The following is a 72,089-nucleotide window of genomic DNA, read 5'->3' as shown; positions in this document are numbered from 1 at the left end:
CGTGTTAAATAGAGAAAAATAGTTAGTAACATCAAAGTCGGTTCGATAGAATGACCCAACGTTTTTACTTGACTATTTTTACCTCTCGCTTTTAGACATTTTAAATTTGTAGTTAATTAGAATTGTAGACAAAAACCCTCTTTTGATTATTTACTTGTTTTACACAAATGCTTACTTATTGAATGCACATTTTCTGAATGAAACAAGTTCCCTGCAATTCGATACTCGATTCTTACCGTTTTATATTACTTGTGCGACTCAATACACTTGCTGATTAGCATTCACAGATCATTATTCCCGAACAAGTTTTTTCCGCGAAACAGCTATTCAAATGTAAGAGACACAAATATAATGTGAATAAAACACTACATGAGCACTTCCCTTTTTTGTGATATAGTCTTTAAGACTAAACGCACGACTTATGACACTATGTTATATTGTTATGCACAAGAGTGGATGCTCACTGAATATAACATGTTGGATGCTAGGTTAAAATAGAGCATATTTTTTATAGATGTGGACGATTTTCCTTTAACATAATAATCCTATCCACTTGTCAAAAACTCATTAGAATATCAATAATTTATACTTATGTTATACATCAAAATCTAGGTTGGATGACACGCATGGTCGTTTAGACATAACACATATATTTGTATTTGTTTTATTTTTTAATTTATACAATTTATATATGTATTACATCAATTTTCTTGCTTGAAGAAACAATAAACCCGAAAATAAAATTCATTAGGCCTAATATTTTTTAAGATAACAACTTTTCAATAAAAAATTAATCAATTATCTTGCTCAATTTTAATATAATTATATTTAATTTTCTAGTAAATATTTTTAAAATTAATTTTATTAATGTACATATATTCTTCATAAATATAAAGAATATATAATTTAATTGAATCATGCATCACACAGGTTTAAAATCTAGTAAAATAGTAAACTTCACTTGAAATTTTTAAACTGTTAGATCAACACTTACACTCTATAATAGTTGTTGATTTGAGAAAATAATATGAAACTTGGTCGTTGATCAAAACCTAAACTCTATAATATTTTTTTATTTAAATTAATTTGATGTAATATTATTGGAGGATTAAATAGCTCACACTAATGGTCTTTATTATAAAATGATTATCATAATAACATTGAATTTTATGTTTTTTTTTTGTAACACCCAAGATTCTAGATCAAAACATTGCTTGGAAAACTCTTGTTAATTTTTATTATTCTTGAAATACATGTCAATAAATTAATATTTTCTTCAAAACTCGAGTAATGTATTTTTTTTAAAAAAACATATGCGGATAAACTTCATTGTAAAACTTGTGCAAATAAATCTCAATAAAACGTATAAAAACACATTAACATCATTTCTTGAAAGTCAATACAATTAAAAAAAATCATAATAGGTTTACAATAAGTGCGACCTTCAGAAAGATATGAACCTTGTAACAGAGTAATTAAATACAAGGGTGAAATAAAAGAGTTTTATATATAATAATAAAATGTACCATAGTATCATGTCACATGAAAGTAAAAAGTAATTAGAACCCATAAATGTATGAGAGTAAGTGTAACATGTAAATCTATAACAAATATGACTATCTAAACCTTACTACACCCAACTCTAAAATGGATACATCCAAAAGAAAACATAGGTCTCAAAGCAGACATCTACCCAACCTAAGGTACCAAACTATATCTAAGACAGATCCTCATCCTCGTTAGATAAAGGTTCTAACTATCACAACAACTATTTGTACTCCTTTATCTCTGTAACAACCGTGTTTTTTTTAAGTTTTCCTATAATATAAAATTAATAAATTAATAAATAAATAAGTAAAAGTAATTAGGTCATAAATTTTCACTATATAAACCAAATGTTAACCTAGAGCAGCTTTTACAAAACACTTATGTTCCTTTCTTCTTTTTCTGATGCACAAAAACCCTATTAGAGTAACCAGAAGATGAGCTCTAGAGAGCACCAAGACGCCACAATTGCTAACGGAGAACATTTGAGCGACTACATCGAGGTAAGGGATGAGTTATTCACACTTGGGGATTAGAATGAACATGTATAGGGATCCCTAAAGGATCAATTTTTGGGTGTTTTGGGTTGTTTTTATAAAATTTTAATTCATGAACCCTTTCAAATTGAATTTTTCATACGCTAAATTGAATGTAATATCTATTATTATGAAATTCTATGATCCTGTTTAGTGCATATCGATATGATAATTTTTAGTGTATATAAGATTTTTTAAAATTATCAATTGTTATTACTTGATTTATTTGGTATATTAACGCGTATGATTGTTCGTTGTTTGACGCTTGTAATTTACCATTTTTTTTAGAATGTGTCAGTGAATTGTTATCATTGGAATGAAAAATTTGATCCAAATAATTGTATTTTTTTTGTTTGTAATCAAATTGTTTTGAACCACGCATACATACTGGGCTTTGTTGAAATATATATATATATATACCAGAGGTCAGCGGAGTAGGATCACACGGACAAATAGGAAGTAAGAATGCAGTATGATTGATGAAATGAAAATATAAACTTGAAAACAGATATCAAGGGCACACCGGAGACCGGCTTACAAACCCCAGGTTTTCATAAACAAAGAAACCGAAGCGGCGGCAGAGCCGCACAGGATCGGTGAAGGGAGAAGAAAGAAGGATGAAAAATAGAAATTTATTGAATCTAGAAAGAAGCGCTTACAAAAATCTTGTTTCAGAGCACCTCTCTTCCGAAACCTGAAAAATGGCTAAATGAAAGGGTGCCTCACAACATGCTTGAGGACTCCTTATATAGCCAAAAATCTAAGACCGGTAGTTGCCGGTAGTTTTGACCGGGACTATTTGACTGTTTGTTACAAGACAAGTAGTTTTGACCGGGACTTTAATGGCTACAGGACAGGTAGTATTGTCCAGCATTAATTACACATTAATTACAAACAGACGGTTTTGTGACCGAAATTAAATTTAATCTAAACAAATACCAAAACAATCATCTTCATTTTGGTAAAAGGGATCTTCTTCGTCTTCTTCAGCAGAACTTGTTTCTTCCTTCTTTGAGGATGAAGCTTCTTCTTCCTGTTGTAACATTTGTAGAACTTCCTTCAGATTTTTAGCTAAGACCTCCTTTGATGTCGATCCTGCTAAAAATGCTGCCAGATGAGACTTTTGGTTCAAAAACACAGAAGTCTCTGGATCAGCTGCTTTGAGGAATTCTGGATGGGATTGGAACCATAGTTTTACTTGTTCTGCATCCGCTTTGGATGAGTCAAATTGTGTCCACCATTTTACAAATGCGTGTCTTTGTAGTGATGGATATTGGTTTGTCTTTTCAGTCTTGCTGTAACGATATTGCCATGAGAATATCCATGACAGTGCAAAGCTTGAAAAGTATTTAAGATCTGCTGGAATTCGTGATTCCTGCGAATTGTATTGTTTCTTAAATTGGGAAAATCCTTGTTGGACCGTTTCTGGGAATATCTCTGGGATTGGTCCAAAGAAGTCCCACCATTGCAAAAACCAATTGGGAAAATTGTAAATTGTGTTGGTCTTGAAATATATCAGCCATGAATGTTTGAAGCTGGTATTTTGGTGCCAAAACACCTTAGTCCAAGCATCAACGTAATCCCAATAGGTATAACCTACCGGATCAAATGGAACTGAAAATCTCTTTCCTTTGTTCAAGTCCGAACCAAAGTGTCTTGGTTGAAGAACTTTTAGTATTTGGATGGTTGAGTGGGTGTTTAAGGTTTGGTCTTTTGGATCTTTGAAATGTTTGATAGATACTGAGTTTGAATCTACCAAAATCAATTCATAAAAAGTTCTTGTCTTCAGGATGGTGGTTGGTTTGTAGTGAAATCCTGGTGGGAAAGCCTTGGTCGTCGCCTTGAAGGGATTTTTGTCCCAAAATTCAGGTTCCATCTGCAAAACAGTTAACAATTTATTTTTATAAATATAATTGTTAGTTTGTTTGGTAGGTGGTGTTTGAGCTTTGGCTAAAGGTAGTTTTCCTTTAGTATTGGTGGCTGTTTTGGTCATTGACGCATTTTGGATCATTGTTTGTAAATTTGATTCAGATTCATCATCAGATTCTGAGGCAATGTCTGTCCAAGATTTTTTGATTATTTTTGGAAATTTGGTCAGACCCATGTCTTGAAGGGCCTGAAGGGTTTCAATTGGCCATGCATAGTTGGCCGATGTTTGTTTGGCGGTTGCCGGTTTGGGAGATTCCTGAGTGGATGGCTCAGGTTTGATTGAGGTAATCTGGGTTGATGACCCTTCTAAATTGGTTTTCTGGGTAGATGACCCAGCCTGGGTTGGTGACCCAGAAGAGGTAGATGATTTCTTTATGGTTGGCTCTGGAAGAGCCAGCCTGGTTCCTTTGCCTGTACTCCTTCCTCCCCGTAGGGAGATTCCCGATGCCTTAGGAGGCATTACCACTTTTCTGTAAGAATTCACGGGTAAGGTAGTCAGGTAGTGAATTTGAGGTGCCCTTGATGTATTCTATGTCAAAATCAAAGACACTTAAAATTGCTTGCCATCGTGCAAAAATTTGTTTTGAGGCAAGGTTTTTAACATCTTTTTGTAAAATATCTTTGGTTGATTTACAATCAACCCTGATTAAAAAATTTTGGTTTAATAAATCCGATTGAAATTTGGAAATGCACAAAACAATTGCTAAAACCTCTTTTTTAACAGTTGAATATTTTAATTGTGCAGGATTCCAATGTTTTGATGTATATGCAATGACATGATCTTGGCCATGGACTCTTTGTTTGAGGATGCCACCATAACCTATGTCTGAAGCATCAGTTTCGACAATTTTAAATGCCTGTGGAATAGGAAGATACAGACATTTAATGGATTGGACTTTGACTTTGATTTCTTTAACCGTTTGTGTATGGAGGTCAGACCAAGGAGGCGGATTTTTCTTCAGCCTATCATGTAATGGCTTGACAATATTATTTAAATAGGGGACAAATTCTCCTATGTAATTTATACAACCTAGAAATCTTTGTAACTGGGTTTTGTCTAAGATTTGGTTGGGGAATTTGCTAGCAAACTCTATTGACCTTTCGATTGGAATGATTGTACCTTGATATATATTGTGACCAAGGAATCGAATTCGAGTTTGGAAAAGATTGATTTTTGATTTGGAGACTGCCAAACCATTTTGTTTGATGATATGTATGAAGGTTTGGAGAAGTTTGAAATGTTGGTCAATGTTTTGGGAAAAGATTAAAACATCATCTATGTAGACAATGACAAATTTTGAATAAGGATTAAAAATATCGTTCATAATTTTTTGAAATTCTGAAGGGGCATTCTTCAGTCCGAATGGCATCACGTTCCATTCATATTGCCCGAAAGGTACAGTAAACGCTGTTTTGTACCTATCTGATTCTTGGATTTGGATTTGCCAAAATCCAGATTTCATATCAAATTTTGAAAATATCTTTGCAGAATTTAATCTGTTAAGCAAATCTTTTTTGTTTGGAATAGGATATCTAATCCATTGTAATGCTTGATTTAATGGTTTGTAATTTATGACTAAACGGGGTGTTCCACGCTCAATCTCAGATTGTTTGTTAACATAAAAAGCCGCACAAGACCATGGGCTTTTGCTTTTCCGGATTAGGCCTTTATCAAGCAAATCCTTGATTTCCTTTTGACAATATTGAAGAAGTTCTTCATTCATTTGGATTGGTCTGGCTTTTGTGGGAATTTGTTTTTCCCTAAAGTCTTTCTCATAAGGGAGATCGACAATATGTTTCTTTCTGTCCCAAAATGCATGTGGCAATTCAGAACAAACAGTCGATTCAATATGATTTAATAAAGATTGAATTCTTTCTTTTACTTGGGGTTTTCCCAGTTGTATCTAAATATTATTAAAAGATACTTCTTCTTTTAAGAAGTTAATTTGATTAATCTTATTTTCTATAAGATTTATATTTCTGGAAATTGGTTTAGTAGAAAAATTAAATATAATTTTTCTTCCTAAATAATTTGTGGTTATTCCTTCATTAGATATTTGGATGGGAAACAGGGCTCTAATGAAGGGCGTTCCTAAGATTACTTCATTCTTAAGGTTTTTTACCAGAAGAAAGTTTGTGTTAATCTTAAGACCTTGGTTTTCAATTATTGCATTTGATAGCTTAAAATTAATTTTTAATTTTGAGCCGTTTGCCGTACTTAATTTTTCTGAGGTTTTCTCAAAGAATTTTGTAGGAATTAATCCTTCTAAAATGCAGTTTGAATCAGCCCCTGTATCAAATAGGGCCATTGTTTCTAAAACAAAATCATTAATAATTATTTTTATGTTTATGTAAAATTTTTGGATTTTAATCTTGTTGATTAATCCCATAAACATATCATCTTCTAAATTTTCTGGTTGGTTTTCCTCACTGTTGTTGGTACTTTCAGAATCACTATCTTCCTCAAGTTGAGAAAGGATGATCTGATGAATTTCTTGTTGTTGACGAAGTTCTTTTACTTCTCTTTTTAGATTGTTTATCTCTGTTTGGAGATCTTGGATTGTCGTTGGTTTGGTTGAAGAATTTTCTAATCTCTTGAGTATGTTACTTACATCAAATTTGTTGTTTGTGATAAAATCCTTTTGTCTAGGTTTTACCTCTAATGTTTTCTTGAGTTTTTCCAGAAAAACCTTCTTTTCCTGGGGGTCAGGTATGGAATTGATTGCTTCAAACAAGAGATCTTGTTCTCTCGTTAGAGTATTGATTTGCCCATCATCATCATCTGTTGATGATAGTTGGTCATCTTGTTGGATTAGGTTTAGGTTTTCATTGGAAAGCACGGAGGATGAAGTTTCTGTTTCTTCCTCTGAGGTTTCTATGAGCAAATTGTTTATTTGCTCTTCAATTGCGGGTTCTAGGTTAAGGTTTCTTAACTTCTTTTTTAGCCTACAGTATTTGCTGATGTGGCCTTGTTTTCCACAATTGTAGCACGTTATTTTTTATTTTGTTTTTTGTTTAGGATTTTCCATTCCTCTACTGGTTGATGGTTTGTGTGAGTATCTCCTCCTTGGAAATCTCTTTGTATTGACCGGTTTATTCTCATGGATTTCTTTTTTAGAGGATTGTTTTTTCTTTTGTTTTGGACAGGCTGGTAGACCAAATTGTTCGAAGAAAGAACCTAGGTCTCTCTTTGTTTGAGCCTTTTCTTTGGCTAATTGCCTCTGAATTTTGTCATCTTGACAAATTTTTAAGGCTACCTTTTGGACGTAAGAAATTAATTGACCATAGCTTAAACTTTCATATGGAATATCTCCATTGGCAGATTGACTACGGATTTTATCTCTAACCTTGTCTCCTAATGATCTGGGAAGACCAGCTAGAAATTTTTCTTTCCAAAAAGGTTGTTGACTATCTTCTCTTGTGTAAACCCTAGTTAGGAAAGTATCTCTATACCACCTAAAATCCGCTAAGGTTCTACACTTAAGATTTGACAATAATTCTGCAGACCTATCTTTCCACAATGATGGGTCTCCAATGAAATGTTGGGCTATTGTAAAAATTAATGTGTTAACAGCGTCAGGAATCTCTTTATCATCGTCATTAGTAATGACTTTTCCATTGAGATCCGTCTTAACTGCGCTGTAAATTTTTGATTTCTCTTCGTTAGTGAGATAATTTTCCCACCATCCTTTCAGTTGTCCAGAAAATCCTGCCACTAAGATATCTATAATGGTCTCTTCTGAACATTCATGGGAGGTTTGGTAAGCCGTAGCTACCATGGTCATATGTTGGAGTGTATTCATGATGTTATACTCCGTTTGTGCATCTATGTTCCATTCATAGATGTTGTTTGCACTAAAACTCTTAAAATTGTTTTCACCTCTTTCTTCTAATAGAAGGTCAGGGGCAGTTGGACGTTGATAATATAATTTGGAGGGTCTTTTCCAGTGTTTGGAATTAATTGGATTTATATTCTTCTCTGACACTGATCCTATCTCAGTTGTGTTATCTGAGTTTTGGTCACTATCTTCATTAATAACATTGATCAATTTGGAGGTACTTCTTGTTACCATTTTGGAAGTATTTTCCGAGGCTTGGGGGGTATCTGGAATGACTTTAAGTAAACTATCAATCTTGTTTAGTAATTCACTATGGTTGTCACCTACGCCTTCAATTAAGGATTTAGTTTTTCTAAGTTCCCTAATTTTTCTTTTAGCCTTCTCACTAACTTTGAAAGGTTTGAATAAGGGTTTTTCAATGGGGATTCTTGGCGAAGTTTCCTCAATTGATTTTTGTTTAGGAACTACCTTAGTTTTTATGGTTTCTCCTAAAGCTTGTAAGTATTTGTTGGTATAATTTGCCTGTTCCATTAGGCTCTTAATGTCTTTGGAGGTTATTTCCTCATTGACATCTTTTGTCTTGAATGGAATTGCCATGACAGGTTTATTGTTACTGTCTTTGATGTTTGGTAGTTGATATTGTGTTGCGGGAGGTAATTCCGATTGGATTAACTCACCATCCTTCACTTGCCAATTTGTTATGACATTTGTTGTTGGATCACCTATGATGTCTTGTTTCCAAGGGTAATCTATATCCTTTCTGATGGCATAAGCATGAAACCAATCAAAGAAAAGGACATTAATTTTGACTCTTTCGACAAATTCGTAGAACTTGTCTTGGATTTGTTTTCTGGTTGTACCCTTGTAATGTTGGAAAAACCATCTCCTTTGGGGTTCATTCTCCGGAGAATAAAAATCTTTCCTAAGGGTTTCCTTATCAATGCTAAAGTTGTTAGATAACATCATAAGGTTCCATAGAAGAGTATGTTGGGGATTGGATCGACTTTTGGTCGTCCTCTTGTTCTTGGTTGTAAGTTGTTCTAGGTATGCTTGAAGTGGTGTCTAATCCTTGGAGGTTTACAGTAGGGAACTGGTTATGTGACTCAGATCTGGTTAGTCCTACTGGGATTGAACGGGTTCCAACTGAAAAAGACCTTCTGGCTGACTTATATTCAGACCTAGAGGCTTCTATTCTTGATGAAAAAGAATTTCTCCTATTGAAGGTTATTTCTACCTTTCCGGAGTTATCTTGCTTAATATGCTCTATGGTTGGAGCGGGTCGGGGAATAGACGGTGTGGCCTTATCCATAACCTATCTTTCGGGAAGAGTTATCTTACTTCATGTCTAGATTATTGCGATCCTTTTCCCGTATCTCTTTTCGCTCAAATTCCTCCACTTCATCTTCTTCAAGAAACACCAATCTCTTAAATGATCAAGATAACCAGACCCAAGAGGTCGCCCCAAAACACAATCTCTTCGATGAGGAAGTCCGATTCGAAGATATTAATCAAAACATGGATGACTGGAACATTCCAGAAATCCCTCAGGATCAACTATACGTTCCTGAAACAATTAAAGACAAACACAACTTTGATTACATAATCAAAACAGTAGAAAACAATATTCCTCTAGGACAAGATATAGGGGAAGAATTTCATCTACTTTCAAAAAATTCAATTTATGAACATAGCCGTAAGTATAAATATCTACACATCGGTTGTGTACAAGTAGCCATCAAGCCCTTAATTGATATGGGCATAGATGCAGCAGTTTTAATGTGTCTAAGAGATATTAGGCATAATCAATTTGAAGACTCCCTAATTGGAACAGTCGAAACCAGCCTAGGACAAGGTCCAATATATTTTAATTGTTATCCAAACAAAACAGTGAGTCTGATGGACAGAAACATTCTTGACTCTCTGTTCTTAAACATCCACTTTCATGGCCTTGACATGAAAGAAGGATCAATCCCAGCAGCCTTAATTTATAGGATCTAGTACAAGGTCATGAATACTTGTGCATCTAGAGTCCTGTTAAAACCTCAAAAAGGAGAAACAACCTTGTTTATCACTGATATGACAAAGGCTAACGTGTCTCTCCCGAGAAAAATAAAATGGGAAGTAAGATAACTCTTCCCGAAAGATGGGTTATGGATAAGGCCACACCGTCTATTCCCCGACCCGCTCCAACCATAGAGCATATTAAGCAAGATAACTCCGGAAAGGTAGAAATAACCTTCAATAGGAGAAATTCTTTTTCATCAAGAATAGAAGTCTCTAGGTCTGAATATGAGTCAGCCAGAAGGTCTTTTTCAGTTAGAACCCGTTCAATCCCAGTAGGACTAACCAGATCTGAGTCACATAACCAGTTCCCTACTGTAAACCTCCAAGGATTAGACACCACTTCAAGCATACCTAGAACAACTTACAACCAAGAACAAGAGGACGACCAAAAGTCGATCCAATCCCCAACATACTCTTCTATGGAACCTTATGATGTTATCTGACAACTTTAGCATTGATAAGGAAACCCTTAGGAAAGATTTTTATTCTCCAGAGAATGAACCCCAAAGGAGATGGTTTTTCCAACATTACAAGGGTACAACCAGAAAACAAATCCAAGACAAGTTCTACGAATTTGTCGAAAGAGTCAAAATTAATGTCCTTTTCTTTGATTGGTTTCATGCTTATGCCATCAGAAAGGATATAGATTACCCTTGGAAACAAGACATCATAGGTGATCCAACAACAAATGTCATAACAAATTGGCAAGTGAAGGATGGTGAGTTAATCCAATCGGAATTACCTCCCGCAACACAATATCAACTACCAAACATCAAAGACAGTAACAATAAACCTGTCATGGCAATTCCATTCAAGACAAAAGATGTCAATGAGGAAATAACCTCCAAAGACATTAAGAGCCTAATGGAACAGGCAAATTATACCAACAAATACTTACAAGCTTTAGGAGAAACCATAAAAACTAAGGTAGTTCCTAAACAAAAATCAATTGAGGAAACTTCGCCAAGAATCCCCATTGAAAAACCCTTATTCAAACCTTTCAAAGTTAGTGAGAAGGCTAAAAGAAAAATTAGGGAACTTAGAAAAACTAAATCCTTAATTGAAGGCGTAGGTGACAACCATAGTGAATTATTAAACAAGATTGGTAGTTTACTTAAAGTCATTCCAGATACCCCCCAAGCCTCGGAAAATACTTCCAAAATGGTAACAAGAAGTACCTCCAAATTGATCAATGTTATTAATGAAGATAGTGACCAAAACTCGGATAACACAACTGAGATAGGATCAGTGTCAGAGAAGAATATAAATCCAATTAATTCCAAACACTGGAAAACACCCTCCAAATTATATTATCAACGTCCAACTGCCCCTGACCTTCTATTAGAAGAAAGAGGTGAAAACAATTTTAAGAGTTTTAGTGCAAACAACATCTATGAATGGAACATAGATGCACAAACGGAGTATAACATCATGAATACACTCCAACATATGACCATGGTAGCTACGGCTTACCAAACCTCCCATGAATGTTCAGAAGAGACCATTATAGATATCTTAGTGGCAGGATTTTCTGGACAACTGAAAGGATGGTGGGAAAATTATCTCACTAACGAAGAGAAATCAAAAATTTACAGCGCAGTTAAGACGGATCTCAATGGAAAAGTCATTACTAATGACGATGATAAAGAGATTCCTGACGCTGTTAACACATTAATTTTTACAATAGCCCAACATTTCATTGGAGACCCATCATTGTGGAAAGATAGGTCTGCAGAATTATTGTCAAATCTTAAGTGTAGAACCTTAGCGGATTTTAGGTGGTATAGAGATACTTTCCTAACTAGGGTTTACACAAGAGAAGATAGTCAACAACCTTTTTGGAAAGAAAAATTTCTAGCTGGTCTTCCCAGATCATTAGGAGACAAGGTTAGAGATAAAATCCGTAGTCAATCTGCCAATGGAGATATTTCATATGAAAGTTTAAGCTATGGTCAATTAATTTCTTACGTCCAAAAGGTAGCCTTAAAAATTTGTCAAGATGACAAAATTCAGAGGCAATTAGCCAAAGAAAAGGCTCAAACAAAGAGAGACCTAGGTTCTTTCTTCGAACAATTTGGTCTACCGGCCTGTCCAAAACAAAAGAAAAAACAATCCTCTAAAAAAGAAATCCATGAGAATAAACCGGTCAATACAAAGAGATTTCCAAGGAGGAGATACTCACACAAACCATCAACCAGTAGAGGAATGGAAAATCCTAAACAAAAAAAAAATAAAAAATAACGTGCTACAATTGTGGAAAACAAGGCCACATCAGCAAATACTGTAGGCTAAAAAAGAAGTTAAGAAACCTTAACCTAGAACCCGCAATTGAAGAGCAAATAAACAATTTGCTCATAGAAACCTCAGAGGAAGAAACAGAAACTTCATCCTCCGTGCTTTCCAATGAAAACCTAAACCTAATCCAACAAGATGACCAACTATCATCAACAGATGATGATGATGGGCAAATCAATACTCTAACGAGAGAACAAGATCTCTTGTTTGAAGCAATCAATTCCATACCTGACCCCCAGGAAAAGAAGGTTTTTCTGGAAAAACTCAAGAAAACATTAGAGGTAAAACCTAGACAAAAGGATTTTATCACAAACAACAAATTTGATGTAAGTAACATACTCAAGAGATTAGAAAATTCTTCAACCAAACCAACGACAATCCAAGATCTCCAAACAGAGATAAACAATCTAAAAAGAGAAGTAATCAAAAAATCTTGGGCAGACATTGCCTCAGAATCTGATGATGAATCTGAATCAAATTTACAAACAATGATCCAAAATGCGTCAATGACCAAAACAGCCACCAATACTAAAGGAAAACTACCTTTAGCCAAAGCTCAAACACCACCTACCAAACAAACTAACAATTATATTTATAAAAATAAATTGTTAACTGTTTTGCAGATGGAACCTGAATTTTGGGACAAAAATCCCTTCAAGGCGACGACCAAGGCTTTCCCACCAGGATTTCACTACAAACCAACCACCATCCTGAAGACAAGAACTTTTTATGAATTGATTTTGGTAGATTCAAACTCAGTATCTATCAAACATTTCAAAGATCCAAAAGACCAAACCTTAAACACCCACTCAACCATCCAAATACTAAAAGTTCTTCAACCAAGACACTTTGGTTCGGACTTGAACAAAGGAAAGAGATTTTCAGTTCCATTTGATCCGGTAGGTTATACCTATTGGGATTACGTTGATGCTTGGACTAAGGTGTTTTGGCACCAAAATACCCGCTTCAAACATTCATGGCTGATATATTTCAAGACCAACACAATTTACAATTTTCCCAATTGGTTTTTGCAATGGTGGGACTTCTTTGGACCAATCCCAGAGATATTCCCAGAAACGGTCCAACAAGGATTTTCCCAATTTAAGAAACAATACAATTCGCAGGAATCACGAATTCCAGCAGATCTTAAATACTTTTCAAGCTTTGCACTGTCATGGATATTCTCATGGCAATATCGTTACAGCAAGACTGAAAAGACAAACCAATATCCATCACTACAAAGACACGCATTTGTAAAATGGTGGACACAATTTGACTCATCCAAAGCGGATGCAGAACAAGTAAATCTATGGTTCCAATCCCATCCAGAATTCCTCAAAGCAGCTGATCCAGAGACTTCTGTGTTTTTGAACCAAAAGTCTCATCTGGCAGCATTTTTAGCAGGATCGACATCAAAGGAGGTCTTAGCTAAAAATCTGAAGGAAGTTCTACAAATGTTACAACAGGAAGAAGAAGCTTCATCCTCAAAGAAGGAAGAAACAAGTTCTGCTAAAGAAGATGAAGAAGATCCCTTTTACCAAAATGAAGATGATTGTTTTGGTATTTGTTTAGATTAAATTTAATTTCGGTCACAAAATCGTCTGTTTGTAATTAATGTGTAATTAATGCTGGACAATACTACCTGTCCTGTAGCCATTAAAGTCCCGGTCAAAACTACTTGTCTTGTAACAAACAGTCAAATAGTCCCGGTCAAAACTACCGGCAACTACCGGTCTTAGATTTTTGGCTATATAAGGAGTCCTCAAGCATGTTGTGAGGCACCCTTTCATTTAGCCATTTTTTCAGGTTTCGGAAGAGAGGTGCTCTGAAACAAGATTTTTGTAAGCGCTTCTTTCTAGATTCAATAAATTTCTATTTTTCATCCTTCTCTCTTCTCCCTTCACCGATCCTGTGCGGCTCTGCCGCCGCTTCGGTTTCTTTGTTTATGAAAACCTGGGGTTTGTAAGCCGGTCTCCGGTGTGCCCTTGATATCTGTTTTCAAGTTTTAATTTTCATTTCATCAATCATACTGCATTCTTACTTCCTATTTGTCCGTGTGATCCTAGTTCGCTGACCTCTATATATATATATATATATATCCTTCTTGCTTTTTGGGTGAAAGTGCCTATACGTGATTCCTCGTGGTACTATTTTGCTGTTTGAGATTTCTATAGCAATAATAATAATAACAAATAAAATAAGGTTATAGAAATTATTTTCTTTTCATAAATAAATTAAATATTATTATAAAATTTTTATTTTATTTCTTTTCAGTTATATATGTTATATAAGCTAGTAATTACAATTATTTTTTTATAAATGGTTGTACAGTAGTTATGTTTTCCATTTTAAATATGTTGTAAATATTCCTACATCATTGGTTGTGTAGTAGTTACGGTTTCTGCTTTAATACTATTGCAAATATTATTTTATGTAATTATGTGTTAATAATTGCAAATATTACTTCATAAAGGTTGTGCAACAATTACGGGTTCCGCTTTACAAATTTACATATATATACATATTTGTTAATTCATGTAACTGTACTATGTATGACATATATTATTACATATAAATATATTTATACGCTTTAAGGTTAGATATATTTCATTGATTATAATTTGTGCTTACCTATTAGTTAAATTCTTACTGGTTAATTAATCAAGACTTAGAGGTACATATCATTATTTTATTCCTAAATGTTTTGATTTGGTTAGTGCATATGTACTACCTGGAATTCGTATTATTAATATATTTCAGTTTAATTTATATTTTTGTTGTGTCAAGTAAATGTTACTATTGAATAATATGTGTAGGATGCATGAGATGCGATAAATTATTTTATTATGAAAATGTGATTGAGATGATGAGTAACTGATAATCATTTGATATGTAATGAATTATGAATTACATGACTCTTGAGATGTTGTATGTTTTGAGTTGTGAGCCATGAATTATGTAATCACACAACTGTAAGACCTTTTAAGGGCGACGAGTTAATGCGCGATGAGTTGTGATGGGATCCATTGTGGGAACCCGACGAGTTTAATCACTTGAGGCGCACTGAGTTAAAATATTTTTTTTAAAAAAATATATATACAATTGAGATTTTGAAAACAATTGAGTAGTTGTGTGCATTGCATAATTCATAGGTAGAGTCTGTGTGTTCAAATGTTTTTTTTTTGGGTTGGACCTGAATCAGGAGGGAGATGCCCAGATGGACTCTTCGGAGTGTAGGCCTTGGGGGTCATCCGGTTTGAGTGCTCCTGTGAGCTTGTGCCGATCCCACATGGTTGGAGCATTCTCGCAAAACAACGTGACCCTGACTAGTCTCCCTATGATTTCACTTAGTGAGAGCGACCTGACTTACCCATTGTGAGGCATGTCCTGTCATGTACTCCTAGGTGCCCGACGAGATTTTTCATTGAAAAATGGTACCACATTGCATGTAGGCTTGAGTTTAGAGTATTTGTTGTATAACGCATGTGTTTGACTTTCATTGGGTTAACAATTGTGGTTTGATGTTATTTTCTGGAGTGGATGAACGTGAATGGATGTGCATAATGTGTGTGATTTTGTGAAGTGGTGTTAATTATATAAATTCAACTGTAAGTATTATATGTTTTATATGCTCTAATATTTTATTATATATGAATGTGATAACTTATTCCCGGTGTGTGTTTGTGTTTGGGCTGATTGCCATTTGTTTAGGTGAGCCATCACATGATGAATTCCATGTTAGAGCCGGAGAGACTTAGTTTGTGATAGAGACATGCTCTGATAAGTGTGACACTGGGGCATAGGATTTACTTTGCATGCTATATTTTCTGTAAACGATATAGTTGTGTTATGTTTTTTGTTTTAGTTTTTTTTATTATTCATTCAGTATGGACGACCTTGTTTTGAGCCATGATAACTTTGTTGTTTTTATTCGAATAATTTCTACTATGTTTTCATTAAGTGAATGCGAACCCTTTATCTTTTGAAATCAATTTAAAGTCAATATGTTTTAAAAAAAAATCTGCATGATTTTATTTCCTTTTATTCGTTATTTGTGAGGGTAGAGGGTGTTACAATCTCCGCAAGCATGAGATCATCATGGTCTCCTTTGACAATGATACTTAAAAGTTGTTGGTTGTAGGGGTGAGTCCTCTACTCCTCAAATGCCACAAAGAACACACAAAACATACAACTTACATAGCCATAGCGTATGGATTTTCTAGGCAAACAACATTCTTGATGTCCTAGAGCGCATAACTATCATACTTGACGTAAATGACTATATTACTTAACATCACTTACTATCACTCTTGACACAGTCAAATACTACACTTGACATCCTTGATAATCACAATGGATACAACTGACTATCACACTCAACACATAACAGGGCCCAACAATGTCACCAAGCCTCCCAAGTATTGGTGGTCTTACACAACCACATGGATGACAGTTGGGAGTGATCGCCACATATGGGTGCAACATATATTGATCCCCAAGCTCCTAACTCCAAAAAGTATAGTCTCGGAGCTTGTCAGGAGTAGCAAAGTGAGGCTTATGAGTTCACCGCACCAAATGTCGGGTAGTCACCACTTATTAATTTCCCTAGGTTTTTTTAACCTCTCCGCCCACTATACCCCAGTCTACCCTGTAAATCATTCATTTCTCAACATAAACCTCACCATCACACAGATGGAACATAATCATATACCTCACCATCTTATAGATGAAACATAATCACATACCTCACCTTCTCACTGATGGACCATAATTATATACCTCATCATCTTGTAGATGGAACATAACCACATACCTCATCATCTCATAGATGAACCATAATCATATACCTCACCATCTTATAGATGGAACATAACCATAACCACACCATCCCACAGATGAATCCTAATAACAAAACATGTTATATCATAGATGAGATAAAACTAATGGTTCCTTACTCTTCCTTCAATCTTCTTGCATCTTTCCACTACATTGTGTGTGTAGCCCTTATGCCGCATACAATACACAAAACAAACATTCATACACACACACACAGACGAGGCTTAAGCCTATGTACTACCCTTAGGGAATCATTCTAGGCCCCTCAAGTGATAAAAATTACTTTTCACCCAAATCTACCAAAAATTCGACAGCATAACACTATATTTACAACATCTCAAAATTTATAACAAGCAATTTGCCAAGGGTTGGACACCCCCAAACTTAGACCAAAACACATATAGGTAAATATCAATATATTGCATAAATATAAATCACAAGCCATAGATACAAATGTCGAAGTTCACACTTTCTCAATCTTAGGCATTCATAAGCAATAATAAATTTTCATTGTTCATTCATATCCTAGCAGTCACACAAGCAGGCAATATATTCACTTCAAGTGTAACAATAGTCATCGGACATAAAATTCACCTTATATCTCAACTATCACACTAACGATATTCATAACATTTTGAGGCATAATAGTAACCATCAGAGAACAATTGCAATTAATTTCAACATTGATCATACAATCAACAAATATTGCATACAACATCAACTTACAAATTAGAGAATTAATATGAGTTGGTTCTCATGGGTTTAGTAATTTTTTATATTTTAAATTACAAGTTTACAATGGATCCTAAAGTGATTCTTAGGGCTCCCTGACACTTTTCCTAGGATTTTCTTCATTCTAAATCAATTGAGTCTTAAAATTACCAAATTAAGTCATATAATATGCAGTATCAAGCTTCTACCCTGCTTCACAAAGTTTCACTCTTAAACTTGTTTTCAAATTTCTTAGTATTCTGGAAATTGGTTTTGGATTCCATAGATGAGAAACTATCAAGATTCTAGTGAAGAAAACATGTCTAGAAGAAGGATTTGAGACAACTTACCTAAGCTTTGATGGAAGGAACTTCAAGAAAACATGTATGAACTTGGAAGAAGAAGAAATATATGGTCTCCCCTCTCTCTAAAAGCTTCAAGCAAAATGGGATAAATGGCCTAGACTTTGGCTTTTAAAAACAACACTTATTGTAGGTGAAATGCTTGGACCAATGGAAATTGCAAGACCTAATCCTTACCTTCTTAATCTAAGCACTTTGAATGACAATTAATATGAATAATGGGTTGCTTGGACAGCCCTTGATGTGCTCTCCACAAGCTCATCCATGCCTTATATGGCTTCTTTCACTTTTCCATGCACACAGAGCCAAACTACAATATTGCTCGGTGTAATTCTCTCACAAATGAAAATTTAGTTCAAACAGTTTCTATTTCTCTATCAAGTTTTACTAAACAAATCAAATACACATATATTCATACATGGCACGAAATTTCATGATTAAAATCATATAGTTACTTAAATTAAATTCATACATGTATCGATGACATAACATAGAGTTTTCTTTATCAATATGAATTGTAATTTTTTAAGGTGTTATAACTCTAACTTATTTTAATTATTCTATATCATATAATCAGATACTTTAATAAGTCATCAACTAATTAAACTAAAATTTTATTTTTAAACAAGTTGTATAGTCATTTATGAAAATACCCTCCACTTTAAACTTTTATGACTTAATTACCCCTTTTCTAATTCTATGAAATCTAGATTACAATTAATCAACCTTAATTATCCGCACCTCATTTCTAGCCTTACTTACATTAAATACTAATTTTCTTCTTTCAAGCTTCTAATTTCTATTTTTAGACTAAAATCCAATTATTAGCATTTAGGTCATTAATGAGTTTACCATTATTTGACCAAAGACTTTTTTCTAAATCATCTTTATTCTTTCTAGACTTTAGCTTAAAAACTTAAGAGCTTAACCACGATTAGGTATCTTATGATAACATCTTATTTTCTACCATTTTAATAGTTTGAAAATACTACCCCATCACACAATAAAGAAATAACATTGTCTACCATACACACATGAAAAATTGGGATGTTGCATTTTTCATATTATAATAATATAATAGTACACTATTAGTTCTTATAAAAAATTGAGAAAAAATAACATTGTTATAAATATAAATGTATTAAGTGTTTTTATTTTTATATAAAAAATATAAATAGGTGTTATGAAAAAGGAGTATGATCTTAAAAAAAAGAAATTGAAAAATAATAATAGTAATAATTATATTATTATTATTATTATTAAATAGATTAAGAGAAGAATAATAAAATTAAAAAAAATGTAGTCAAACAAATTTGAAATTTCCTAAAAATAAAAAAAAATGGATGCTTATATATAACCATAAAGTGATAATTATTTCCAGAATTATTATTATTATTATTATTATTATTATTATTATTATTAGTTTTTTCTTATCAATAATTAATTGTCAAATGAAAATATATTTAAAAATTATTATTTATTTTCTTATAATCATAAATATTTTATACATATATAATATTTATAATCATAACATTGAATATTATATAAATAGTTTGTCTATTTTTTCTTAAATTTTTATAATTAGTTACTCAAGCAGTTGAAGTTTTCTCTTCCACTTGTATATACTATTTTGGTTATATCATTGGTTGGTGGAGGATTTCCAACACTAATTAAGTCCATTTGCTTATTTTTAAAATTAAGTAAATTTGGCCTTTTGTATATTTTTTTCAACTTAAAACCTTTAAATTATTAATTTTTAGATTGAAAAAAATAATTGAGAGACCAAATTTGTTAAATTTAAAAAATAAAAAGAAATACCTAATTAAAAAAACTTTTTTTACACGAATTAAAAAATAAAACTTGAAAAATCAAAGTTACACCAATTCTAGATTAGAGGAACAAAATATGAGATTAAGGCCACCAATATATTCATCATATTTTAACTAACTAAATTAATAACTCACATATTTTATCTAACTAACTAAACTAAATATTTTCGTATATAGTCATCAACCTAAACTTAATGAGTTGATCCGTTATGCGTTTACTGTTATATCGAGAGTTACTTCATACATTGCTATTGCTTGAGGTAAAACTGATAGTGGATTTGTCAATTATTAAATCTTTTCGTATATATTCATCATAATTAGTATTCGTTCTCCCAACCATAATTATTAAAGCTTTGGACAACTTTGTCAATTATTATAGACTCACTTCTCTTTTGATGTTTTTGATCCTGATATCCCTGGTCGATAAAAATGGACCTGGTATTCAGATATTATTAGACATCTAATTAATATGATTTGAATTAGGTACGTTTAACATAGATGCTAAAGTTATTTCTTTTAAAATTTAATGCAACTGTAGTATTGGAAGTTCAAACTCTCCAAACTACTAATTAAATTAAAAAGAGTCTCGTACGTACTGATTGACACGTTTTGTATCACTCACTTTTATTTTAATATATATTGATTATTAATTAATGCTATATCAAGTCTCATGCCTCAATCATATCTGTGTCAAACGGAACCTAATGAAAATGATCGCAATTGTTGTTTTCGTGATATCAGTAGCCATTTTAGGCTACTAAGCCGTTTTCCTCTCCCGAGACTTCCTTGATGGTACAACAAGTCGTTGTAATGGTATGAGTGGCAGTACATCAAGTTTCATTAAATAAGGTTTCAATTTTCGGTTAAAAAAGTTTAATTATAAATTTTATAACTAAATTTTTATTATTTTATAAATTTTATCACTTACATTTTATTTTTATAAATTTTATAGTTTAAATTTTTTATTTTTTATGTATTTTATCACCAATGATGAAAGATAAATGATTTTCACTATAGTTATAACTAATGTAGAAAAATAATTTTTTATCTTGGTTATAACTATAATTTATGTACAAAAATTTAGAAAAATAATTTTTTATATCGTTTTGTTATCAATGTAATGGTAAAATATAAAAAACAAAAATTTGGATGATAAAATTTGTAAAATGTCAAAAGTTGGAGGATAAAATTTGTGAAAACAACAATTGAGTGATAAAATTTATGAAATTATGAAAGTTTGGTGGTATAAGGCACGGAAATAAAACTTAGAAGGTAAATTTCATAAAATAATAATTTTTTGGTGATAAAATTTATAATTAAACCTAAAAAATGGAGTTTTGTACCCAAAAAATAAATATTTACCCAAATAATAATACAACCAAAAAAATATTTACTCCAATGATACACTTTACTATTCACATTGAGAAATCAGTTCCTCAAGACCGATTTCTAAACTACATTTAAAAAAAATTGTGCAAGTGTGAAATTGGTTTGGAAGAAATCAATTCCTTATCTTACACAATACTTTTGTATCCTTCATATAAATAATTTATTGGATGTATTATTTGAATAAATATTTGTTTTTTGTATTATATAAGTAAAAGAGTAAAAAAAAATGTGTTTGAGAAGAAATACTCATTAAAGGTGATTTTAGTCAGATTGATTTTAGTCAGATTTCCTATGAAGATTAACAATAAGCAAAATCATTTTATACTTTCAACAAATAAAATAAAATGATTAAAAAAACTCTAGCATTTCTTCTTTGCACGTATTCAGTGTCATTAACCATCCAGTTTTAACCGTTTTTCAACAATTAATTAATTATGTTTTCTTGAATAATTTTTTCTCTCTCCTATTTATAATTCATAGACTTATTTATTATAATCTTTCTTTTTTTACTATAAAATTATACTCCTTATTATATTAAAAAAATTCTTGACTCTTCTTTGTTTTAGTAAACATTAAAGAGGGCTATTATAATGGTTTTCCCACAAGTGTTAACTCTATTTCTTGACTCCCAAAGAATTAACTCTATTATTATCTTCAACAAAATAATAGTATTTTAAAGCAAAAAAAGTTTCTACATTTGAAAGTCATGAAATTAATCTTTTGATGAAGTAGAATATAGGAACAATTCCTCTCCCCAAAGTGTTGCTATCTTCTCATTAAAACAAATAGACTAAACCACCACACGCCACAAGATATATAAATGAATTTTATTTCCCTTCACCAAAGACTAATGTTGGATATAACTAATGCCAATAGTTATTCTTAGGTAAAGCAACAAAACAACCTAATCATGCATAGAAATGAAGCCATGACTCATAGGACACCAAACAAGAGATGACGAGAATCTTGTTGATAAGATGATTTAGTAGTACAAAGCACGTGCATGGTTTAAACATGATATAGAAAAACGAGAGATCGTGATGTTTTCGAGACATATACCTTTGATAATATATTGCTACAACACATATGCCTTCATATTTCTACAGTAGTAGTAATGACATCTTACTTTATGTTCACTTTTATTGTGTGGTTGTGAAACAAGAATAATATTTCATCTATTAGGAAAAAAAAAACTTCCTTTTAACAGTGTTTTGCAGCAAACTTTAAATAATGTTCTTATATGTAGGTAGCAATAACAAAGTATCAATCAGGTGATAATCTCATTGCTATTTGAGCTCTTCAATCTAGAACATATATAGTAGCAATGACATCCTACTTTATATATTTATTTTTAGTTGGATTGTTTGTTCGTGAGTCAAATCTATATATAGAAAGGTTGTGTTTACTTTTCTTATGTGGTTGTGAAAAAAATATTCATGTTGTCACATAAAAATAACAAATTTTGATTGATTGATAGAAGTGAAAAAGGATAACATACTCCTTTATTTATAACACCCAGATATTTTTGGTCGAACATGGAAAATATTTTACCAAAAAAAAAAAGTAATGGTGAGAGTTAAAATATTGTTAGCTTGTATTCTTATTGTATTATTAATTTAATTTTTTTACCATGTACATTCTAAGACGGTTACATCGAACCATCTTAGAATGTCACGTGGTAGTAATTTTATAAATATAAGATTGTTCAACGAAAACGATTTTATAAAAACTGTCTTAGAATCAACTGCTTTATAACAATTTTACAAAAACCGTCTTAGAATAATTATCATTCCAAGATGGTTTTTGTAAAATCATCTTAGAAGTTAGTATTTTTATTTTTAAACTCTTTGTCTTCCCTCTCGTGTTTTTCACTGTCTCCCTCTCCTCTTGTTTCTCACTCTTCCTCTCATTCTCTAACTCTCTCGCATCTCACTCTCGCTTTTACTCTTCACTGTCACCGTCACCACCTCATGTTCAACTTCAACCTTAGCCTTAACAAGAACAACAACCATAATAGCCGATGCAGTAAGGGATGGTTCCGTCACAGGCATCATCATCGTTTAAGATACCATCTTTGCCTGTGCCATTGGGGTGTTTGAATTTGTAGCTAACATCCCACCCTTTGTTGTCGTTGGGGCATCTATTTTTCCCAACTTCCTGTTAGTTAGGGTTTCCACAGCTTCTACTTTCACCACTACTAGCAAATAAGTTTTTAATATCGGTTGTTTTCGACATTCAACATCGGTTTTTAATCGATGTTGAAATTACCGACATTAATATTATCATCGTTAACATCGGTTTTTTTTTTTAAAATCGATGTTAACATACACTACATAACATCGGTTATTAGAAAACCAATGTCATGTAAGAAATATATTAAAAAAAGCAAAAATAACATCGGTTTTGATTAAAATCGATGTTGTAAGGTGCACAACAACATTGATTTTAAAAAAAAAACGATGTTGAATTGTGTATTCTAAAACGTTTTCTACATCGATTCTAAAAAAACCGATGTAAAAAGTACATTTATAACATCGATTTTTAATAAAATTGATGTTAAATTATGTATTCTAAAGAGTTTTTTACATCGATTCTGAATAAACCGATATAGAAAGTGCATATACAACATCAGTTTTAAACCAATCGATGTTGTTTTTTATAATAAAAAAACTGATATTTTACTTGTTTTACAATAAACCAACTAAAATCAATTTATAAAAAATGTATTAATTTTAAATTAAAATATTTAAAAATATTATATTCATTACAATATCACATTACTTACAATCTCGTAATATTAATCTAAAAATAAATTCAAACTATAAGATATAAATATTACTCATTTTCAACTTACTCACATATATATCCTACCACAAAATAAGTAAAACTGTATTTTTTTAACTAAAACTTAAAATAGGACAATTACTTAGGTAAGGCAAGTAACTAATATTTCTTAAACAATATTGGTCCACCAAGCACTTGTTATTTTTATAAGTTATTAATATTTTCATTTTAAAAATGAAAATTGCAACCTAGTCACTATATAAGTCATATTAAGAGTAAATGTTAAATAAACTAATTATCTTAGAATGAAAAATGTTACATCTTAAAATTTATTTTGATTAAGCTTATATAGAAATTTAGCACCTAAACAGGAGCTTGACTCACATGTTCTGTCACACTCTTTGCTCTTCAATTGCAAACAAAGAAGAAGAGCTAGAGAGTGTTGTTAAGTTAAATGAAGTGTTTGAATTTTTTTTTTTAAAGAAAAAAGATGAAGCAAGATGCGAACCACAGAGACAGTTATTCCAGTTGAGCTGTGAGGGTGTGAATTGTGTGATGACTAGGCATAAAATAGGAAAATGGGACAGCTAGGCAACCAGGCAGTTAAGGATCTAAAAATCAAGGAGTTGAGAAGAAGTACTAGGCAAAAAATAACCTAAAATAACCAACTCGATCTAAAAATCAAGGAGTTGAGAAGAAGCACTAGGCAAAAAATAACCTAAAATAACCAACTCTAAGTGAAGAGAATAAGTGTGAAGGGTGAGGTGTATAAGAGAGAAGGAAATGTGTTGATGGTGTGGATTGTGTGATGTAATTCTGACTTCCTCTTCTCTCTCTAGTTCTGCTACTTTTCTGATTTCGTTACTCTGCCTCCTTTCTCATTCTATCAAATACTACTCTTGTAATTGGTTACTATTCCTCCTAAGTCTTGGAGTTGATTTTACTATTAATATTGAATAAGATGGTAACATATATTTCATTTTAGAGTGCCATTACTGCAAGCTGGAGTGGGTTTGGGATAAGAATGATGAAATTAATTTAAATTAAATAGTACTAAAAGAAAACAAGCTAGGTAATATGAACTTGACACAACCTTGCATTTTAGATTATGCATACTAATATTATGCAATTAATAGTCTCATTAAAATTATTTTTAACTTTCTAATAATTGGAATGATAATACTTAATATTGTCTTAAACTTTTTAAAAAGACATAAACAGGAACAATTTTTAAAAATAAATAGACAAATAAAATGAAACAAATGCAATGATGAGTGATGGATCTATTACTGCACCAAATATTAAATTAGCAGTAGGGTCCATGGGTCATATATAACCTCTGCTGCCATGTTTACCTATAAATGATTATATTAAAAATCATAGCATACAAAAGGGGTACCATACATACTGCATAGTAGTTTGCAAGAGCATGATAAATTCAATAGATAGATTGTCATGAAGGCCAAGTATTCCTCAATCAGCTATTAGCTCAATTAAAATTCCAAGTTCACAAAATATTTCTTTAGTGTTGTTTTATATCAAATATTTATTAACTAGTTTTACATCTATTTTTATTAAATACTTTTAACTTAGTTAATTATTTAATTTATCAACCTTTAACTTTTTCTTAATTAAGTTATCAAATATTTCTCAAATTTCTGTTTAAATTTTATCTTCTAGTTGGACTCAACTTTCTAGAACTTAGTGTCTACCAATGGCTCTAAATGCATCATGTATTTACAAGTCTGCCACTTAAATGTGCTGCTAGTACTATTTAAGCTAGAAAATATAAAGTTTAAGGCTCTCACTGTTACTTAGGACTAGAGTAAGCTTTTCTCTTTATTAGTTTAAGTCACACCTCATGCATTTAAGCCAAAACAACAGTTGTGCCATAGATATGATTCTTTTTTAAATTATGATTATAATTACTATAATTATATAATAAATATAAATTTACACTAAACAAATCATGGAGAAGAAGAAAAACCTTAATTATATGATTAAATTCTAAATTGAGGATTTATATATAGGTACTAAACTAGCTAATTAATGGGTGTGCCTATAAAAAAACTAATTAATGGACGTGCATTACAATAATAAAGTTAGAATACATAAACTTATTAGTATATTCATGAGTTATTTTAAAATATGGATAAAAATCAATACGACAGCAGGAAGTAAAATTTGATTTCTCTACCTTTGACCAGTGCCCTATATATATATATATATATGTATGTATGTATAATCTGAGTAGCAAACCAACCACTTCTTTAACAAACAGTTTGATTTTGGACTTCTGTATTTTTTCTCTCTTCTCTCGTTTTCCTCATCCATTTGAACTCCTATGACAAGCATTTATTAATTAGTTTCATTTTTTAATTTTATATATGATTCTTTTTTTCTAATTTCATGTCCATAGACTTCTAAATTTTCTGAACCTGAAACTTGGGATCCAGTTTTTCACATTATTTGACTTTCATTAATTCTCTTTCCTTCTTTCAACTTTCATCCCTCAAGAAACATGGACTGGCTAAGGCGGTAAATGCTTATAGCAGAAAAATGCAGCATCCATAATGGACCAAATATTAAAGATCTGCATTAAGTATTTTAGAATTCTTATGATTCTTCAAGTTTTATTTGTATGCATGAAAATATGAATTGCATACCAATTGGACTATAATAAGAACAGGTAAAAGGTTTTTTTTTACCTTCTAGTATAAATCAGAAATTCAAAATTCTTATGATTTTTCAAGTTTCATATGTATGCGTGAAAATATGAATTGTATGTGAATAGGACTATAATAAGAACATGTATAAGGGATTTTTCCTTCTAATAAAATAATTTGTAGTATATTTTCCAAGGTTGACACACATAAGATAATCAAAATATATAGCCAAAACACACCAAAAAAAAACATTGAACAGTGCCTATAGCCTGGTATTATTCACCAACAATCAAATATAACCAAGAGCTTAAGTGAGATATTAGGGGCATTGTTGAAGGAAAAGAATTGAGTGCAAAATAAGACACATATATATAATGCCTAACATTTGCAACAGGTTAATCAATGTGCATAAAATAAGATAATTAAGTTCATAACATTTTGAAGCTCAGCCACAATTATTTATGTTGTAGATGGTGCTCTAATCTCAACAATCAAGTAAGTAAACTTCCATTCATTGTCAATGCCTTTGAATTATTCTCTAGTACAATTATTTGGTAACAGAGCCAAAAAAGAATTACACTAATGCTTAAGGTATTCGATAGACCTTGATCTCTCCCTCACTCTCTAAGAGTCCAAATGTTTCCAACTTGATAAGGTCCCACCACCTCCTTTTTGATTCTCAGTACCCTTTTTCTTATTTACAGGCAAATGCCTTATTTCTCTAATTATCCCAGCCCGAGCTAGCTAACAAATAACAAGGTAAATAACAAACCTATTGTAACTGACTATTAACAGGGTTACCTGACACAAAAGAACAATGAAACAATATGCCCAATGAAACGCTCCTACACCTTGCCTCTTTTCTCTTCTTTCTTTTTCATCTTTTTCCCCTCCCTCACAACATTTTCTTGAAGTTTTTTGTTTTGTTATCTTATCCCAAGGATTTATCAAAGTTCAAAATAGTTCTTATAAAATGTGTACGCATTGACAAATAAATTTCAGTAAATGCTGTTAGATTTACCTCCACATGCTCAACACCTTCCTCATCAGTTCATACCCTGTGAGGAATTCTTTGGCGAGCAACTCTATTTCTACTCTCCTGACCATAACTAGTAATTGGAAATCCAATCTTCATCCTTACCTGGTTCAAAGAAAATCCATCCCAAGTGAACACAAAAATAGCAAAACGGTATAAAACCAGCTGTTATTCATTTCCACTTAGAATGAGTAACGAAAATAGGCTTGGCGTAAGCAGATATATAAGTAGCAAAGAAAGGGAAGTATTAAATAAAATAAGATAAACCTTTTTTTGTCTCGACACAATAATGTTATTGATCTAATTGGGGGGGGGGGGGAACAAACCTCTGAAATGATGGAGTACAATGGAAGTAGCTATAGTAACATTCAAGGAAGCAGTGTCACCGCCATATTGCAGGATATAGTCGAAAGAATCGCATATCTCAATTTCCTTAGGAGAAAGGTCAGTACCCTACAGAGAGATAAAATAAAAACCTAGACGAGCAGATAGTGAAAATTGAGATTGACGCAAAAGAGAGGTACCTCGTTGCCGAGTAGGAATGCAGTGCTCTTGTTGAAAGGATGTTGATTGATAGGGAGAGCATCATTTGTGATCTCAATGCCACAAATATCACAGTCTTTGTCTTTGAGGAAGTTGCAAGCGTCTTGGAGGGAGTGGAAGTGTCAAAATCGGAGGTGTGAGGAGGACACATGACTCCCGAAACAGTTGAAATCTCTTTGCCCAACGAGGATGAGTTCTGATACGCCGAACGCGGTGGCACTTTGACCAAGTCAAGGTCGTGGAGCTAGTAACTCGTGAGATCCAGAAGCGTCGATGAAGGATCATCTTCGTCCTCAACTAGAACCACTATTGATTCCTCCTCCTTCATTATTTCGCTATTGCAGCTGCAAATGAGATGGTGGTTAAGCGAAAGGGGAAAGGTCAAGGGTTAGGAAATTGGTCGAGTCAAGGCGGAGGATGAGGGTCTGTATAAATCCATAATTAATTTAGGAAACAATATAACATCGGTTTTTATATCGATACCCAACATCAATTTTATAAAAAAACCAATGTTAACAAATTTGATTTATTTACAATTATGTCACCGCTCTATTTTTAACATCGGTTTTTTATAAAACCGATGTTGAACTGACGATGTTAAAACTTTTTTTCTAGTAGTGCGCCTACCGTGCCGCTTCCGCTTCCGCTGTCTAAGACATCCAAATTTGCTAGGAGATGGGTTCCATTCTCTAAGAAATACAATATTGAGCCTTGGGCACCGGAATGGTACTTCGATCAGAAGATGGACTATTTGAAAAATAAAGTACACCCAACATTTGTCAAGGAAAGGAGAGCAATGAAGGTTTCAACTTTTTCTTTTTAAGTAATTTACTTCTTGTGCTAAAAGATGCAACCATTTAACTCTGCTAATGGTCTTTTTCATTCTGATTGTTACAGAGGGATTATGAAGAATTTAAGGTGAGGATTAACAGTTTGGTGGCAAATCTTATAGAATTTGTTGATTATGTTGATGTCATAATTTCCAATTTCACATTTCTAGACTCTCTTGCTTGGGGCATCCATCTAGTATATTGCAGGTAGTAGCAACTCATATTTGTGTTCACTGAATGATTTCTCAAAGGAAATTGTTCCTTTTTAATCTTTCTTCTTTCCACAATGTAGCAACGTTCAAATCCAAAACATAACTTATCATGCACCAACTGAATTCCCTTACACAAGTGGTATAGTTCCAAGTAAATTTAGTTATCTCTCACCTGATGAGGATACAACACACAAGCTACACACCTTTGAATCATAACCTTTATTTCACAATCAATAAGTGTTTTAATTATAAGACGAGAAAGTATAGTTTACTGTTAATTGGTTTATTAGTCCCTTTAACATACTTCGTGATTTTGTTTCTTCAATGCTTATAGGTGTTTCTAATTTATTTTATATTTTAAACATGCACTTTAGTCACTTAGTGACAGTTTCTTGCATTGCCTTCATTGGAGTTTATTTTGTAAACTGGTTATTTTTTGGGGCATCATGATTCATTAGTCTTTGCAACTTTCAGATTCTTTTCAGTATGTATGCATTGATAACAATAGCATTAGCATTGGTCATGATGCAATTATTCTGAAGGGTGGTTAGGATCAGTATGGCATTGCCTATGGAAAACCAACCTCAAATGTTCACATTAGTAATGTTTACATATAATCATCATTAGGTGCTAGCTTGGCATTTGGAAGTGACATGCCTGGGGGAATATTTGATATTATTGCAGAAAAGCGTCGGATTCTCAACTCTCCTATTGGCATTGAACTAAAGACAACTAGGGGTAGAGGTGGCTATATGAGAGGCATCTTCATTTTTGATGCAGAATTGGAAAATATTAGCTTGGGAATAAGCATGACAGGATACTCCGATTTCCATCCAGATGACAAGTATGACACTAGTTCACTTCCAGTTGTTGGTGACATTACTTTCAAGAATATGATTGGGGAAAATATTAGTGTTGCTAGGAATTTTTCAGGAATAGTTGAATCACCATTCTCAACAATATGTCTTTCAAACATGACTTTTTCTCTCAACTCCGATGCATCTCCTTCATGGTTTTGTTCTAATGTAATTGGTTTCTCTGAGCATGATGGTCTAAATGTTGTGGTAAACTATTTGCAGGATGATGGAAATGTCTCTTTGATTGGATTGTGGGGTCGCTCAATGGGAGTCGTAACTAGGTAGGTTTTCATCATCACCCACTTTTTGCTTTTGGTCATATCACCCTATTTAGTCCCTCTTTTTTTTTATTAATGAACATTATCATACTTGAATAATAGATTGTGTATAACACTATTTTAATCTTGAGAATGAATGATCTGTGATAATATATTCATGTGTGTGATTGAACTAGGAAAATAGTTAGATGTTCTGTATTTGTGTAGAGTTGTAGAAAGTACCCTCTCCCCATTGCGTAAGAAACTCATGTATATGTTTGTTCCCCTCTGATTTGAATGGTTCTCCTTTTTAGGTGCACTCCATATAAGTACTTTGATTATATAGCCATTCAAACATACCATTTTAGCTAATGCATATGTTTTTTTCTGAACAATTAATGATTTTATTACTTGCAACCTCATGTATGGAGCTAAGGATCCTTCCATTGCAGGGATGGTTTTAGACAGTCCCTTTTCTGATTTGGTTGATTTGATGATGGAACTTGTAGATACATATAAAGTTCATCTGCCAAAGTTCACTGTGAGTATATTATATTACTTTTTGGCTGGAAATGAGAATACCTTTTATATAGAAATATTCTATCAAAAATTTGGAATATTTAGTCTCAATATTTTATTGCTCTTTTCATGGAGGTTATTGGAACTATTTTTAGTCTATGCCAGTATGCCTCATTGATATGTGACATGATATAGAGAAGTTTGATTGGAAATGACATATTAATATCATTGAACTTCTCTATCCATCTAGTCTGAAATTTAATAGCTCTTCTTCATGACTTATTATCATGACCAAAAATTGTTTTGTTGAACTGATTTGTATCTTGATGAGAACTGATAAGAAACAATGGAGTATAGCTCCTTACTATTGGGGAAATCCCTCTTAATTACATAGTGTGGATCATAGCTTTTGTGTCTCTATAGTTTACACAATTCTGAATATCCCCCTTATTCTTAATCATAAGTATAGGAATCAAAGTGCTCATTCTCCACTCATCTGGCATCTACTTAGATCTCAAAATCTTGTTAAATAACTTAGTGAGCCAAATGATACCTTTTTCAGTTCTTATTATAAGAATAAATTCTTACACTTGGTGTTATTCTGATTTTGTTTCATTTTTCTCATTGCAGGTGAAGTTTGCAATGTAGTACATGCGAAGAGCGATCCAAAAGAAGACAAAATTTGACATAATGGACCTCAATACCATTAAGGTTTTTTCATCCTTTTATTATTGTTATTTTTTATTTAACTTTTATTTTGTGATAGGATTTTTTTAATGAAAGGAATCAGTACTACTTGCCTGATTGTATAAAATCTGATTGTATAAAATGGTTCATTAGTTAGTTTGATGGAAGAAAAAAAACTGATAAGCTATTACTACTTTGTTTTTCTCATCATTTTTCAATACAAGTTAAAATTTCCATTTGTACCTGAGTTTAGTTAACAAATGTTTTGTTTTTTTAGCTTGAATTTGTAGAAATTATATAAATGCATAATATTTCCTTTTGCTAGCAACAAATGTGAATGTAAGTATACATGATTTTGATGATGCCAAAGAAGAATCAAACAAGGCAGCTTCAAATGATAAGCATTTGCTTCAAGAATAATTCAAGATTGCTTCAACAAACAAAGCCTTGTTTCAAGATTCACTAAAGACCAAGTCTTGCCTTAAAACAAAGTACTTTCAAGACATGCAAGGCTCTGGTAATCGATTACCAGGAAGTGTAATCGATTACCAGAAGATAGGGTTGAGAAATAACTGTTGAAAAAGGTTTTGAATTTGAATTTTTAACATGTAATCGATTACCATATGTCTGTAATCGATTACCAGCAACGGAACTTTGGAAATTCAAATTCAAAAGTCATAACCCTTCAAATTATAACTGTGTAATCGATTACACAAACATTGTAATCGATTACCAGTGGAAAGTTTTCAGAAAATCTGCCAACAGTCACATCTTTTCATTAGATTTGTGAATGGCCATCAAAGGCCTATAAATAGGTGACTTGGACACGAATTTTATAGAGAGTTTTGATTGATTAAAAATGTTTTATCCTCTCAAAAGATTAAGAGAGTTTTGCTTGGCAAAAATGTCTTATCCTTTCAAAAGACAATGAGAGAGATTCCAAAAGAACTTCATTGTCAAATGCTCTCTCAAAAGAAATCCTTGGCTAAACACTTGCAAAATCTATAAGGATTTTTACATGATCTTCATTGTAATATTCTTCTCTTGAAGAGAGAATTCTTCTTCCATTCTTCTTATTCAATGAGATTGGTTAAGAGACTGTAAGTCTCTTGTTCTAAAGCATTTGAACACAAGGGATGGATTGTCCCTGTGTGGTTCAAACTTTGTAAAGGAATTTACAAAGATACTGGAAATCTCAAGTGGGTTGCTTGAGTACTGGACGTAGGCACGGGAAATGGCCAAACCAGTATAAAATTGTGTTTGCATTCTCTCTTCCCTTATCTTATTTATTTTGTGCAATCAATTGTGTCTTGCATGTTTAAAGAATATTGTTAAATTGATTGTTGTTGCTTCTTCTGCATTCTAAGCCTATCCCTCTTAAGATTATTGAGGCCACAAGGTCTAACAACAAATAGCATAAATTTATTAATCTCCAAGTTAATACATAATTTAATCAGTAATTGATAAATATATGGCTGAAAAATTCGGTTTAAATTTATTGTAAATTAAACTGGTTAATTGTTATGATCAATAGGTGGAGAAACTAATGTCAGTTAATAAATGAAAGTGCTAGCTAGTTTCATTCAAATAGTGCAAAGTTTTATATCTATTATTGAAATTTAGTTCTATTAGTTCGTGTTGTTTTATATCTATATCTTAATTATAATATCTTATAATAAATTAATTATGGTTTATAAAATAAATTTCTCTATAAAATAATTTATGAAACAAAAGAAACAAATAGATGAAGGAATTGAATATGTTGTCTGGATTTTTTTAAAAAAACATTCTAAGACGGTTCTCTAAAAGACGGTCTTAGAATGTTTACATTCTAAGACGGTTTTCGCGTCTTAGAATCCTAAATTTTGTTTTTTTTTTGTTTAAAGAAACATTCTAAGATGATTCTCTAAAAAATCGTCTTAGATTGTAGACATTTTAAGATAGTTTTTTGGAAAATTGTCTCAGAATCCTAAATTTATTTTAATTTTTTAAAAAGAAAATTATATTCTAAGACGGTTATATGACAAACCGTCTAAGAATGTGCTCTTTATAAGATGATTATTTTCTTAAGAACTGTCTTAGAATGTGTAGCTTTTCTAAGACGATTTTTTAAGAACCGTCGTAGAAAGTTTTAACTTTCTATGACATTGGATACAAAGACAGTTCAAAACTGTCTTTGAATACGTCGTAGAACTGATGTAGAAATATCATTTTGCAGTAATGTCGGTTAAGTTGCGTGGTATACAAAAATTTCAAGTTTCAATATGTTTTGGCCTTAGGCACTTGGCCCTGCATAATGATCCTATGGAGACTTAGCCCCCTTAATGAGGGGCCCTGTAGGGTCCAAACCCACAAAACCCTACTTAATATTGGGTAGGAGTAGCCCACGGACCATGTTATTTAAAAAAAATTTATTGTCCTAAAAATATATTTTTAAATCAATTTAATAGGATTAATTTCAGTCAATTTTGATTATGGTTATTTGTAGCCGACCTTGACCAAAGCTATTTTTGGACGACCTCGATAGGGATTTTTCCCTTACCTCAGCTAGATTATTTTTGGTTAACCTCATCTAGAGTATTTTTTATCAACCTTTGTCAAGACAGTTTTCGACTGACCTTCCTAGGGTTGTTTTCAGTCGACCTTAGAGGGAGCTATTTTTGCTCAACCTCGGCTAAGGTAATTTGTGACTGACCTCAGTCAGGGCTATTTTCGGCCAACCTCGGCTATGACTATTTTCAAGTTACCCTGATCGAGACTATTTTAGTTAGCCTCAGCTAGGGTTATGTTCGACCAACATCGGTTATGGTTATTCTTTACCAACTTTGGCTAAAGTTTTTTTCTGTCAACCTCGACCAGGGTTTTTTGGTCAATCTCAATGGGGCTTTTTTTTACTGATCGAACTACGATTAATTGCGGTCAACCTTGACTGGGGTTATTTTTTGTCAACCTCAGCCAAGGCTATTTTTTTCCTACCTCGTCTACCGTTAATTTTGGCCTACCTCGGTTAGGGTTATTGTTGGCCGACCATGGCTGGGGTTATTTTTTACCAACCTTGGCTAAGGTTAATTTTGGCCAATGTTAATTTTGGTCAACCTTGACTAGGGTTAATTTTGAACGATTTCAGCCAACCTTTTTTTTATACAAAAATAAAGAAGTATAATACTAAAAATATATATTTGAATTATGAAAATTTTAAAAAAAAGGTCTAATTTGTTTGGCCCATTTGGCCTCTGGGCCATTTTGGCCCTAACCCACATGAGCTAGGACCAATTGGGTTAGGGTTAGCCCATTTAAGAGCTCTTTATATACTCTTGAGTCTTGAATATATTCGAGTTGTGGTTTGAAAAGAAATACAAATTACCTATGAAGTTTCTTGAAAATACAAAGAACTCCCTTATAGAAAAATAAACATTATATAAATTTTTTAAACAATTAAGTGAAGCAATAAAAAAAACAATTAAGCAAAGTATAAGGGATGTCATGTAATGTTTTCTCAAACACTTATGAGAGATACAAGGGGGTTTAGCTTAATTGGTTCAGTAGGGTGCATGAGTGTGTTGTAAATCTCTTAGTATCGTGTTCAATTCTTATGGATAAAAAAAACACTTATGAGAGATTAATATAAAAATAGAGGAAGTTCTTGTAGTTTCACTAAAATCCATAATTGATAATAAGTGTAATTTAATTTTAAAAAATTAAATAGTCAAATTCATCTTTAAAAGTATGATGCGATGACAAATTAAATTGGTCTTTGAAAGAATAAAAATACAATTTTAGTCCATGAATGTGTAAAAAGTACAACAAATTAGTTCTTGTGTTAAATTTGAGAGACCATTTTATCATTAAGTTGTAATGTTTAAGGACCAATTTAACATTAATGTGCAAAGTTTAAGAACCAATTTATTATTAATTTATCTATAGGACTAATTTGTTGCACTTTTTATATATTTAGAGACTAAATTTAAATTTTGTATCTTTTAAAGATTAATTTATCAGAACTCATACATGATGAGAATTTGACTATTTTTTTTTTAAAAAAAAAACTTCAAACACAAAGAGGCAAATAATTCAGACAATTATGAGTGTTAATGTTTTAAGTTTTAAGCGAAGTAGCTAGGAAGTTCATAAAGTCAAACACAAAATTTTGGTTCATGCAAACTGTGTACACATCACCACTTAAATTGACTGAAAAATAACTTTTGAAATAATATAGAGCCAGAAAACTGAGTGGGATAAAATCTCAAGAACAGCTAATACCAGTTGTTTTTTGCCTTTATCGAAGCTTCAATTCGAGTCACTTGATAGATATTAATCTAAACCAAGTCCACACATTAATGTGTCCCACACAGGTACAACCAAATCCTAGTTTATTAAGCTCAACAAGCCAGAAGTTAGGCCGTTAATTAGCTCATGCATGTGCATTCGCGGCAACTTCCCTCTCATCACTCTAATGATATCGCATACCTGGCTATTTATCTATAAAATTAGAGTAACTACTAATTGAAGTACTTAGTTAATATATATTTGCATCATTAATTATATATTTTGAATGAATGTAAACAGTGGTGAATACAGAAATTTTTATAAGTGAAGGCAAAAAATAATTCTAAATTGATTAAAAGAAAATTTTTAATATGTTTTAAGTTCATGACAAATTAGTGAATCTTGTTTTGGATTTTTAATTAAAAAAAATTACATTAAGTCCCTAATTTGTAAAAAAAATTGTTTTTAGTCATTGTTATTTTGTTTAATACTTCTAATATATCTATTAAAAAATCTTAAAACTATAGAAGCATTTGTTTTATTTATTCATTCACTTGATACTGGGGATAGAAATAGACAAATGTGCACAAAAAAAGAAGATAGAAATAGACTGAATCAAACAAAACTTGTCTAAATAAGTTTAGTCTATTTATAAAATTCACGATTCAAGCCTAATTTGTATCTATTATTATAGGCTTTTTATTTTTACGTCTAACTTAGTCTTTTCCAAGTCAGATTTAACCTTTTAACCTTCTTAAAGACATATTTTACACAATTTTTAGATAGATATCTTAAATAGGCTAATCGAATAATTGGCCAATTAATGAAAAAAAATGTAATAAACTATGAAAATTAAAATTACTACTATTCAACATTTGAGGTACGGACAGAAATAGGTAGATTAGACTTTATAAGCGTCGAGTTTAATTTGTTTATATGCTATAACCTTATTTTTTATATCTAATATAACCTTAATGATAACTTAATATTTAAAAAGATAAATAATTATATGATTTTAATCTATGCCAATAGATAAAAGGGATATCTCTTTTAGTAACTACTTTTTGATCTCCATTTTTACAAAAAGGACTATTTTACTCTTTAAAACTTACATTTTTTTTTCTGTTTATGTAACCACCCACATATATATATATATATATATATATATATATATATATATATATATATAAGCACTCACTTTATGTAAATGGTTCACTTTTTTTATGTAAATGGTTCACTTTTTTCAAAACATAGTAACTACCTACATTTTTATTTTATGAACGAAGCCACAACATATGTTCTATGTTACAATTTGAAGCAAGTTTTGGCGCAACGATGACGTGGTTTTCATCGAGGACTATAAAGAAATGTGTATAAATATTATCTTTATAATTTTTTGGTGGTTTTCAAGCAAAATTATTTTGTGCTAATGCTATTAAGCAGAAGTAATTAGCAAAACAAAGGGAAAGGGAGTGGACATTGGTGGTTCTCTCGTTCCCCACTTCTTTCTCACTCTATGTCTGAATGGTGAGACAAGCAATCTCTAATTTGTGTTAATATCTTTTTTAATAATTATTTTCATTCTTTTTCTTATTGTCTTTATATTTTTTTCTTTTGACAATATATAATCATCTCTCTCTAGTGTCAATATATACAATCATCTCTATTAAACCAAATTTAAAACTGTCTATTTTTTTTCATGTACCATTATGGTAACATAAATTATCATAATGGTTCATTTTAAAACTTCTCCTAAATCAGGTTTGCATATAACAAATTCTTTTTAATCTCTCACTTCATTTTAATTTTTTAAATCTATCAACTAACAATAAATGGATTATTAAAATTTTCCATTTTTCAATTTAAAACTCATTTTATAGATATATTTGCAAAATTTAAAACTACCCATTTTTGTTTTTTGTATTTTTTATAGAGAACTCTTTTTTGTAAGATTCGTTAATCATAATTGTTCATTTAAAAAAATTAAGAATTAATTTAACTTTAGATATTTTGTAGTTTTAAAACTAGTTTTGATTTTATATCCGCCTACCTGAAAACTACTCATATCGGTGTTTGATTACTAACATTTATTAGGGATTGTTTTAATTTATTTTTTTGTTGGTTTACATAGTTTCCAATTTTTTTTAAAGGTAGTTTGTAGTTTTTTTAATACTTTGGTTAAAAGTATGTGAAAAATGAGGTTTTTAAATATAAAAAAGAAAAAGAAGTAGCAAAAATTAAATAATGAAATAAAAATTTAAAAATAGAGAAATAATTTTTGGAAAGTAATACAGGATATTTGTGATAGAATTTATTATGTTAGACAAAATATATACATGCAATTATATTAGGGTTAAATATGTTTTTTCTCCCTCATATATATCCGTTTTCATATTTGGGTTTTTTCTTCCCAATTTTAGGTTTGTTGACTAGTTTGCGGTACCTCCAATGCAAGTTCGATTTTGGATTGGTGGTTCATGCAACAGTTGAATATTCCCACACCATTAGGATCTCAAAGTGGAGTTAGGCGGCCTTGGTGAGATGGAGTTTTTTGAGGTTGGCGGCGACCATGAGGTCACAGATGGAGTGCTTGGAGAACTGGGCGGTTTTGGCAGTGAGGGTCAGAGAGCGCTTAGAATGGAGGCAGCAGACAGAGAACTAGCGTGAATCTCAATGGGTTTGTGGTGTTGCTTGGTGGTGGTTTTCTGGTACTTTGTGGTGGTTTCCTCGTTGCCATTGTCATGGTTTCACTGTGTGCTTCCTTTGATGGTGCCACTATGGTGGTTACAGTGGTGTCGTCTCGGTCGTTATGTGTGCTATTGGTGAGTGGAAAAGATGAAGACAAAGTGAGAAAAGGAGGGAAAAACATAAAAAGAAAATGACTTTTTAAAAATTAAAAAACATCTTACATGTAACCCTAGTCAGACAAATATTACACATGGCACCATACGTGGTCGGTTAACGACCACCACGTAAGAAGATAACAAATTTCGACTAATGAGAGGGACCTTAGACAAAAGTTTTCAAATATTAGGGATTCGATTCGAAGGAAAAATTTATTAGACACCAGATGTAAAAAATGGATATATATCAAATACCAAAAACATATTTAAACCATTATATTATTTATAATTTGTATTATAAATGATGATAAATAGTAGAAACATAAAAATATACTCATTTCATTCCTATTCATAACACCCAAGTTCACATTGCAATTTAGTAATTAATTTTTAATAATTTATTTTATTAAATAGTTCTACTATTATGTAGATATAGTTTATAATAAGAAAAATCGTTACAATATATTAAAATTAACACAACAAAAATATATTAGTGTAATAGAAATGCATTTTAAATTATCAAACTAATATTCACATTCATTAGAATATGAGATACACTGAATTTAGTATATCATAAAAAAATTAATAATAATAATAATAATAACAAAAAATTTAATACTTACATTTATTACTTAAATAGATTGACATGTTAGACCTAGAAGACTTTTTTGAATGAAATAAAATTTAATCTTTTAAACAAAATAAACTTTTACAAAAACTCTTGATGGAGTTTATTTGCAGAAATCTAATATTTCATATTTACACATAATCAGTAAAAAAAATTACAACTAATAAAATAAAAATAAAAATGCCGAGCTTTCAAGTAAGAAAAAAAAAAAGAATCTAGCAACATTAAAGTTAAAAAAGAAAACTCATAATTTTTCCCTCCATTTAGGCATGAAAAAGAAAAGTCCCGATTCTTCCATCCATCTACATATATATGTTACCATAAAATCTATGCCGAAATTAGAAATGACTGAAATGTATATATGATAGAGTATGAAATGTACAATATATTATTAATTATATGCCAGACTCTTTTATATGAATCAAATTAAAAATAAAGTGTCACGGGTGTTTTTAATTATCTACTATATATAAGTTGCTCATGATTGTATTTATTTAATAAACAGATCTAAATAAAAGCTTAAGAAAATTGTTTTAAATATTATTTAATAAAATATTATCAAGTTATCTGTCAGTGCATATGTATTTTTTCTCAAATTTTTTACCCTTTTATAATTTTATTGAAGTATACAACAATATTTTAACAAGTTGAAATAATAATATATCCACATTATTGTTTCCTTTAATTACTATTTAATCTTAAAGAATTTTCACACCTTAAACTAGGACACCATGGTCTCTCTTTTTTAAAAAAACATTTATGTGCTAAAAAAGATAATTTTATCACTGTATAATTTTAAATCATTTAATTATGAATATTAAATTATTTTTTATCATTTTACTTGCTTTTTTATAAAAAAAATTAATATTAAATTAAAAAAAAATTGTTTCAAAATTTGATAATTAAAAAAATGAAATGATTAAATAAGTTAAGTATAAATTTATATATATATATATATATATATATATATATATAACTATATCAACTTTAATTTTTAAAATTAACTCGCCTAAATAAATCAACATTTTTTTGTCATTGTTTTTGTTATTAATACAATCTTTGTTTCACATCAAATAGAGGATAAAAGATAGAAAAGTAAATAAACTGCTAAATTTCCACTGTTTATTTAATTATGAATATTAAATTATTTTTTTTATCATTTTACTTGCTTTTTTATATAAAAAAATAAATATTAAATTAAAAAAATTGTTTCAAAATTTGATAATTAAAAAAATGAAATGATTAAATAAGTTAAGTATAAATTATATATATATATATATATATATATATATTAACTATATCAACTTTAATTTTTAAAATTAACTCGCCTAAATAAATCAACATATTTTTGTCATTGTTTTTGTTATTAATACAATCTTTCTTTCACATCAAAATAGAGGATGAAATATAGAAAAGTAAATAAACTGCTAAATTTCCACTGTTTATTTAATAAAATGGGGAAAATAAAGTTTTTTCTACCAAACTCGAGTGATAACTTCTCCTGGGGCATAAAATAAGGACAATAAAATCTCTTTTCATTTTTTATTTTAATTCTTACAAAGTTAAATAAATTTCTTTATAACATAAAAAATTAAAAGTAATATTCAATTGTTTCATGTTATAAAGATAATAGATTAAAAAGTTTGCTTTTTTTTTAGTAAAATTTAACTTTTATGCATATATAAGAAATACATTTTATAATTTTTTCATACAAAAACTAAATCTTAAAAAGGAGATAACTATAAAGATAAATAAATAATTTAACATATTTTATACTATTTTTTCTTTCTAATAATTTAAATAAACAAATTCAGAAAAAAATAATTTAAATAAATAAACGAACTTGATTTTCTTTCTGTCTTATTTTTATTTTTTCAAATAATATATTTTTTATACTATATTATAAGTACAAAGTATCTCTAAATTAATCTCTACTTTAAACAAAAATATTATTTTTCATAGTAAAATTGAGTTTTATTCCCTTAACAAAGGTCTCGGTTTGAGCATTATTGATAGAAAAAAAAATGGTAGAAGAAAAAATAGTATTTACTAAAAATAATAAGTTAGTTTTTCTGAAAAATATTAATCATTAATAAAAGTAATAATTATTTCACCATCATATCATGATGGAAAAAAAAAAACTACTTGTCATCTTTGCCAATAGTTTATTTTGTACAAGAACATCTTTATATTATAGTTGGCCACAATATAAAGTTATTGTTTTTTTGCTTGTTTTTTTTCTAACCAATGATATATATTATCAATTGATAGTAGGAGAATTTTTTAAAAGATATAAAGATCACTCAAGTAAATTTACTTTTTTTAATAAAATTTTCTTTATTTGCATGATTAAAAAATAAATCCCTAAAAATATAATTAGGATTTTGTTGGTAATCTATTAACTTGAAAAGTCTGTTATTTTTCACAAATTACAATTCAACTCCACTGGTTTAAATTAAGTTTAATCATATGTTTTTTTCTACAAGTTTTAGTTTAAACATATGTTATAACCTATTGTTTTTCTTTGGCTTAATTACAATACTATCAAATTTTCATTATTTTATAATTTTTTTCAGTCAAGTTATTATAAATTTTATCATCTAACTTCTATAATTAATTTCATGGATTTTATCATTCAAGTTTTTTTCCACAAATTTTATCATCTAACTTTTAACATTTGATTAATTCTATTATCTAATTTTTTTTCATTTTTGTGCATTTTACTATCATGTTGATAATAAAACGATATAAAAAATTACTTTTTTAAATTTTTGTACTTTGATAATAGTTATAATCGATGTAAAAAAATAATTTTATACATCAATTATGTAATGTAAATAATCGCTTTCTACATCGGTGATAATTATGATTGATGTCAATAATTAAAATCATTCCTCTTTTATAAACGATGGTAAAATATACAAAAATTTAAAACTTAAAAGTGATAAAATTTGTAAAAATAAAACTTAGATAATAAAATTTATAAAATATAAAAATTAAGTAATAAAATTATAATTAAGTCTTTTTCTTTTAAATTCTCATTGAAAATTTAATTTAAAAGTCAACACAGAAGTAAAAGTTGTTGATTGGCGATTGTCCTGGGGTCCATATGTGACTGTGAATCTTGTTTATCTTATTTTGATGCTCTCTTGTCTAATTAAATTTGCACAATAAAATTTGTGAAAATAAAATTAAATGATCAAATTTATAAAATAATAAAAATTAAGTGGTAAAAATTGTAATTAATTAAGTTTTTTTTTCTTTTAAATTCTCATTGAAAAATTAATTTAAAAGTTAAAACAGAAGGAAAAGTTGTTGATTGGCGATTGCCCTGGGGTCCATCTGTGACTGTGAATCTTGTTTCTGCTATTTTGATGCTATCTTGTCTTGTCCATATATGTTTTGAAAGGGATATCTCTGAAGATGATGAAAGATGGCCCCAAAGCAAGAGCTACTTGAGACTGAAATTAAAGTGGGAGCAAAAAATTGACTAGCCTGTCACAATCATTCCTCATCTTCATTTTAAAGGGAAATGAAATGGCATTCTTAAATTAACATTTTTTACTCCTTATTTTTCTGTGAATTAAATTTATTCTTTATGGTGTGAATTTTAATAATTTTTCTTTTCAATTTAATTTTCATAGTAACGAACAATTCTAAAATTTGGTAAAAAAATCATTCTAAAATAAATAAATAACCTCATAATCATTCCTTTTTCTATAATCATCGTAGTTAAAACATTTTTCTCTCATTCTCTCCCTTAATTGTACAAATTATTATATAATTTACTATACCGTTAACATTTTTCATTCCTATAAAACTTTGATATATTTTCTCAAACAGTCAAACTTCAATATTTTAAACCAGTTATAGGACTAATCTGAAATTTAATCACATAAAATTATGTTATAACAACAATTATAATAATATATAAAAAGTGTGTTATTTTATCTAAGTAAAATTAGTTATTTAAATTTGTTTTTAAAATATTTTTCCTAATTACATGTAATTTTTTAAAATAAATTATTCTAGATCCATCTCTTTTTAATCTATTTTATCAAAATTAATTCTATTGAAATTTAAAGTTAAACCATACAAATCCTAAATAAATGCACTTATGGATTGTTTTTGAAAAAAAAAGGCTAGTGTATACTAAATTAAAAGTTTAATATAAAAAAATCGATAATAAAATTATATGTAGGTGTAAATATTAATTAAAAAATAATTTAAGTTGTAGGAATCAGAAATTTAATATCCAAATGATATTTAACTATGGAATTAGGTCATTGCATACATCCTGTAAAAAAAAAGGCCATTGTATACATATATGATATATAAATCTTTACATACAGAGGAAATTTTTTTGTTAACTACACTTAGCTGAATTAATTGACAAAAAAATATTTTAGTTAACTAATAATCTCGAGTTTAGTTTCTGAATATACAATACTACAATAAATATTTGAATGAAAAATATTGTTATTCGTAATGATCATGCTCATTCTTTTGATGAAATTACTTCCCATAAACTTTGTTTGTATGAAAGAGATAAAGGCGAGGAGGGGGAAGAGAGGCAAATATAGGGATGAGTAGTGGTTTGGTGATTGATACAAAGGAAGAGGAAGATTTTTTTTTTTTTTTTTAAAAAAAAACAACTACATAAAATTTCTTCTCTTAAAGTGATCAAATTTGAAAAAAATAAAAATAAAAAATGGCATTATTTATCTTTTTTCCACTTTAGCCCTCGTCAGACCTAGTGTGTTCCTGATCATGGGTATTGTTTCAGACATTTAGGTGTAAGAGTAGAATAATATTTTCATAAATTACTAATTTGTTTATTATTTACTAACTCACTTTAATTTAAATATTTTCTTCTATTTCACTTTATTTTTCATCTCAACCAAATAATTTTAATTTCTATTTTATTTTTATCCTATTTCTCTTCTTTTTCTTCTCATTTATTCTTTTCTATTCTTTCATTTTTTTTCACTTTACAACCAAACACACCCATACAGAATATATGTAAACTCTTAAAAAAATGTGTATATAATGTTATCATGCATTTTCATTGTTAAAATGTCTAATGATCTCTTATATTTATACAAACAAAAATCTCTAGTCTAATCTAATTCTTTACACGTACACTATTCTTTATGCCTTCTTACAAATAAAACCAACCGAAAATTTAAAATGTCCTTTTGTTGTTTCGTTTTTTTCTTGTGAATGTAACCTGAACATGTTAATTCAATGTCGACTGTCAGCCCATGCGTGCTATCTCAAAAGTTTTTTTAGAGTTCTAAAAAGTTGAATAAAAATATGTGAAAAATAAAGTGAAAAAATATATATTTAGTTGATGAGAAATGAAAAGGAAGTAAAAAAAAAAAGATAGGGATGAACGAAAAGGTCACAAACTAAATGAAAAAGTATTTAGTCAGTATTAAAGATAACAAAAGGAATTGGAACAATCAGGTCAGACAGAACCAAACTAAATTGTAAAAATATTACTCTAGATCGAATCGAGCTTATTAAAATTGATCTGATGGGCTTGTCGAACCAAGCTGAATTGAGAAAATAAAGACTTGAATTCGATCAGATCTATTTTAACCTAAAATTTTATTTTATTTTATTTGTCTTTGAATTTGTCTAAATTTAGATGAAAACTAAATTCATCAATATGGACGGACTCGATGAGCCAATGGACTTAAAAAAAAGGTTGATATAAAATATGGGCTAGTTCGGCTAATCGAGAAGATTTTAATTTTAAGGAAAGAGGCAGAAATAATAGTATATAAAATATAAAACAAAAAACAAAAAAATATAGTTCAAAATTATAAACAATTTTAATATATAATCGAGAAGATTTTAATTTTACGTGTATTGCAATTGAAAACAATAGATATGTATAGAAAAAAAAAATAGTACTAGATATAAAGACTGCTATCAATTTGTCTATTTAACATCACATATGCTCTACTAATATTTCTTCAACTACCTGTGTAAGGGCAATAACTATTCATTAGGTAATATTGGCACCCACGAACAACTCCACACTTGTCCAAATGATGGTTAATAACATAAAAGGCTAAGCCAAAGAAATTTTTAAAAATAATTTAGTTGCTAAATTGCTTTAAATAAATTTTATAAGATAAACCAATTAATTAAATGTTACTTTGTCTTTCTCAGTGTGTCGTGCAATACGCTACAAATTAAATACTTTTGGCTTCCTTCATTTCCCTTCTAGTTAGAATTTGGTGCATCTTTCGGCCACTTCCGGCTACTCTCACTGCCCTTGTTCTTTCCTTGCTTCTTCCTCTTCACAAGGAACATAATTAAAATAATGTGGCAAAAGGTTGGCAAAACTTCAGTCACAAGCATGTTGCAAAATTTTTCTTTTCATGTCATCTTGTCTTTTCTAGCTGGACAATGCATATAAAATCGATTCAATTTCATTTCTTTTTGTTACAAATTAAATTCACTTTTACACGATAACATTTTATATTTTATTTGTATTACACCATTTTCATACTACTTTTAAAATAATAAAACAAAAACACACATTTTTTTTAATAAACGAAAACACGCATATTACAACGTTTTTTTTTTATTTGATATCGTAAAAATATATCAAAATAATGATGTGTTGTAATAATTTTTCGTTATATAATGACCAAAAGGATGAGCAAGCATGTAAACGACATATTTGGATAGAAGGCTCACACCTCAAGGCACGAAGATGGTGTATAACACTCTTTTACATACTTTTTTTTTTTTGCTTGTCTTTTACTACTTTTCTTTCACGTCTAATAACTTGGTGTTTTCTTTTTCCACCACTAAATTGCTGGGGCTACGTGGACATCTTTCTTAATACAATTAATAAGCTATGTTTCTCCTATAATTGGAATAGACTAATTATTTTCCGCAAATTTGAGTAGGAGAAGCCACTACCACTGGCATCCAAAAATTGAAAAGGAATGGTTAACATTTATATTTTCTTTAAATAAAGAGAAAAATATGGAGAAAAAATATAATGAAAAGAGCTAGGGAGATGTTTTTTTTATCTAACTTAATAAATTTTAATTAAAATTTATTTTTAAACAATCCATTGATAGATAAATTTGGATAATATGTACGAAGTTATAATTTTTTTAATATAAAAATAAAAAATGAGAATAAAAAGGCACTTTCAATATTGACAAGCTGGGACTATCAGTATAGATCCTCCTAGAGGATTATTATACAGATTCAAACCCATATTCATAAAAAAGATGAAAAATCTTTTCAAGATCTTTAACTATTTGTAACAATCGACATTTGTTATAAATTTTAACTTTAGTACAACCATTGTATTGTATGATAAAAAAAAACAATATGACTTTCAACTCCTAATCAATTTATTAAGTGTTTTTACCAAACAGATGTTTAATTCGTCGATTTTAGACCTCCTTTATATTGATCATACCATAAATATACATCGGTTTTGAGTAGGCTCTTACCTAAAAATGAAAATTGTTTCCACACGTAAATATATCCATCCACGTCGCACAATTATATATATGTATATATATTGAGATTTTTCATTTTAAAAAAAGAACCTAGAAAGTGAGATGAACTTTCCAAAAGGAAGTGTGAAATGTAAATAGAAAATGAATGGACAAGTATGGGGCTCACTGCCCTCTGATTTGTCTCCAATTAGCACGATCAAGTATCTATGAAATCCTTATCTTTAACATTTGTGTTATGATGATTACTTTGAATTGCCAATGAGATGACAAATGTGTTGCCAAGTGCTAATCTAATCTGAGAGACATAATGATAATCCCTAACTAAATTGTATCACTCGATGAGAAACATAACTAGGTACTAGGGACAAACTGTAAAACATCAAAACTGTTGTTGGTTAGAGATCCACTGCACTGTTTCCTTTAACAAAGATCCTAATCATCATGAAGCCATGCCCCAGTGAGTTTAATTAATTATAAAGATATCATCACATGGTAAGCAAAATAAACACCTACATATACACATTTTCATTTAGAGGAAGTGTATGCATGCTTGATTTAATTGATTTTTTGAAGAAACAAGTGTTTGTTCTTTAATAGAGTTCTTAATTAAACAATTTTGTTTATCGATTCTTTGGGAAAAAATAATTATCTTCTTATTGGTTTTATAGATTCACCTCATCCCAATAATCTCTCTTTCCAAAAAAAAAAAGTACTATTTGATTCCTACCTTTTTAAGCCAATTTATTAACCAAGTCTTGATATTGTGACTCTTTTCAAAAAATTATTTTTTAATATATCATAGTAGAAAACTATTATACTTTCATTTGCTAAAAATACCTTTTTAATGAGTATTTGAGCACAATTCTCCATACACTTATGAAATATAAAATGAAAAAAATCACAAGCAAATATTAACTTATTTCATCTTATTTAATAAAATTATTATCAAAATATCCTTTATTTAATTTAATTTTTTTAATGATTATTTGGTTGTCGTGATATCAACCAAACGACCCTAAAAATGGAATTAAAATATTTACATTTGAAACAAGTTCCAATAAAATTGAAATCTTCCATCAATTAGCACGTTTAGGGAATGAAATTATTATTTTTTTAAATGAGATTGAAAATATTAAATAAAGTTAACTAACAATTTTTTTTATCAATCGGAAAGTTAAAGATTTACTTGTGCTTGTAACCAAGTTTTGTAGTTTAAATTTGAGAAGTCATAAGAATTATCCATTGCAACATGGTCTAAATTTGTCTTGCTTTTAGGATAATGTCTCAAAATATGTAGTAAACTCTCATGCTAAGCTCCACACTTGCAATAAGAACAGTATGAAGAAACATATCATTAGGCGTTAAAAGGTTAGTACTTCGTATGAAGGCATGCCTGATTGATTAACCATAAGAAGTGTTTGATGTTTTGTGGCAATCAAAGTTTTCAAACTCAGGCCCAAGTTTTAGTGTAGAAAAAATTAGTAATATGTTCATGATTAATTCGGTGATGGCAAATTTAGTTCTAGAGAGGCTGAAGTGGCAAAAACTCCAAATGGTAGTATCATCATTTAGGGTTTTATCTAGAATTAATGTCATCATTTTCAACTTCATGTTCATTATATTAGTTTTGGTTGCAGATTTACTTAGGTTCTATTTTGCATGATTTTGATTCCTCCTCATTATATTAGTTGCATGGAATAAACTCCTAGATAAGTATGATGCATAGTCTGTTTATGTATGGATCAGTTAATGAATTTATATAGTTTAACAAAATCTACTTAATGTTATGTTTATATTGTAAATGCAATTTAGAAACGATGGATGAAGATCAACATAACTGGAAGAAAATACCAAATACAATGATGAATATTAACAAAAAAATAGAAGAAATGTTCAACATTGTTCATGTTATGGATCATGTTAGAAATTTCAACATTGTTCTCAAATAAACATGGCATGATATTACACATTTGCTTATATTACTTTGCTTGTTAAATGTAATCTTATGGTGAAGTCAGTAGGTCATTTGCTATAAGATGGAAGGATGAACTAGAACCTACTTGGCATCTGCTACACTCTAGTGGTAACATGCACTCTGTTATATATAACCAAAATCTAGTAAGTCCAGCTCTACTAGCTGAATAGACAGAACTCAAAGAGTTTTATGGGCTCACTGGAAATCATCAGGTGACCTCGACCCACTTTGAATAGAGTGTTTTTCTCACCATCTCAAAAGCAACTCTGAACCAAAAGTTTACCTTAAATGACACTCCTTGAACCACCAAGTTTCTAACTCAGTCACTTTTAAAGTCCTGTTGGTTGAGTACTAAGTGACTTACAACAATTTGATGAGTAATTAAACACTCCTATGTATATCAAATTTTAAAATCATATACATATCTAATATGAATTTCATGTTAATTTTAGGATGTGTCGAATACCATGTACTCATTTATGAAAGCTGCAAGATTCACCCATCTGAACTTGGAAGAGACTACTAAGTGTAGGATAATTTATATTCATTATAGGAAGATGGCAAAAATTGGAAATGGATGGAAGAATTTTGCACAATTACAGAATTTGTTTACTAGAACTCAAATTATTTGAGTTCCCAGATACAACTTCTAACTTTGTATTTATTTTGTATTTGTTTGTAATTAAAGTACATTACTACTCTACTATTATAAATTTGTAATTTTTTGTAAGTCTTGGTGATATATTTTGTGAAAAATATTGGAAAATCCAGAGCACATTTGTGGTATATATTGTTTATAAATGTTTATAACTACTTTTGGTCCATGATATACTTTGTTTATAACTTTTGGTGCATGGCTTATTTTGTGTGTTTTTTTTATAACTTTGAATGATAAGTTGTGATATGAATTAATTACAGGTTGATAAACAACATCGTCGATGTTGGTGAGAAGAAAACAATATCAGATTTTGTAAAAATCGATGTTGTTTTTTTGTTAAAACAACATCGATTTTCAAGCAACCGATGTTAGCGTTGATACCTTCACATCGGTAGTTTCAACATCGATTAATAACCAATGTTAAAAGTCCTTAATAACTGATGTAAAAAGTTTATTTTCTAGTAGTGCCACTACCAACTCCCATTTAAAAGAACATCCTTAATTTGAAGATTACTATCATGAAAAAGCACATAATTCACCAAACTACATAGCTGACCCTCTTTCAACCAATTATCATTCCAAACCAATACATGGAAATTTTCTATTCTTATTTATAAACCTAGATAAATAATATCAAACCTCTCATAATAAAGTTTTGAATAGAAGCTCTACCTAGAGTTAGTATTGCATTCATGACAAAATTGTTCTAAAGGAATTTAGAGAATAATAGTTGTACCCAAAGCTTTTGCAACTCATGCATAATTGTCCAAATATGTTTGCCAAGTAAAGCAATATTTGTATTTCAAGCGGTATAGATGATTAAGACACCATGCATTTTTGCCTTCACAATAGTTTTCCAACCCACCTAGTGACAAAAAGGTCTATCTCAAATAAAGCTCCTAATAGTGGTATCAATATGATCACAAACTCCCTTTGGTGGTCATAAATTCTACATTGTATAAATAGAACTTGAAGACACTACTTAATTGGCTAGGATGACCCTACCTACATGGTTTAAAAGCTTAATTAGTCTTCCACCTAGTTACCCCCCCTAAATTAATTCTATCAAGAATATAAGGGAAGTCATTATTTAATTTCAAACTCTCCCGGGCAAAAAAGGGGAAATCCTATATAGTTTCCTAAATTACAAGTGTGTCTGAAACCAATGATTAGGGAAAATTTGACTAGCTTCTATCAGTTGACATTCTTGGAAGCAAAAAACTAAGATTTGTGTAGGTTTACCTTTGAACCATATGCAAGACAAAATTTTGGAGTACCTCCTTCATTAACTTGACTTGAGCATAACTAACTTTAGTTAGAAGAATAAAATCGTCAAGAAACCAACAAATATGTGAGACCGTATATCTATTTTTGAACATTTTAACCAGTTGCCATTTGCCTTCCTAAACTTCCTCTATATGAGAAGGGTTAGCTTTTCCATGCATAACTTGAAAAAGCAAGACGACATTAAATCACCTTAGTATATATAAGCCTCTGTGGGGAACAAAACTGTGAAGCCTTTCATTGTTCCATTTCAAGGATAAATTTGTAGAAGTGGTACAATTCAAGATAAGATCATTGACTTGTGGGGAAGGCCAAATTCAGTCAAGGTGGGACATAGGAACTCCTGATCGACTCAAGTATATAAGCTTTTTTAAAATTGATCTTTAATAAAATGTAAATAGATTTACCTTTTTTTTCTCAAGCTTGTCGTGAATAATCTTTTTAGCAATAAGGGCATTATTTAAAAGTGTTAATAGTCATACATCTCATTATCTTACAACTCATTTTCACCTCATTTTTCTCTGTGTCTCTCTTTACCTTTTCCATCAAATCATATATCATGTTTATCATTTTCTCTATCTACTTTTTTTTTCCTTTTTCTCTCTATATATCTCTCTCTTCCATCCACCCCAATCCACCGTAAAATAAGGTGAACGAGTATCATTTTGCCATTATCATATGTCCCACAATTAAGGATAAAGTTGTTTGGGAGGGGGCAAATGATAGAATCTAGATGTAGACGAATACAATGAACTAACACTTTAGATATGAGGTTGTGTTGTAACCGTAACTATTTTTATTTTTCTATTATAACTATTTTTAGTTAGATAGTTGGTTGTTGTTTCATTTATAAGAAGCTTTATGTTCTGAGTTCAGTGAGTTTGAGAGTGCTTTGAACCCCTTCATTATAATTTTTGTTATTCATAATAAACTTAACCATTTGTGCAATATCTCTTCTTCTTCCATATTCTAAACTTAATTTCCAATCTAAATAGAATTTCTTGAATTTTTCCTAACAATTATGGGATAATAAATCCTATAAAGAAATAAAGAAAGCATTAGCTACAAGATCATTCATTTCATTATAAATAATTAGTCAAAATTTCTGGAATAAGATGAGTTAGAACCCTTCTAGACCTTAAGCTTTATAAAGATTCATATAAAACATTGCATTTCTAACCTTCTTCACCTTAACAAGTTTGGTGAGCAAATCATAAAGCTTGTCTTTAATCCTATTAATTACTTGAAGTTGGGTTGAGGGGACAATGCTTGACATTATTGGATGAGTTTTTTTTTTTTAAAATAAAAAAAAATTGAGCTTTAATGTTTAGAATGGACGCATTAGAACACTAAGTTTCATTAATGAAAAGACCTATTGTCCTATACCTATTGTCCTATACCTGTGTCCTATACCTTTTTAGGCAAACACCTTATCATATTGTCGTTGTAGTAATTTTTTTAAGTTGAATCATGATAGATAATAGATGGGTGTAAAGTTAATGATGCATACTTCTAATTCTTAGTTCTATTTGAATCATGGCCCTTTTAAGTTTAGATATGGAATTACCTTTTGTTTCCCTGCAAGTTCTAGAAACAAGATCTCTATATTGTGGGTGGGTAGTCTAGGCCACTTGAATGCGAAAGGATGGAGATCTTGTACTAGCATATGCAAAGCAATTCATTATAAAGGGGTTAAGATTGAAATTGTGAGGGTTAAGGACTTCCAAAAAGGGATGCTACAAAAGAATCTGTTGGTTAGTGTTGGCCATGTCACGATCAAGTTTTTTTCCTCACATAACCTCCATGTTGAGTTATTTTCATGCAAATGGCCAATAATAGATTTATGATCCATGAGTCCTCTTCAGGAGAAATTTTTGAAACTTTCAAAGAATGATGACTAATTGTTGCATAGTGTGAACAATCTCAAAGATAAATGTCATCCTTACAAGAGAGAATCCAAATTCCTTTGGAGTATCCCCCAATTCTTGAAGAAAGATTGACTTTTACCCCCAAGGAGCTCCAAAATTGTTTAGCCTTAGAATAAAGTACAAGTTTCACAAAAAAAGAAAAAGTTTTATGCACAATAATTGTATAACAAACATGATGCTTGGTACAACGACCTAAGGCACCTTGAATTATAGAAAAATTCTAGAACAAATTCATGAAAATAACAAGTGGCATGATTAGGTGTAGGGACCAACCCTATGTAAACTAATTAGTGTGAAATTAAATTTTTTCTTCTTCTTATATTTGGATTCGGAATAATATAACTCTTGCATAATTAGTTATTATATTTTGGTGGGAAGAAAGAAATTATAAAGAGGTAAACCCATAAAATAAAATAGATAATAAATAATTTTTCTTCTTCAAATAATCATAATCGATATGTAATTAAAATTAGTTAAAAATGGATAATTAATTAGCTATAACCTGTGCAACTAGGGACGAAACTATAAAATAATGGGGGGGGGGGGGGGGAAGGGACAAAAATACAAAAACTTATCACATGAGATTTTTTTAGTTACTAATCAAATTCATAATTTACTTAGAGCTTAATTGACTTGCTAAAAGTTTGGCTCTAAGGTAAAAAGCTTTGTGTGTATCAACATATGGAAATTGACTTCAATGCGATTTACATTTGGGGTGATTGCGGGTTTTGGGTTGTTAGTTTTCAAATGCAATTTTGAAAACAATACATATTTGGCAAAAATGGAGTTGAAATGAGTTTTAAGTCATTTTCAAAACACTTTTTCACTCATTTCCAAAATCAATAAAGAAAGTTTTGTGGATTTGGATTTTAGTTTAGAAATCATACACATATTTCCCACATTTGACAATGACACATTTTGTTGCCACTACCGCAACCACCTCCATCGTCATTGCGTGCCAACGTCACTACCACTAATACCACTTTTGTCATTGTCACCATCATCATCTTTATCATCGTCATTACTGTTTGTCACCACCACAAACACCAACACTGCTACTCTCACATCATCATTGCCACCATGCACCATCGTCATTGCTATCACCATCAATGTCATCGTCACCATCACCACCAACATCGTCATAACCACCACATTGCCACCACTAGGTGTTACCGCCATCGTCACTACCACCATCGTTGTCACTTATATTGTTATTACCACCACCACCACCACCACCACTACCAACAATACCACCTCTGTCACCACCACCACCATTACCACCAACAAATCGCTACCACCATCAGCCCACCACACCACCATCATTGTCACCACCATCATCATTGATACCACTGACATTGCTACCATCACCACTAATATCACCGCCATCACCAACGTCACCGTCACTACCACCACCACCAATGTCACCTCCACCACCGTCATTGCCACTATCGTCACTTCCACTATTGATATCTTTACCGTCGTCATTATTGCTAACATTATTACCATCAACATTGTTGTCATCACTACACAAAACATACTCTCAAACTAATTTTAATACGCTATGAAACTTTCAAAACAAGTTTATTTTGAAACTAACCATATTTTAAAACTAATTTATAAATTTTTAAAACTAAAACTAAAAATTAATTATTATTTTTTAAAAAATTTAAACTCAAAACTAAGAACTACCCCAAACAAGATCTTTAAGTTCTAATTTTTTTTCCTTGAAAAAGATGGACCAGTCCAACACATCAAACCATGAGCTAATGGGCAGTTTAGAAAGTTTCATTGCCTCACCATTGTCCCTAAAAATAGTCATAAATTTCATTAAGAACATTATCTGTACTTTCAATATCACTAGCGTAGATAATACTAAGCCAAGATTCATTAAGATATGCCACGTTTCAAACCAACTATTATTATTATACTAAGATGTCATTGCGTAGGCATAAGAATAATACATGGAGAATACCATAAAATTATATAATTAAGTGTTGTTTAAAATTTCAGTTGATGTCATAAAGTACCTTAAAGTTTGAAAAGAGGTTGTTGCCATTGGACAAAGGCAAGCGGAATTTGTCTCTTACTATTAGCATTAAGGCCTAATATTAGTTGCTGGGGAATGGGGACAATTATATTTTGTAAGTGTGAATGTAAAGTGATTTAACTATTCTAGGGTAGGGGGGCGATACCTTTTGGGATAGAGAGTTCCGTCCATAAATAAAATATTTAAAATAACTCACATATTATTGAACGAACTGAACTAAACTTATTAATTATAATTTTCACTGAAATTTGAATATTGTACTTTAATTTCAATATTATATTCACTTGTCATTTTTATCTAGATTTCATTAAAACTTTAACTTCATTTTCTATTTAAACAATCCTAAAATATGCGTATAGGTTCAAGTCTGTATAATTAATATATTATTAAGTTTTAGTTTTTTTTTCTTCTATTTAATTCTTTATTTCTTTTGAAATTTAAACGTTGTCATTTTTCTATTGATTACTCTGGTTTTGATGGTCATAAATTATTTTTGTAACGTATGCTAAAATTAAGAACTTGAAAAGGGACCACAATGTAGTTAGAAAAAGAAGATAACGAATTAAATTCAGATCTAAATATAAAAATATGATTTTAGAAAATATTTAGTTAATAACAATAAGATTAATTAGTAAAAATAGGATTTAGAGACCAAACATTTATTTAAATATTTTGGCTTAATTATTTTTTTATCCCACTATTTATTTATTTTGTTCAATTTCGGCCCATTATTAATTTAAAGTTCAACTAGATCTCATAATGTTTAAAATCAAGTCAATTTGGTCCCTTATGTCCAAATTAACTTAATATCATTAGTGGAACATTCGACTAATTCAATTATTCAAAAGATCTCCTTGCACATATAAATTTACAAGTATCTACGCCACATGTTTAATGTTAGTAAGTTATATATTGTGTGTCGGACTTGACTCTACAAAGGATCAATTGACACATTAATATCCTTTTTTATTTGAAGTGTCGGTCGTTAACCTGGGTCGATCACCCACCTCAATAATCGGGTGATTCGTCAAGGACAAATTCAGTACTACTATTAAGTGTGTATCTCCCCAAAATCATTAGGACATGGCGCCAACATTGCACTATGTCTCTTACATGTCAAGGACACAATAATGCACATGTATCCGGTATAAAATTGGTAAGATTGTGCGTACAGAGATCCTCCTAAAGTTCATGGTTAGACAAAGTTAGATGTGTTGAGGAAGACCATTAAACTTTCGAATAGACTATTCCCTCTCAAACCATTTAGTATTTATAAAAATCCGTCTATAATTAGTTAACTTTTTTATTAATTAAAATCACTACTAACATTTACTTGATGAAGTTGTTTTTAATTTTATTTTGGTTTATTTATAAATTCAAAGAAAAAGGTCGTTCCCTTTCTTCCTTCCCAAACGCATCTTCTCTCTCCAGTCGGGCTCCCAACAAAAAAAAAAATCACTGCTCACTCACTCACTCACTCACTCACTCACTCCAACCCACCACAACACAACAGCAGAACCCATTCCTTCACCAAAATCTTCGTCACATTCTCACTGCACCATTCATTGGATCTGACTCAGACCAAAACAAAACCCATTCTCCTCTCTCCTTCTTCGGGTTGGTTGATCCAAATGGGAATGCCCCGTAAGCCATGACCCAAGAAACCGTGGACCACGACCACCAACAAGACGACGACACCGAGTCTTGCTTTTTCCACGACTCCAACGACCGTTTACTCTCCTCTTCTTCCTCCTGCTCCACTTCCACCTCCGACGACGACACTCCCACTACCCAAAACGACACCCTCACTCACCGAAACGACGCCTCCATCAATGCCCTCCCACAATTCCCTTTTCCAACTATGTGCAAGTACGACGCTTGGATCTCCGAACCCTCCTCCCTCTCCGAACGCCGCTCCCGCCTCCTCCGCCAGTTCGGCCTCCCCGCGCCGCCGCCTTCCTCCGCCGCAATCCCCCGATCAGCCTCCTCTCACCATTGCACCGACACTTCCTCCACCGCCGCCTCGATTCCCCGATCGAAATCCGACAACACCTCGGATCGCGGCACCAAGCATTGCAAGTCTTCTGTTGTTCCAATCCACGACAATGACGACGGTTTTCTCGTAAATAATAGTAATAATCGTGGTGGTGGTGGTTCTGTTTGTGTGAATAATAATAGGATTTGTGTGAGTGTGTATGAGGATGATGACGACGGTGGTGGTGGAATTGGGGAGGGTAATGTTAATGTCAGTAATGTGGTGGATGAAACTGTGCAAGCGTGTACGATTAGGGATTTGGATAATGGAAAGGAGTTTGTGGTGAAGGAGGATGGGGTGTGGAATGAGGTGAAGGAGGTGGGGACTGGGAGGCGTTTGACTGTGGAGGAGTTCGAGATGACAGTGGGGCATTCGCCAATTGTTCAGGAGCTCATGAGAAGGCAGAATGTGGAGGAAGGTGGTAATGGGGAGGGTGTGGATGGTGATCGGGATGGGGATGGTGGTGTTGGTGGTGATGATGATGAGGGGGATGGTGGCAAGGTGAAGAGGAAAGGAGGGTGGTTTAAGTTTATGAGTTTGAAGAGTGTTGTGGTGGGTCAGAAGGAGAGGCGGAGTGGGGACGAGAAGGATACGTCTTTGTCGGAGAAGGGGGGTGGCCAGAGGTCGAGTTCGGCCACGGATGATAGCCAGGATGGTGGTGGTTTGGTTCATGGGGGTGAGAGAGTGAGGGTTAGGCAGTATGGGAAGTCATTTAAGGAGGTTACGGGCCTTTATAGGAGCCCGGAGATTCAGGCTCATGAGGGTTCCATTTGGTGCATTAAGTTTAGTTTGGATGGGAGGTATCTTGCTAGTGCGGGTGAGGATTGCGTGATCCATGTTTGGCAGGTTGTGGAGTCAGAGAGGAAGGGCGAGTTGCTGGTGGAGAAACCAGAAGATGGGAATTTGAACATCATGTTTCTTGTGAATGGGTCGCCAGAGCCTTCTTCTCCTGGCATGGACAATAATTCGGAGAAGAAGAGAAGGGGGAGGTTGTCTGTTAGCAGAAAATCATTGAGCTTGGACCAGTTAGTGGTGCCAGAAACTGTGTTTGCACTCACTGAAAAACCTGTTTGCTCCTTTAAGGGTCATCTCCATGATGTGCTTGACCTTTCTTGGTCCAAGTCTCAGGTTAGCTGCTATTTTGAAGATAGGTGTTATTCTGTAATTCCACTTGTGTGTTCTATGTCTGATTGCACTTATAAAGTTTAATACGAGTGAATATGTTGACATTAGTTGGTTGGATGTTCACAACACTCGAATGCAACTATGCATTAAAATGTTATTAGTTTTTCTATATTGTTCTGTTAACAGATAAAATCACTTAGAGGAAACAGCTGGACTTTTCAACTTATTGGTTAAATTATTGAGCTTTGAATGTGTGCCATGGTGTGAGAAATTGATTCTGAGTCCTAATCAAACAAGCACTAAGTAGAGGCTCTAGTGAGAAAGTGGATCCTAATCAAACATAGTTAGATTAAAAGGGGTATTGTAACACCTACTACGAAAACCTATAGAAACCATTAAAAAGATATTACTCTAAATGATTGTACTGAAAATTTGATGACTTTTATAGAGCTCAATAGTGTCTATTGATCTATTTAGTTGACCTTACCTAGTGGGATAAGACTTAGATCATATTATATATAGTACAGTTTTTAATTGGCAGAATAGGCATCGTGTGACAACTGACAAAGGATTCTAAATTGCTTTAGAATATATTATTCAGTGTTATAAACTTACTGTTTTGTTGAATATGCATTTAATGGAACAAAATTTTTGATATTAGATGGACTGATACTATTTTTGTTGAATATGCATTTAGTCGTTTGTTTATTATATCATGGAAGGTATTAGTGGACTCTACTAGAACACTGCTAATTTTGTTAACTCTAGGTTTTGGGATTACTTACTGTAGTCATAAACATAAACTCATAATATTACAATATGAATTTTAGGAACTAGATAAAGTTCTGTGAGAAGATTTCTGAATTGATTTTCCCTAATTCCTAGAAAATTGATGTTAAATTTTCAATTTCTTCTCAAGTTTATTGTAGTAGGTCTACAATTATTTATTTTCTGAGTTTCATTGTTATTCTAGGATTTCCTTGGAAAGGAATTTGCTGACGAACAATTTAAAGTGGTAACTTGTGAAGAACTGGATGACATGTGTTATGATTTCTTTGCAATGGTCTGTTTTTTGATGGTGAAATATCCCATAAATATACATCCAAATTTTCCAGAAATTACTATAATGAAAGGGATGTAGAGATAATAGCTTTAGTGTAAGGTAAAGGGAATTTAGCTTTGCTGCCTAAGAAGCCGAAATAATATATGCAGGTCAGTAACTTGCTTAAGGTGCTGTTATGTTGGGAGGTAACTTGGTCATGCTAAAATATGACATTTTTATTACACCCTGCTGTTGAAGTTACAATAACAATTTAAAACTCTTAGAACTTAAACATGGTTAGTACATAGTATCAACAGTGTCAAGGCAAGATCTGACAACTTTTTTCTGCAGTGAGTGAAGTGAATTACCAGGAACTTCACTGGGGAATTACTGTCATCGAGCTCACTGCTTACAGTCCTCACCCTTTATCATCTTGGAGGAGCTACCATTAGGCATGAATAGAGAAAAAATTGAGGGACCAGGCTTTGAAGTATGATTTGTAGTGAGGAGCAAGAAAAATTTGAGAGATTTTATTGAAATAAAATAATCCTTTCTAAAGGATTTTAAATTATGAATAAAAAAGAGTTACACAGTATAATTGTTTCATAAAAAATTCTAAATATATTTATTAGACAAATTATAAAAAAATAGAAACTTGTTCTAATTTATATTAATTTTTACTATTTTGAATTTAAATATTTTTTAACCAGTTTCTAATTTGCTAAGTTCTCCTCATATTCTAGTATTGGGATTTGGATTTGAGCACCATGCAGGGTGATTTAAATGCGAAAAATAAATTTGTGACAGATGTTATTGCAAGCTACGAAGATGTCTTTGAATTGGTTATATGGTTATTTAGAGACTATCTAAAATTGAAACATTTGTAATGATGATGCTGTGTGTTTTAAAAATATAAACTAAACCATATATATGTTTATCTTCAATGCATTTGTTTTTCTGTTTGGTCAGCGCTTGCTCTCATCTTCAATGGACAAAACAGTGCGACTGTGGCATTTGTCTAGCAAGTCTTGTCTGAAAGTTTTTTCCCACAGTGACTATGGTGAGCACATCCATCTATCACATCTTGCATGCTCTCCTCTTTGCTTTTTCCTATTCTCAATAGAGTTTATAGACTACACTTGACTCCTTTTGGCACAATAATATTAAATAATTGTCAGAGTACATGCAATTGTGTTAGCAATACACTTTACACTCTTATTATTGTACTTTTCAACACATGATTATTGGTTGAAATTTATCATCTTGTGAATTTCAATAAATTTCAGCTAATAGCAAATAGTTTGTTGGAAATAATGTATTTGGAAGTGTGATGCTAGTCATTTCTCAAATTTGAATTAGATTCACAGCATGACTATCCTTAAGGCCTGTTTGGGTAAGTTTCTTTAGAAGTACTTCTAACTTCTAAGAGAAGAAAATAAGAAAAAAACTGAGATGAGCTTCTCCATAAGCTAAAAGGAGCTCTCCATTAGCTAATTTGTAGAAGCTCTCTCATATAGTTTCTCTAAAAGATGAGAGGACATCTATAATTTAGCTAATGGTTAACTAATGGAGAGCTCATTTTAACATATGGAGAAACTCATTTCATTTTTTTCTTCTTATTCTTTTCTCCTAGAAGTGTTTCTAGAGAAGCTTACCCAAACTGGCCCTTATACAATCTAATTCTAGTCCTATTCAGCGCCTGTGCATGGATTGGTACCCATATTAATTGACAGAGGCATGATTTTTATCAAAATTCTCTGTTGCTACGTATAGAACTTATTATACCCGAGTTCTTTGACATCTTTTACATGTCAGTTGTCACTTAAATTTAGCAATAAAAAAACATTCCTGTACTCCATCCACCTCACCCAAACCCTTTTTCCCCCTTGCTAATTATACCTTTGCTTCAATTTGTTCTCTGTCTGCCACAGTAACTTGCATCCAGTTTAATCCTGTTGATGATAGATACTTCATTAGTGGATCTTTGGATGCTAAGGTTCGTATATGGAGCATTCCTGATCGACAAGTTGTAGATTGGGCTGATTTACATGAGATGGTCACTGCTGCTTGTTATACACCTGATGGCCAGGTTGGTTGAAAATTTATAAGAGTTTGATTTTCAGGTCGCAATTCAATAATATTTTCTGGTCCCTGCAGGGTGCGCTAGTTGGTACATACAAGGGTCGCTGCCATTTATATAATACATCTGGTATCATCAGCGAGATTCTCTTTACCTGTATATACACGATTCTTATGATTGCAGGGCCACTGATTATTGTTATTATTATCATTTTTTCCCCATTTCATTCAGAAAATAAGTTGCAACAGAAAAGTCAGATAAATTTGCAGAACAGGAAAAAGAGATCTAACCACAAGAAAATTACTGGCTTCCAGGTAGTTAATGGTTTAACTGCTGGGTTGTTAGATTTCCGCACATCTGAAGGGCTAATATGGAAAAAAAAATAAAGGCAAATTATTGAAGGCTTGACAACTATTTTAATTTTTCTTTGACTGGTAATAATGCTTGTGCCTGGTTTCCTACTGATTTTCATGAACAGTTTGTGCCTGGAAGTTCATCAGAAGTACTTATCACTTCTTCTGATTCTCGGATTCGACTTGTTGATGGTATTGAATTAGTTCATAAGTTTAAAGGTAGGTAAATTTAGTTCTATATCAAATGAATTTATTAATGATATCATAACAAGTGAATATATGTAAACATTGTTGGGTACCTGATGAGAATTTTTGCTGCTGTCAATGATAAAAGTAAAATTATTATTGAGATGATAAATGCTCTGAAACATATGAAGACGATTTCTGTCAAAAAATAATGAGAACAAGTGACCGACATACGTGTGTCTGTGTAGGGTGTGTATTAAGTGAGAGCCCAAGAGAATTTAATTTTCACAATACACATAAATGGTCAAGACCAATTTTACTTTAAAACCATCTGTGTAAGACTAAGGGCTTGTTTGGGTAAGCTTCTTTAGAAGAACTTCTAAAAGAAGAAAATAAGAAGAAAAAAAATGAAATGTGCTTCTCCATAAAGTTAAAATTAGCTAATTTGTAGAAGCTCTCTCTTATAGCTTTTTCAAAAGATGATAGAACATCTACAAATTAATTAATGGTTAGCTAATGGAGAACTAATTTTAACTTGTGGAGAAACTCATTTCATTTTTTTCTTCTTATTTTCTTCTTCTAAAAGTGTTTATAAAGAAGCTTTAGTAGGTCCTAAATCATTAAGCTTTGTTCTTCTCATATTCTCACCTGATATTCTCCACACACTTTTTTGTTTTGGAATGAATATTTCTTTTTGATATTTTGGTAGGATTTCGTAAATTTATTTGAATGATACGTGGAATGGAAAATTGTGGTCATTTAGTTCTTGGTCTTTGATGGAATGTAAGGTCTCCCGAATATTTCTTTGCACCTGGTTTCCATATCAGAGTAAAATGATGCAAGTTTTTTCCAGGGTTTCGGAATGCAAATAGCCAAATTTCTGCCTGCCTCACAGCAAATGGTAAATATGTTGTCTCAGCAAGTGAGGATTCTCATGTATACATCTGGAAAAATGAAGCTGATTGCAGACCTAGCAGGAGTAAAGGTGTCACTGTGACAAGCACATATGAACATTTTCACTGTAAAGATGTGTCAGTGGCCATTCCTTGGTCAGGTATGGATGATACATGGGAGATGCATGATTCATATTTTGCAGAAGAACCTGAGCTTGATGATGATGGGGATGAGGATGAGGTCTCATCGGCCAATCATCCTCCTACTCCTGTAGAGGAAAATCTAGGTTCTGAGGGTTCACAATTTGCTTCAGGTTGCAACAACAGTCCACTTCATGGAACCATTGCAAGTGCAACGGATAGTTATTTTCTTGATAGAATTTCTGCCACATGGCCTGAGGAAAAACTTCTAACAACAAGGGACCGAAGCCCTCGGGTAAGTGTGGATTTATCTAATGGGGTGAATCAAAACATGTCAGCCTGGGGTATGGTGATTGTAACTGCCAGCCTTCAAGGGGAAATTAAGATTTTCCAAAATTTTGGATTGCCACTTGGTATATAAGAGGTGATAGAAAAATTGTGCCTATGAGCATGGGAGAATGAGTTAAACATGAACTCAAAAGAAAAAGTAAAGGGGTGAGGCTGTTGTGTTGTGTTGTCGACTTCCACATTCTCCATTAGTTGGTGAGGACTTGTACAGAGGTGTTGGGGGAAATATAGTATAAAGGGAGTTCCATTTGTTTCTTGTTCTTTTGCTTATCTGATGAGATATGTTGCCATTCCAATCAAGTATTTGGGGGGACAGAAAAAGAAGGAAAAAAAATTGGGAAAAAAAGAAGTGAACAAAAGAGAAGAAAAAGAAGGTACACCTGGAATTTGGAAACCAGTGGATTTATTGTAATGGGAAAATGTAGAAATTAACGGGCATGGGAAAAGCTTGTTGAATTACAAATGGTGATTCTTTTACATTTGTTAATAGTAGTCTTGCTATGTAATTCAATTTCTGGTTCAGTGAAATTAATTTCAATAAAGCTGCATGGCTACAAGTGCTTGTGCGACTAGGGCATGTTCATTCTAGAAAATTATACGTGGAACACTTCAGAGGGTTATTTTTATAACAGATAAAAACTCGAAACTTGTCTAAAATTGATCACTTTTCTGACTTAACATGCTCAGTTTCCCGTATGTTTTAATGGCTGAGGCTCGACTATTGCTGTTTAATCTAGCGTATTCATAGCCGAGGTGGAAAATTAAATGTTACATGACTTTGGTGGGCATCAACACTTGCGATGCTGACCTGAAAATTGTGTATACCTTGGATTTATTAGTGTGGTACATTCTTGTGATACCAGAATTTCTAAGTATAGAAATTTAAAAAATGTAGTTAAATCTAGTATACCAACATGTAAGTATGCTGGCATATCAAATGCTTTAACTGTTAAAACTACTGGTTCCTGTTCTTTTAGGATTCTTCTGTGTACTGATCACAACTCATTTGAACTCGACACATAAAAAGGTCACGTGGAGTTTGGCTAAAGCTGATAAATAAAAAGGTCACGTGGGTCCATGACAGTGATCAGGTAAAGAGATTAGGTAAAATTTTCTTTCTTGTAACGATTTCGGGATTTGAACTCTTACATTTCACTTCTACTCTCATCATCATTATTGGGTAATTGGGTTGGGTAAATTAGGTTGATACCACACTTAGAGTATGTTTGTTTCTTGTCAATCTCATACTTTAAGGCAAGTTTAACGCATATTCAACTCTCAGGACTCAGGAGTCATTGGTGCTCAACGTGAGCAAATAGAAATTCGAACTCCACTTTAATTGTTCAATTCCTTCTGAATTAAAAGAAATTTATTAGTCATGCTCATGAACAGGTGCTAACCTTACAAAGGCGATTGCTTCCTTTTCATAATGTTTATTTTACCTTTCGGATTAGCCATTTCAGAAAGGAAAAAAAGGGAGTGCACTTCATAATGTAATTTCACATTCTGGATTGATCGTTCTAGAAGCTAAAAAAAAAGTGGGATTTTCTTCTTACATGATACATAATTCTTCTATATCTAACAATTTTTTGAAGATGCGAAAATTGCCCCTATTAACTTTTACGTTTGTTGGTTTTTTTTTTTTCTTCAGAGACCATTCTCATATCCTTTTGGTCAAGTTTCTCCTTCGGTCTTTTGGCTGGTTTGGTTGAGGTGAACTGTCACGATGGTCGTTCGTAGTATGTGATTGTCGTCATGGTAGGTGTTGCATTACAACGATAGAGGAGGTAAGTTTTTTTCTTCTGCAACTTCAATTGAGATATGTGTCATAATAAACTTACGAATTAACAATCCATAAGTTTCATACGAATTAACAATCCATATGATTTATATGGATTGACCATCCGTAAGAACCATACGAATTAGGTTCTTACGGATTGTCAATCTGTACGGTTCTTACGGATTGTCAATTTGTATGAAACTTACAAATTATCAATTTGTATAAGTTATATGAATTGTCAATCCGTATAACCTAAATATTTTTTTATAAAAAATATTTGGAATGTTTTTTTTATAAATTTAATTATACTTTTTATAATATTTGTGTAAATATGTCCATCTACATTGCTCAGTCTCATCTTTTACTTTTTGTGTACTGATTTCAAGTAACTCAACTAACAAGTCAAGAACTTCCTCTACATCAATAGCATCAAAGGTATGGAAGACACCTGTAATTGACATATGTAATAAGGATGCCACATCATCGAGAGTTATAGTTAGCTCTCCTATCAGCATATGAAAACTACTAATTTCTGTGTCACCTATATGCAAAAGCAAATAAAAGTCCCTTGTTACTTGTCTCCAACAAACATGTAATCAGAGAAGTTAATCCTGTAGTAGCTACTATGCCTTCAATCTCAGGTGCATGTCTTCCAAATTTCTCTACCTTCCTCACATGAGAGGCCAACTTCAACTCGGTACATTCTTGCAAATAATTAAAATTAATTAGTTAAAATAAAATGATAAATAGTTATTCAACACTAATGTGTTATGGGATCCGCCTGAAAAATCCTTTGTATCAATACCTACATGACCCGTAACTGGCTTCTGAGACTCCTTATATGAACCTCGTTAGCAGCATGATCAACATGGTTAACATCCCCAGTAACACCTGCAGTTGCCCGTTGTCTACGTGCATATGCTATCGGCATTCGATGCTGAGGGGTTTCTTCTTTATCACCAACAACTTGTCTACCTAAGACTCTTCCTAAAACTCTACCTAAAGTCCGACGCAATAGTTCTAACCATAATCTACAAATTTGCACATTAGTATCAAGTAATGTCATCGTTCAAATAATAGTTGACTTTCATATTTCTAAACAATTTTTTTTTTCATTCTATTACTCAAAAACTAGCAAATTAACTAAAAAATCTTCTAAAATCTGACTGTATTATTAAATGTAGTACATTTTAACAAATGTAACAAAAAAAAATATAAATTAACATTAAGTGATTAATCTAGCAAACTAAAATACATCATCAAAATCAAACTACAATTATATTTTAAATATTTTATAAATTACAATTTAATTATTCATAAATAAATATTTAATTATTTTATAAATAATTATTTTAATACATTTATATGTTCATAAATCAATGTAGAAATTCATTTTCTTAATTTTTATAGTTGAAATCACTAGTTCTAGCAAACTAAAATATATCATCAAAATCAAAGTACTTTTTTTTATTTCTATTAAATGACTACTTTATTATTTTATAAGTAACTATTTTAATACTTTTAAATATTTATAAATGAATGAAGAAATTAATTTTTATATTTTTTTACTTCAAAAAAATATTTATATAAATATTCAATACTATTAAATATATAATATTTTTACAAATATATTAATAAAAAAACTTTTCTTATACAATATTACCTATTTTTGTTTAACTGAATTTTAGAATATATAAATTATAAAAATTTGGATTTTTTTATTTAACTATTTTAAATATATAAAAGTATTAAAATAGTTTTTTTGTAAAATAATTAAATAAAAAACAATTTATACATAGATTTTTAAATAAAAAATTATTAAATAAATTGTTGATTAAATTAAAATAAGAAAAAATTATTTATTAAATTAAAAAATATATAAAATTTACAAAAATAGTTATTTATAAAATAATTAAATAACAACAAAATTTAAACATGAAATTTTAAATAAACAATTTTATTAAATAAATTATTTATTAAATAAAAAATATATAAAATTAACAAAAATACATATTGACAATCCATGTGGATCATACGAATTGTCAATCCATATATATTTAATGCACAAAAAAAAAAAGAGGGTAACAATGGAACTCACAGCGATGATAGCGGGACGATGACAGACACCAATGAGGAGAACACAAGGATTGATGAAGATGAACCAAAGATTGATGAAGATCAAACACGGATTAAAGAGAAGAATATGAGAGAATTTGGGAGGAGAAAACAAATACGCATGAATGAATGGTGCAGATGGATTCCCAATCCATATTTCACATTTTAAGCATCATTGAATGAGGGACAAAATTGATTTTTTTACTTCGTATGTTGGGTGTAGAAAAAATTGTGCTGGATGTATGAAGAAAATCCCAAAAGAAGTGTAGGAAGGAACAGCCCCTTACAAAACCAACTGGCCCGTTGTTTACTCCAGGCCCAGCCTTACAAAATCTCATTGTGCTAATTGGTTTTTGATATGAATAGGCCGCTCAGGCCTGGACCACCCCGACATACCCCCCTTATGAATAATACAAAAAAATGACCACTCCAACTTGCACAGAAACACTAGCAAGGTTTTTCCAAGATACAAAATTACACCCAATTTTTAGATATTTCTTATAATGTTCTTCAATCATAATAAAATTTTGTTCTGGGTTTCAAAGAAATTTTTTTATTGCTTTGATTTCCGATATATTGAAACTTTAATTTTGATACAAAATTACACCCAAATTTTGAGATAATTTTTTTATAATATTCTTGAATCATAATTAAATTTCATTTTGGTAATTTAAACATTTAGGTTAAACTATTCATTTACTTCAAAAAAATTTCTCAATTATTATATATAGTCTCTGTATGAGAAAGAAAAATTACAAGTTTTAGTCCTGTATAAGAAAATTGTAAGTTTTAACTCTTTGACAATTTCTTTGTAGTAGTTTATCACTGCTAAAAAGTTATTCTAATAATTTATACTGTCAAAAAAATTTCTCCAGTATTAATGTGTGGGCACCAAAACTTAACTTTTATACACGTAGGAAATTAAATCTTACAGTTTTCTCGTATAGAAACTAAAATTTAAAATAAAAAAGCTTAAATGGTTAGGGTTGATGATAAATAATTGAATTTTGTTCTGAGTTTTAAAGATTTTCTTATTATTGTTTTGAGTCTGTAATATATTAAAACTTATATTTTGAGTTTATGTGATAGGTGAAGTGATGATATGACAGATTATAAATCAATATAATATTATTTGCTATTGGGACATTATCATGTTATCGTTTTATTAACCACAAAAAATCAAAATAAAAAAGTTTTAATATATTAAAAATTTAAATATAATAATTTTTTTTATGAAGAATCCAAAATAAAATTCAATTATTTTTCAAAAAAACTTAAACATGTTTAAACCTAAAAAAACCATATCAAATAAATAAGTTTAACCAAATATTTATTATGTAAAATACTAAAATAAAATTTTAATTCTAATTGAAGGAAAACATCAAAATTATAGCTAAAACAACTATATCCAATTATTGTACTTTCCAAAATTTGTCGGACCTTGGTTGGTGAACAAATATCCTTTCTATCCAAAGTAGCTGACAAAAGAAGGCTTTGTCTTCATTGCCTTCTACTCGAGATGTGCTTCCATTCCTAGTCCCTTTCATTATCTATGTTTCAGTGTTGATACCTGCTACGGATCAAAATATCTCTTACTTCCTAAGTCCAAGCACAAAGATTATTAAAATATATCACAAGAAATCTAAAATTCAAAGCCTCATTGGTTGGTTTGAAGTTACCTGGCATGTGCACATCCTGCAAACTATCTTATCCTCTCATATCCTAAGCAACATTTCAGTGTATAAATTCATTACATTGACATTACCACTTCAACCAATTTAGTGAAACATTCTAAAACAAAGGACCCAGTTTTACATTTTTTTTTGTTCCTGAGTTCCAATGGCTCTTCAGGCTGCTTCCTTGGTTTCTGCTTCTTTTTCTATTGCTAAAGAGGTTTGCTTCATTTTTGTCACATTAACACATCTTCTTGATGTCAACATTAAAGTGATAACATAACTCAAGTTTTGGGAAATGCCTTTTGTGTTTTCAGGGAAAGTCTGGTGTATCTCTCAGGGACACCACAATGTTTGGTGTTTCATTGTCGGATACTCTCAAATCTGACTTCAGCTCTCCCTCATCGACTTGCAAAGTAACTACTGCAACATAAATTTTGCTTTATTATTCATAACTTTCCATTTTATAGTTTTTACATATTTCTGAGGATATTAATTCAATTCAGTATAGGACTTCTGGAGAAATGTGACTAACCTACCTTTTAACATAATCTGTTCACCATGTTCTTCATTATCATGTGAATGCCACATAAACACACCCTTTGATATAATTTTTTATGATTTTAACATATTCTTTATTAGCCTACGAACTTCATGTAAGTATTATTGATAATCTTATTATATAATTTTTTATGATTTTAACATATTTTTTTATTATCGTACGAACTTCATATAAGTATTATTGAAAATCTTATTCTTTACTATTATTGTGTGAATTTCATATAACTCTTCTTATTACTCAATTTATGTACTGATGGTTTGGAAGAAAAAAAATGTGTTTATGGAATTCTTCCTAATTTGATTACATTTCACATAAATTTTCTTTTCCCTTCTGTTTTAATTTTCTTGGACTCTGCATGATGTCATTGTTTCTCATGCATAATGTCCCTAATTTGATTACATTTTCATATACTTAGTCAAGCCACATTCTTCCTAATTTCCTTTTATTACATTTGATTACTCTGCATGATCTCTATTAATCACATTCTTCCTAATTTGATTACATTTCACATACTTAGTCAAGCCACAAGCACAAATGCACAATCTAATTTCTTTTTTTTACCATCTCTTTGATCAGAGGGAATTCCAACAAAAATTTGGCCCTTTGAGGGTTCAGTCAGTGGCAACAACAACTCCAGGAGTCACCAAGGCTTCACCAGAAGGAAAGAAAACTTTGAGGAAAGGCAGTGTTATTATCACTGGGGCTTCCTCTGGATTAGGCCTGGCCACTGCTAAGGCTTTGGCTGAGACAGGAAAGTGGCATGTGATAATGGCCTGCCGGGATTTCCTCAAAGCCGAAAGGGCTGCGAAATCTGCCGGCATTGCTAAGGAAAACTACACTATTATGCATTTGGACCTTGCATCTCTTGATAGTGTGAGGCAATTTGTTGATAACTTTAGGCAATCAGGCCGGCCACTGGATGTGCTTGTTTGCAATGCTGCGGTTTACTTGCCAACTGCCAGGGAACCTACATATACTGCTGATGGCTTTGAACTCAGTGTTGGAACCAACCATCTCGGGCATTTCCTCCTTTCGCGCCTTTTGCTTGACGACTTGAACAAATCTGACTACCCTTCGAAGCGGTTGATCATTGTAGGCTCAATCACAGGTATAACTCATTAGGATGTTTATTAAGATTTAAGAGAAATGCTAGCAACACATTATCTGATGCATTCATTTCATTGCCCTATGATTCATAGTTCTAAATAGTGAATCCTTAAAGAGTGGTTTATGGAGTATATTTCTGGAATTCCTTGTGAGAAAATAGCTAGCAATAATATACTTTTTGACATACTATTATTAGATGTAATTCACATAGGATCCATCACATGATGAATTTTTCACCAATAATAAAGAATGTGTTAGATAATGCATTGTTAGTAATTCTTTTCATAGTGAACCTTTATTTGTATTGAAGGTTTTTAGGATTCATATAGGTGCTGATGATTTTGTAAATATCAAACAGGAAACACCAACACATTGGCTGGAAATGTGCCACCCAAGGCTAACCTTGGTGACATGAGGGGACTAGCTGGAGGCTTGAATGGGCTAAACACTTCAGCCATGATAGATGGAGGATCCTTTGACGGCGCTAAGGCATACAAGGACAGCAAAGTCTGCAACATGCTTACAATGCAAGAATTCCACAGAAGATACCATGATGAAACTGGGATCACATTTGCTTCCCTTTACCCAGGTTGCATCGCCACAACAGGCTTGTTCAGAGAGCACATTCCCTTGTTCAGACTTCTCTTCCCTCCATTCCAAAAGTACATAACCAAGGGCTTTGTCTCAGAAGATGAATCAGGAAAGAGACTTGCACAGGTAATATAGCACAATGGAGATGATTAAATATTTTGGGTCCATATGAAAAAGATTATTTATAGTTTATTTGGACTTATCTTATGACATAATCACATGTGTAACAGTGTAAGTGTAAGTGTTTGGAAGAGTTTATAAAAATAATTTTTTTTTATATGTCCATAGGTTGTTTTTAGCTTATTTCATTAAGCTCTTACGAAAACAGCTTACAACTTACATGATAAGTACTAATTCAACAATCCCTTAATTAAGCAGTTTATTCAAACAGGCCATGTATGTTGTTAGCAACGTGTTTTTGAAGAATCCTTGTTTCTCATGTTTGAACTGTTCTTGTGTAGGTTGTGAGTGATCCAAGCCTAACAAAATCAGGTGTTTACTGGAGCTGGAACGCGGCCTCTGCTTCGTTTGAAAACCAATTGTCCCAAGAAGCCAGCGATGCAGATAAGGCTCGCAAGGTTTGGGAGATTAGTGAGAAACTTACTGGTTTGGCTTAAGTGGTACTTTGGCAGCTTCCAATATCCATCTTGATTTAGGGACATTTGTCATGGAGTTCAATAACATCTCAGAAGAGTTTAGACCCTCTTCTGATGAGTTTGTTAGATTCTTTTTCTAGCTGCTAACTCCTCTTGGTCTGATGACTACTGTCGATGAATCCTTCACCTGAGGCCAAGTGCACATGAACTATAGAGAAATAATAATTGTGCACATTGACTATGATCAATGCCATTGCCTATCTTATGTTAATAGTCATTTATGTGAACTCCAGAGTGAATTGGCTATAATTTAACCATAATTTAATTTTGAAAGCTTGCCTCATAACAAGTTCAACACAGAAACTTCATACACTATAGTGCAGAGAGTAGTAAATCTTATGTTTAACAAAGCAACTCCATCAAATTAGACAATTTAATCAACATGTAATCTAATGTTTAAGCCAAATTAGGAAGCTTTGACCCAAAAGGAATAATTCAAATGGTAAGCAAGTTTGAGTCAATGATTGATGACATTGATGACATTCGGCGGTCAGCTAAAAACACTTGTATGGAGAGATATATTCTTAACAAATGAATGATCATTA

General features: G+C 31.3%; 3 protein-coding genes and 1 long non-coding RNA gene across 4 annotated transcripts; 2 read left to right on the top strand and 2 right to left on the bottom strand.

Moving 5' to 3' along the window:
• Positions 1 to 26,598: 26,598 nt before the first annotated feature.
• On the bottom strand, positions 26,599 to 28,806 carry LOC114416896. Its single transcript, XR_003667612.1, has 3 exons — positions 28,346 to 28,806; positions 28,148 to 28,274; positions 26,599 to 27,926 (listed from the first exon to the last, which is right to left on the bottom strand). It is a non-coding gene; the product is annotated as an uncharacterized LOC114416896 (long non-coding RNA).
• Positions 28,807 to 54,110: 25,304 nt separating this feature from the next.
• On the bottom strand, positions 54,111 to 54,866 carry LOC114416198 (glycine-rich RNA-binding protein 2-like). The gene is made up of 3 exons (XM_028381061.1): positions 54,838 to 54,866; positions 54,550 to 54,615; positions 54,111 to 54,333 (listed from the first exon to the last, which is right to left on the bottom strand). Exons 1-3 carry the CDS (start codon positions 54,864 to 54,866, stop codon positions 54,111 to 54,113), a joined length of 318 nt encoding a protein of 105 aa, XP_028236862.1.
• Positions 54,867 to 56,252: 1,386 nt separating this feature from the next.
• LOC114416895 (WD repeat-containing protein 44-like) lies at positions 56,253 to 63,630 on the top strand. Its single transcript, XM_028381939.1, has 7 exons — positions 56,253 to 58,020; positions 60,029 to 60,119; positions 60,991 to 61,148; positions 61,217 to 61,268; positions 61,371 to 61,453; positions 61,618 to 61,711; positions 62,532 to 63,630. Exons 1-7 carry the CDS (start codon positions 56,509 to 56,511, stop codon positions 63,131 to 63,133), a joined length of 2,592 nt encoding a protein of 863 aa, XP_028237740.1. The 5' UTR covers positions 56,253 to 56,508; the 3' UTR covers positions 63,134 to 63,630.
• Positions 63,631 to 68,691: 5,061 nt separating this feature from the next.
• Positions 68,692 to 71,817, top strand: LOC114416894 (protochlorophyllide reductase, chloroplastic-like). Its single transcript, XM_028381938.1, has 5 exons — positions 68,692 to 68,848; positions 68,946 to 69,044; positions 69,767 to 70,298; positions 70,656 to 71,014; positions 71,350 to 71,817. The coding sequence occupies exons 1-5, from the start codon at positions 68,795 to 68,797 to the stop codon at positions 71,503 to 71,505; spliced, it is 1,200 nt and encodes a 399-aa protein (XP_028237739.1). The 5' UTR covers positions 68,692 to 68,794; the 3' UTR covers positions 71,506 to 71,817.
• Positions 71,818 to 72,089: the final 272 nt, after the last annotated feature.

This window comes from Glycine soja, chromosome 6, assembly GCF_004193775.1.
Source record: "Glycine soja cultivar W05 chromosome 6, ASM419377v2, whole genome shotgun sequence".
In the NCBI taxonomy this organism is placed as follows: Eukaryota; Viridiplantae; Streptophyta; class Magnoliopsida; order Fabales; family Fabaceae; genus Glycine; species Glycine soja.
The sequence above is the reverse complement of the archived record's forward strand: the minus strand, read 5'-3'. Positions and strand labels throughout refer to the sequence as shown.

What these genes read in the sequence shown, in the direction of transcription:
- LOC114416198 (XM_028381061.1), bottom strand. Translation starts at nt 54,866, where the DNA reads ATGGCAACAACCTCTTTTCAAACTTTAAG. An exon ending in ACCTCTTTTCAAACTTTAAG is followed by an intron (nt 54,616 to 54,837) that starts GTACTTTATGAC and finishes GACTATTTTTAG; the next exon opens with GGACAATGGTGAGGCAATGA. An exon ending in TGGTTTGATGTGTTGGACTG is followed by an intron (nt 54,334 to 54,549) that starts GTCCATCTTTTT and finishes TGTTTTGTGTAG; the next exon opens with TGATGACAACAATGTTGATG.
- LOC114416895 (XM_028381939.1), top strand. Translation starts at nt 56,509, where the DNA reads ATGACCCAAGAAACCGTGGACCACGACCACCAACAAGACGACGACACC. An exon ending in TTTTTCCCACAGTGACTATG is followed by an intron (nt 60,120 to 60,990) that starts GTGAGCACATCC and finishes TGTCTGCCACAG; the next exon opens with TAACTTGCATCCAGTTTAAT. An exon ending in AGAAAATTACTGGCTTCCAG is followed by an intron (nt 61,454 to 61,617) that starts GTAGTTAATGGT and finishes TTTCATGAACAG; the next exon opens with TTTGTGCCTGGAAGTTCATC.
- LOC114416894 (XM_028381938.1), top strand. Translation starts at nt 68,795, where the DNA reads ATGGCTCTTCAGGCTGCTTCCTTGGTTTCTGCTTCTTTTTCTATTGCT. An exon ending in CATTGTAGGCTCAATCACAG is followed by an intron (nt 70,299 to 70,655) that starts GTATAACTCATT and finishes AATATCAAACAG; the next exon opens with GAAACACCAACACATTGGCT. An exon ending in CAGGAAAGAGACTTGCACAG is followed by an intron (nt 71,015 to 71,349) that starts GTAATATAGCAC and finishes GTTCTTGTGTAG; the next exon opens with GTTGTGAGTGATCCAAGCCT.